This window comes from Hydractinia symbiolongicarpus, chromosome 13 (genome assembly GCF_029227915.1).
Source record: "Hydractinia symbiolongicarpus strain clone_291-10 chromosome 13, HSymV2.1, whole genome shotgun sequence".
Lineage (NCBI taxonomy): Eukaryota > Metazoa > Cnidaria > Hydrozoa > Anthoathecata > Hydractiniidae > Hydractinia > Hydractinia symbiolongicarpus.
In genome coordinates, this window is record NC_079887.1 from 2,672,929 (window position 1) to 2,745,017 (window position 72,089).

The 72,089-nt window shown below is 37.4% G+C and overlaps 1 long non-coding RNA gene across 1 annotated transcript; it reads right to left on the reverse strand.

The window, feature by feature from the left end:
- Positions 1–12,161: 12,161 nt before the first annotated feature.
- Positions 12,162–24,855, reverse strand: LOC130624058 (uncharacterized). Its single transcript, XR_008981175.1, has 3 exons — positions 24,763–24,855; positions 21,561–23,216; positions 12,162–14,291 (listed from the first exon to the last, which is right to left on the reverse strand). It is a non-coding gene; the product is annotated as an uncharacterized LOC130624058 (long non-coding RNA).
- Between the last annotated feature and the right edge of the window lie 47,234 nt (positions 24,856–72,089).

Below are 72,089 nucleotides of genomic sequence, written 5' to 3' on the forward strand. Positions count from 1 at the left end.
AAAACTACAAGTCTCATGGGCTTTAGTGGTGAAATAATAATTTAAATAATCGTTTGGGAAATGAATTTAATCCCTGGGTACTTTCTTTGTATTCTTTTGACTATACGGGCCGAGTCCGGGATTTACGGGAAATCGCAGGTTTTCGTTTGCCGGCGATTAAACTTCTTTTATTCAGCGTCTCATCAAAAATGAAAACATTTTTGGAAACTACAAGTCTCACACGTTTTAGTGGTGAAAAAATAATTTAAAAATCGTTCGGGAAATGAGTTTACACCCTGGGTACTTTCTTTGTATACTATTGACTATACGGGCCGAGCCCGGGATTTACGGGAAATCGCAGGTTTTCGTTTGCCGGTGATTAAACTTCTTTTATTCAGCGTCTCATCAAAAATGAAAACATTTTTGAAAACTACAAGTCTCAAGCGTTTTAGTGGTGAAAAGATAATTCAAAAAATCGTTTTGGAAATGAGTTTACTCACAGGGTACTTTCTTTGTATACATTCGACTATACGGGCCGAGTCCGGGATTTACGGGCAGACGCGGGTTTTCGTTTGCCGGCAATTAAACTTCTTTTATTCAGCGTCTCATCAAAAATGAAAACATTTTTAAAAACTACAAGTCTCATGCGATTTAGTGGTGAAAAAATAATTTAAAAAATCGTTCGGGAAATGAGTTTACTCCCTGGGTACTTTCTTTGTATACTTTTGATTATACGGGCCGAGTCCGGGATTTACGGGAAGTCGCGGGTTTTCGTTTGCCGGCGATTAAACTTCTCTTATTCAGCGTCTCATCAAAAATGAAAATATTTTTAAATACTACAAGTCTCATGGGCTTTAGTGGTGAAATAATAATTTAAAAAATCGTTCAGGAAAGGAGTTTACCACCTGGGTACTTTCCTTGTATACTTTTGACTATACGGGTCGAGTCCGGGATTTACGGGAAATCGCAGGTTTTCGTTTGCCGGCGATTAAACTTCTTTTATTCAGCGTCTCATCAAAAATGAAAACATTTTTGAAAACTACAAGTCTCATGCGTTTTAGTGGTGAAAAAATAATTTAAAAAATCGTTCGGGAAATGAGTTTACTCCCTGGGTACTTTCTTTGTATACTATTGACTATACGGGCCGAGCCCGGGATTTACGGGAAATCGCAGGTTTTCGTTTGCCGGTGATTAAACTTCTTTTATTCAGCGTCTCATCAAAAATGAAAACATTTTTGAAAACTACAAGTCTCATGCGTTTTAGTGGTGAAAAGATAATTCAAAAAATCGTTTTGGAAATGAGTTTACTCACAGGGTACTTTCTTTGTATACATTCGACTATACGGGCCGAGTCCGGGATTTACGGGCAGACGCGGGTTTTCGTTTGCCGGCAATTAAACTTCTTTTATTCAGCGTCTCATCAAAAATGAAAACATTTTTAAAAACTACAAGTCTCATGCGATTTAGTGGTGAAAAAATAATTTAAAAAATCGTTCGGGAAATGAGTTTACTCCCTGGGTACTTTCTTTGTATACTTTTGATTATACGGGCCGAGTCCGGGATTTACGGGAAGTCGCGGGTTTTCGTTTGCCGGCGATTAAAGTTCTTTTATTCAGCGTCTCATCAAAAATGAAAATATTTTTAAATACTACAAGTCTCATGGGCTTTAGTGGTGAAATAATAATTTAAAAAATCGTTCAGGAAATGAGTTTACCCCCTGGGTACTTTCTTTGTATACTTTTGACTATACGGGTCGAGTCCGGGATTTACGGGAAATCGCAGGTTTTCGTTTGCCGGCGATTAAACTTCTTTTATTCAGCGTCTCATCAAAAATGAAAACATTTTTGAAAACTACAAGTCTCATGCGTTTTAGTGGTGAAAAAATAATTTAAAAAATCGTTCGGGAAATGAGTTTACTCCCTGGGTACTTTGTTTGTATACCTTTGACTATGCGGGCCGAGTCCGGGGGTTTACGGGAAATCGCGGGTTTTCGTTTGCCGGCGATTAAACTTCTTTTATTCAGCGTCTCATCAAAAATGAAAATATTTTTAAATACTACAAGTCTCATGGGCTTTAGTGGTGAAATAATAATTTAAAAAATCGTTCGGGAAATGAGTTTACCCCCTGGCTACTTTCCTTGTATACTTTTGACTATACGGGCCGAGTCCGGGATTTACGGGAAATCGCAGGTTTTCGTTTGCCGGCGATTAAACTTCTTTTATTCAGCGTCTCATCAAAAATGAAAACATTTTTAAAAACTACAAGTCTCACACGTTTTAGTGGTGAAAAAATAATTTAAAAATCGTTCGGGAAATGAGTTTACACCCTGGGTACTTTCTTTGTATACTATTGACTATACGGGCCGAGCCCGGGATTTACGGAAAATCGCAGGTTTTCGTTTGCCGGTGATTAAACTTCTTTTATTCAGCGTCTCATCAAAAATGAAAACATTTTTGAAAACTACAAGTCTCAAGCGTTTTAGTGGTGAAAAGATAATTCAAAAAATCGTTTTGGAAATGAGTTTACTCACAGGGTACTTTCTTTGTATACATTCGACTATACGGGCCGAGTCCGGGATTTACGGGCAGACGCGGGTTTTCGTTTGCCGGCAATTAAACTTCTTTTATTCAGCGTCTCATCAAAAATGAAAACATTTTTAAAAACTACAAGTCTCATGCGATTTAGTGGTGAAAAAATAATTTAAAAAATCGTTCGGGAAATGAGTTTACTCCCTGGGTACTTTCTTTGTATACTTTTGATTATACGGGCCGAGTCCGGGATTTACGGGAAGTCGCGGGTTTTCGTTTGCCGGCGATTAAACTTCTCTTATTCAGCGTCTCATCAAAAATGAAAATATTTTTAAATACTACAAGTCTCATGGGCTTTAGTGGTGAAATAATAATTTAAAAAATCGTTCAGGAAATGAGTTTACCACCTGGGTACTTTCCTTGTATACTTTTGACTATACGGGTCGAGTCCGGGATTTACGGGAAATCGCAGGTTTTCGTTTGCCGGCGATTAAACTTCTTTTATTCAGCGTCTCATCAAAAATGAAAACATTTTTGAAAACTACAAGTCTCATGCGTTTTAGTGGTGAAAAAATAATTTAAAAAATCGTTCGGGAAATGAGTTTACTCCCTGGGTACTTTCTTTGTATACTATTGACTATACGGGCCGAGCCCGGGATTTACGGGAAATCGCAGGTTTTCGTTTGCCGGTGATTAAACTTCTTTTATTCAGCGTCTCATCAAAAATGAAAACATTTTTGAAAACTACAAGTCTCAAGCGTTTTAGTGGTGAAAAGATAATTCAAAAAATCGTTTTGGAAATGAGTTTACTCACAGGGTACTTTCTTTGTATACATTCGACTATACGGGCCGAGTCCGGGATTTACGGGCAGACGCGGGTTTTCGTTTGCCGGCAATTAAACTTCTTTTATTCAGCGTCTCATCAAAAATGAAAACATTTTTAAAAACTACAAGTCTCATGCGATTTAGTGGTGAAAAAATAATTTAAAAAATCGTTCGGGAAATGAGTTTACTCCCTGGGTACTTTCTTTGTATACTTTTGATTATACGGGCCGAGTCCGGGATTTACGGGAAGTCGCGGGTTTTCGTTTGCCGGCGATTAAACTTCTTTTATTCAGCGTCTCATCAAAAATGAAAATATTTTTAAATACTACAAGTCTCATGGGCTTTAGTGGTGAAATAATAATTTAAAAAATCGTTCAGGAAATGAGTTTACCCCCTGGGTACTTTCCTTGTATACTTTTGACTATACGGGTCGAATCCGGGATTTACGGGAAATCGCAGGTTTTCGTTTGCCGGCGATTAAACTTCTTTTATTCAGCGTCTCATCAAAAATGAAAACATTTTTGAAAACTACAAGTCTCATGCGTTTTAGTGGTGAAAAAATAATTTAAAAAATCGTTCGGGAAATGAGTTTACTCCCTGGGTACTTTGTTTGTATACCTTTGACTATGCGGGCCGAGTCCGGGGGTTTACGGGAAATCGCGGGTTTTCGTTTGCCGGCGATTAAACTTCTTTTATTCAGCGTCTCATCAAAAATGAAAATATTTTTAAATACTACAAGTCTCATGGGCTTTAGTGGTGAAATAATAATTTAAAAAATCGTTCGGGAAATGAGTTTACCCCCTGGGTACTTTCCTTGTATACTTTTGACTATACGGGTCGAGTCCGGGATTTACGGGAAATCGCAGGTTTTCGTTTGCCGGCGATTAAACTTCTTTTATTCAGCGTCTCATCAAAAATGAAAACATTTTTGAAAACTACAAATCTCATGCGTTTTAGTGGTGAAAAAATAATTTAAAAAATCGTTCGGGAAATGAGTTTACTCCCTGGGTACTTTCTTTGTATACCTTTGACTATGCGGGCCGAGTCCGGGGGTTTACGGGAAATCGCGGGTTTTCGTTTGCCGCCGATTAAACTTCTTTTATTCTGCGTCTCATCAAAAATGAAAACATTTTTAAAAATTACAAGTCTCATGGGCTTTAGTGGTGAAATAATAATTTAAATAATCGTTTGGGAAATGAATTTACTCCCTGGGTACTTTCTTTGTATACTTTTGACTATACGGGCCGAGTCCGGGATTTACGGGAAATTGCAGGTTTTCGTTTGCCGGCGATTAAACTTCTTTTATTCAGCGTCTCATCAAAAATGAAAACATTTTTGAAAACTACAAGTCTCAAGCGTTTTAGTGGTGAAAAGATAATTCAAAAAATCGTTTTGGAAATGAGTTTACTCACAGGGTACTTTCTTTGTATACATTCGACTATACGGGCCGAGTCCGGGATTTACGGGCAGACGCGGGTTTTCGTTTGCCGGCAATTAAACTTCTTTTATTCAGCGTCTCATCAAAAATGAAAACATTTTTAAAAACTAAAAATCTCATGCGATTTAGTGGTGAAAAAATAATTTAAAAAATCGTTCGGGAAATGAGTTTACTCCCTGGGTACTTTCTTTGTATACTTTTGACTATACGGGCCGAGTCCGGGATTTACGGGAAGTCGCGGGTTTTCGTTTGCCGGCGATTAAACTTCTTTTATTCAGCGTCTCATCAAAAATGAAAATATTTTTAAATACTACAAGTCTCATGGGCTTTAGTGGTGAAATAATAATTTAAAAAATCGTTCGGGAAATGAGTTTACCCCCTGGGTACTTTCCTTGTATACTTTTGACTATACGGGTCGAGTCCGGTATTTACGGGAAATCGCAGGTTTTCGTTTGCCGGCGATTAAACTTCTTTTATTCAGCGTCTCATCAAAAATGAAAACATTTTTGAAAACTACAAGTCTCATGCGTTTTAGTGGTGAAAAAATAATTTAAAAAATCGTTCGGGAAATGAGTTTACTCCCTGGGTACTTTCTTTGTATACCTTTGACTATGCGGGCCGAGTCCGGGATTTACGGGAAATTGCAGGTTTTCGTTTGCCGGCGATTAAACTTCTTTTATTCAGCGTCTCATCAAAAATGAAAACATTTTTGGAAACTACAAGTCTCATGCGTTTTAGTGGTGAAAAAATAAATTAAAAATCGTTCGGGAAATCAGTTTACACCCTGGGTACTTTCTTTGTATACTATTGACTATACGGGCCGAGCCCGGGATTTACGGGAAATCGCAGGTTTTCCTTTGCCGGCGATTAAACTTCTTTTATTCAGCGTCTCATCAAAAATGAAAACATTTTTGAAAACTACAAGTCTCAAGCGTTTTAGTGGTGAAAAGATAATTCAAAAAATCGTTTTGGAAATGAGTTTACTCACAGGGTACTTTCTTTGTATACATTCGACTATACGGGCCGAGTCCGGGATTTACGGGCAGACGCGGGTTTTCGTTTGCCGGCAATTAAACTTCTTTTATTCAGCGTCTCATCAAAAATGAAAACATTTTTAAATACTACAAGTCTCATGGGCTTTAGTGGTGAAAAAATAATTAAAAAATCGTTCGGGAAATGAGTTTACTCCCTGGGTACTTTCTTTGTATACCTTTGACTATGCGCCCGAGTCCGGGGGTTTACGGGAAATGGCGGGTTTTCGTTTGCCGGCGATTAAACTTCTTTTATTCAGCGTCTCATCAAAAATGAAAACATTTTTGAAAACTACTAGTCTCAAGCGTTTTAGTGGTGAAAAGATAATTTAAAAAATCGTTTTGGAAATGAGTTTACTCACAGGGTACTGTCTTTGTATACATTCGACTATACGGGCCAAGCCCGGGATTTACCGGAAATCGCGGGTTTTTGTTTGCCGGCGATTAAACCACTTTTATTAAGCGTCTCATCAAAAATGAAAACATTTCTGAAAACTACAAGTCTCATGCGTTTTAGTGGGAAAAAATAATTTAAAAATTCGTTCGGGAAATGAGTTTACTTACTGGGTACTTTCCTTGTATACTTTTGACTATACGGGCCGAGTCCGGGATTTACGGGAAATCGCGGGTTTTCGTTTGCCGGCGATTAAAATTCTTTTATTCTGCGTCTCATCAAAAATGAAAACATTTTTAAAAACTACAAGTCTCATGGGCTTTAGTGGTGAAATAATAATTTAAATAATCGTTTGGGAAATGAGTTTACTCCCTGGGTACTTTCTTTGTATACTTTTGACTATACGGGCCGAGTCCAGGATTTACGGGAAATCGCAGGTTTTCGTTTGCCGGCGATTAAACTTCTTTTATTCAGCGTCTCATCAAAAATGAAAACATTTTTGGAAACTACAAGTCTCATGCGTTTTAGTGGTGAAAAAATAATTTAAAAATCGTTCGGGAAATGAGTTTACACCCTGGGTACTTTCTTTGTTTACTATTGACTATACGGGCCGAGCCCGGGATTTACGGGAAATCGCAGGTTTTCGTTTGCCGGCGATTAAACTTCTTTTATTCAGCGTCTCATCAAAAATGAAAACATTTTTGAAAACTACAAGTCTCAAGCGTTTTAGTGGTGAAAAGATAATTCAAAAAATCGTTTTGGAAATGAGTTTACTCACAGGGGACTTTCTTTGTATACATTCGACTATACGGTCCGAGTCCGGGATTTTCGGGCAGACGCGGGTTTTCGTTTGCCGGCAATTAAACTTCTTTTATTCAGCGTCTCATCAAAAATGAAAACATTTTTAAAAACTACAAGTCTCATGCGATTTAGTGGTGAAAAAATAATTTAAAAAATCGTTCGGGAAATGAGTTTACTCCCTGGGTACTTTCTTTGTATACTTTTGACTATACGGGCCGAGTCCGGGATTTACGGGAAGTCGCGGGTTTTCGTTTGCCGACGATTAAACTTCTTTTATTCAGCGTCTCATCAAAAATGAAAATATTTTTAAATACTAGAATTCTCATGGGCTTTAGTGGTGAAATAATAATTTAAAAAATCGTTCGGGAAATGAGTTTACACCCTGGGTACTTTCCTTGTATACTTTTGACTATACGGGCCGAGTCCGGGATTTACGGGAAATCGCAGGTTTTCGTTTGCCGGCGATTAAACTTCTTTTATTCAGCGTCTCATCAAAAATGAAAACATTTTTGAAAACTACAAGTCTCATGCGTTTTAGTGGTGAAAAAATAATTTAAAAAATCGTTCGGGAAATGAGTTTACTCCCTGGGTACTTTCTTTGTATACCTTTGACTATGTGGGCCGAGTCCGGGGTTTACGGGAAATGGCGGGTTTTCGTTTGCCGGCGATTAAACTTCTTTTATTCAGCGTCTCATCAAAAATGAAAACATTTTTGAAAACTACAAGTCTCAAGCGTTTTAGTGGTGAAAAGATAATTTAAAAAATCGTTTTGGAAATGAGTTTACTCACAGGGTACTTTCTTTGTATACATTCGACTATACGGGCCAAGCCCGGGATTTACCGGAAATCGCGGGTTTTCGTTTGCCGGCGATTAAACCACTTTTATTAAGCGTCTCATCAAAAATGAAAACATTTCTGAAAACTACAAGTCTCATGCGTTTAGTGGGAAAAAATAATTTAAAAATTCGTTCGGGAAATGAGTTTACTTACTGGGTACTTTCCGTGTATACTTTTGACTATACGGGCCGAGTCCAGGATTTACGGGAAATCGCGGGTTTTCGTTTGCCGGCGATTAAACTTCTTTTATTCTGCGTCTCATCAAAAATGAAAATATTTTTAAAAACTACAAGTCTCATGGGCTTTAGTGGTGAAATAATAATTTAAATAATCGATTGGGAAATGAGTTTACACCCTATGTACTTTCCTTGTATACTATTGACTATACGGGCCGAGCCCGGGATTTACGAAAATCGCAGGTTTTCGTTTGCCGGCGATTAAACTTCTTTTATTCAGCGTCTCATCAAAAATGAAAACATTTTTGAAAACTACAAGTCTCATGCGTTTTAGTGGTGAAAAAATAATTTAAAAATTCGTTGGGGAAATGAGTTTACTCACTGGGTACTTTCCTTGTATACTTTTGACTATACGGGCCGAGACCGGGATTTACGGGAAATCGCGGGTTTTCGTTTGCCGGCGATTAAACTTCTTTTATTCAGCGTCTCATCAAAAATGAAAACATTTTTAAAAACTACAAGTCTCATGGGCTTTAGTGGTAAAATATAAATTTAAAAAATCGTTTGGGAAATGAGTTTACTCCCTGGGTACTTTCTTTGTATACTTTTGACTACACGGGCCGAGTCCGGGATTTACGGGAAATCGCAGGCTTTCGTTTGCCGGCGATTAAACTTCTTTTATTCAGCGTCTCATCAAAAATGAAAACATTTTTGAAAACTACAAGTTTCATGCGTTTTAGTGGTGAAAAAATAATTTGAAAAATCGTTCGAGAAATGAGTTTACTCCCTGGGTACTTTTTTTGTATACTTTTGACTATACGGGCCGAGTCCGGGATTTACGGGAAGACGCGGGTTTTCGTTTGCCGGCAATTAAACTTCTTTTATTCAGCGTCTCATCAAAAATGAAAACATTTTTAAAAACTACAAGTCTCATGCGTTTTAGTGGTGAAAAAATAATTTAAAAAATCGTTCGGGAAATGAATTTACTCCCTGGGTACTTTCTTTGTATACTTTGGACTATACGGGCCGAGTCCGGGATTTACGGGAAGTCGCAAGGTTTCGTTTGCCGGCGATTAAACTTCTTTTATTCAGCGTCTCATCAAAAATGAAAATATTTTTAAATACTACAAGTCTCATGGGCTTTAGTGGTGAAATAATAATTTAAAAAATCGTTCGGGAAATGAATTTACACCCTGGGTACTTTCTTTGTATACTTTTGACTATACGGGCCGAGTCCGGGATTTACGGGAAATCGCAGGTTTTCGTTTGCCGGCGATTAAACTTCTTTTATTCAGCGTCTCATCAAAAAGGAAAATATTTTTAACAACTACAAGTCTCATGGGCTTTAGTGGTGAAATAATAATTTAAAAAATCGTTCGGGAAATGAGTTTACACCCTGGGTACTTTCTTTGTATACTTTTGACTATACGGGCCGAGTCCGGGATTTACGGGAAATCGCAGGTTTTCGTTTGCCGGCGATTAAACTTCTTTTATTCACCGTCTCATCAAAAATGAAAACATTTTTGAAAACTACAAGTCTCAAGCGTTTTAGTGGTGAAAAGATAATTTAAAAAATCGTTTTGGAAATGAGTTTACTCACAGGGTACTGTCTTTGTATACATTCGACTATACGGGCCAAGCCCGGGATTTACCGGAAATCGCGGGTTATTGTTTGCCGGCGATTAAACCACTTTTATTAAGCGTCTCATCAAAAATGAAAACATTTCTGAAAACTACAAGTCTCATGCGTTTTAGTGGGAAAAAATAATTTAAAAATTCGTTCGGGAAATGAGTTTACTTACTGGGTACTTTCCTTGTATACTTTTGACTATACGGGCCGAGTCCGGGATTTACGGGAAATCGCGGGTTTTCGTTTGCCGGCGATTAAAATTCTTTTATTCTGCGTCTCATCAAAAATGAAAACATTTTTAAAAACTACAAGTCTCATGGGCTTTAGTGGTGAAATAATAATTTAAATAATCGTTTGGGAAATGAGTTTACTCCCTGGGTACTTTCTTTGTATACTTTTGACTATACGGGCCGAGTCCAGGATTTACGGGAAATCGCAGGTTTTCGTTTGCCGGCGATTAAACTTCTTTTATTCAGCGTGTCATCAAAAATGAAAACATTTTTGGAAACTACAAGTCTCATGCGTTTTAGTGGTGAAAAAATAATTTAAAAATCGTTCGGGAAATGAGTTTACACCCTGGGTACTTTCTTTGTTTACTATTGACTATACGGGCCGAGCCCGGGATTTACGGGAAATCGCAGGTTTTCGTTTGCCGGCGATTAAACTTCTTTTATTCAGCGTCTCATCAAAAATGAAAACATTTTTGAAAACTACAAGTCTCAAGCGTTTTAGTGGTGAAAAGATAATTCAAAAAATCGTTTTGGAAATGAGTTTACTCACAGGGGACTTTCTTTGTATACATTCGACTATACGGTCCGAGTCCGGGATTTTCAGGCAGACGCGGGTTTTCGTTTGCCGGCAATTAAACTTCTTTTATTCAGCGTCTCATCAAAAATGAAAACATTTTTAAAAACTACAAGTCTCATGCGATTTAGTGGTGAAAAAATAATTTAAAAAATCGTTCGGGAAATGAGTTTACTCCCTGGGTACTTTCTTTGTATACTTTTGACTATACGGGCCGAGTCCGGGATTTACGGGAAGTCGCGGGTTTTCGTTTGCCGACGATTAAACTTCTTTTATTCAGCGTCTCATCAAAAATGAAAATATTTTTAAATACTAGAAGTCTCATGGGCTTTAGTGGTGAAATAATAATTTAAAAAATCGTTCGGGAAATGAGTTTACACCCTGGGTACTTTCCTTGTATACTTTTGACTATACGGGCCGAGTCCGGGATTTACGGGAAATCGCAGGTTTTCGTTTGCCGGCGATTAAACTTCTTTTATTCAGCGTCTCATCAAAAATGAAAACATTTTTGAAAACTACAAGTCTCATGCGTTTTAGTGGTGAAAAAATAATTTAAAAAATCGTTCGGGAAATGAGTTTACTCCCTGGGTACTTTCTTTGTATACCTTTGACTATGTGGGCCGAGTCCGGGGTTTACGGGAAATGGCGGGTTTTTGTTTGCCGGCGATTAAACTTCTTTTATTCAGCGTCTCATCAAAAATGAAAACATTTTTGAAAACTACAAGTCTCAAGCGTTTTAGTGGTGAAAAGATAATTTAAAAAATCGTTTTGGAAATGAGTTTACTCACAGGGTACTTTCTTTGTATACATTCGACTATACGGGCCAAGCCCGGGATTTACCGGAAATCGCGGGTTTTCGTTTGCCGGCGATTAAACCACTTTTATTAAGCGTCTCATCAAAAATGAAAACATTTCTGAAAACTACAAGTCTCATGCGTTTAGTGGGAAAAAATAATTTAAAAATTCGTTCGGGAAATGAGTTTACTTACTGGGTACTTTCCGTGTATACTTTTGACTATACGGGCCGAGTCCAGGATTTACGGGAAAACGCGGGTTTTCGTTTGCCGGCGATTAAACTTCTTTTATTCTGCGTCTCATCAAAAATGAAAATATTTTTAAAAACTACAAGTCTCATGGGTTTTAGTGGTGAAATAATAATTTAAATAATCGATTGGGAAATGAGTTTACTCCCTGGGTACTTTCTTTGTATACTTTTGACTATACGGGCCGAGTCCGGGATTTACGGGAAATCGCAGGTTTTCGTTTGCCGGCGATTAAACTCCTTTTATTCAGCGTCTCATCAAAAATGAAAACATTTTTGGAAACTACAAGTCTCATGCGTTTTAGTGGTGAAAAAATAATTTAAAAATCGTTCGGGAAATGAGTTTACACCCTATGTACTTTCCTTGTATACTATTGACTATACGGGCCGAGCCCGGGATTTACGAAAATCGCAGGTTTTCGTTTGCCGGCGATTAAACTTCTTTTATTCAGCGTCTCATCAAAAATGAAAACATTTTTAAAAACTACAAGTCTCATGCGTTTTAGTGGTGAAAAAATAATTTAAAAATTCGTTGGGGAAATGAGTTTACTCACTGGGTACTTTCCTTGTATACTTTTGACTATACGGGCCGAGACCGGGATTTACGGGAAATCGCGGGTATTCGTTTGCCGGCGATTAAACTTCTTTTATTCAGCGTCTCATCAAAAATGAAAACATTTTTAAAAACTACAAGTCTCATGGGCTTTAGTGGTAAAATATAAATTTAAAAAATCGTTTGGGAAATGAGTTTACTCCCTGGGTACTTTCTTTGTATACTTTTGACTACACGGGCCGAGTCCGGGATTTACGGGAAATCGCAGGCTTTCGTTTGCCGGCGATTAAACTTCTTTTATTCAGCGTCTCATCAAAAATGAAAACATTTTTGAAAACTACAAGTTTCATGCGTTTTAGTGGTGAAAAAATAATTTGAAAAATCGTTCGAGAAATGAGTTTACTCCCTGGGTACTTTCTTTGTATACTTTTGACTATACGGGCCGAGTCCGGGATTAACGGGAAGACGCGGGTTTTCGTTTGCCGGCAATTAAACTTCTTTTATTCAGCGTCTCATAAAAAATGAAAACATTTTTAAAAACTACAAGTCTCATGCGTTTTAGTGGTGAAAAAATAATTTAAAAAATCGTTCGGGAAATGAATTTACTCCCTGGGTACTTTCTTTGTATACTTTGGACTATACGGGCCGAGTCCGGGATTTACGGGAAGTCGCAAGGTTTCGTTTGCCGGCGATTAAACTTCTTTTATTCAGCGTCTCATCAAAAATGAAAATATTTTTAAATACTACAAGTCTCATGGGCTTTAGTGGTGAAATAATAATTTAAAAAATCGTTCGGGAAATGAATTTACACCCTGGGTACTTTCTTTGTATACTTTTGACTATACGGGCCGAGTCCGGGATTTACGGGAAATCGCAGGTTTTCGTTTGCCGGCGATTAAACTTCTTTTATTCAGCGTCTCATCAAAAAGGAAAATATTTTTAACAACTACAAGTCTCATGGGCTTTAGTGGTGAAATAATAATTTAAAAAATCGTTCGGGAAATGAGTTTACACCCTGGGTACTTTCTTTGTATACTTTTGACTATACGGGCCGAGTCCGGGATTTACGGGAAATCGCAGGTTTTCGTTTGCCGGCGATTAAACTTCTTTTATTCACCGTCTCATCAAAAATGAAAACATTTTTGAAAACTACAAGTCTCATGCGTTTTAGTAGTGAAAAAATAATTTAAAAAATCGTTCGGGAAATGAGTTTACTCCCTGGGTACTTTCTTTGTATACTTTTGACTCTGCGGGCCGAGTCCGGGATTTACGGGAAATCGCAGGTTTTCGTTTGCCGGCGATTAAACTTCTTTTATTCAGCGTCTCATCAAAAAGGAAAATATTTTTAACAACTACAAGTCTCATGGACTTTAGTGGTGAAATAATAATTTAAAAAATCGTTCGGGAAATGAATTTACACCCTGGGTACTTTCTTTGTATACTTTTGACTATACGGGCCGAGTCCGGGATTTACGGGAAATCGCAGGTTTTCGTTTGCCGGCGATTAAACTTCTTTTATTCAGCGTCTCATCAAAAAGGAAAATATTTTTAACAACTACAAGTCTCATGGGCTTTAGTGGTGAAATAATAATTTAAAAAATCGTTCGGGAAATGAGTTTACACCCTGGGTACTTTCTTTGTATACTTTTGACTATACGGGCCGAGTCCGGGATTTACGGGAAATCGCAGGTTTTCGTTTGCCGGCGATTAAACTTCTTTTATTCACCGTCTCATCAAAAATGAAAACATTTTTGAAAACTACAAGTCTCATGCGTTTTAGTAGTGAAAAAATAATTTAAAAAATCGTTCGGGAAATGAGTTTACTCCCTGGGTACTTTCTTTGTATACTTTTGACTCTGCGGGCCGAGTCCGGGATTTACGGGAAATCGCAGGTTTTCGTTTGCCGGCGATTAAACTTCTTTTATTCAGCGTCTCATCAAAAAGGAAAATATTTTTAACAACTACAAGTCTCATGGACTTTAGTGGTGAAATAATAATTTAAAAAATCGTTCGGGAAATGAGTTTACACCCTGGGTACCTTCTTTGTATACTTTTGACTATACGGGCAGAGTCCGGGATTTACGGGAAATCGCAGGTTTTCGTTTGCCGGCGATTAAACTTCTTTTATTCACCGTCTCATCAAAAATGAAAACATTTTTGAAAACTACAAGTCTCATGCCTTTTAGTGGTGAAAAAATAATTTAAAAAATCGTTCTGGAAATGAGTTTACTCCCTGGGTACTTTCTTTGTATACTTTTGACTCTGCGGGCCGAGTCCGGGGTTTACGGGAAATGGCGGGTTTTCATTTGCCGACGATTAAACTTCTTTTATTCAGCGTCTCATCAAAAATGAAAACATTTCTGAAAACTACAAGTCTCGTGCGTTTTAGTGGTGAAAAAATAATTTAAAAAATCGTTCGGGAAATGAGTTTACACACTGGGTACTTTCTTTGTATTCTTTTGACTATACGGGCAGAGTCCGGGATTTACGGGAAATCGCAGGTTTTCGTTTGCCGGCGATTAAACTTCTTTTATTCACCGTCTCATCAAAAATGAAAACATTTTTGAAAACTACAAGTCTCATGCCTTTTAGTGGTGAAAAAATAATTTAAAAAATCGTTCGGGAAATGAGTTTACTCCCTGGGTACTTTCTTTGTATACTTTTGACTCTGCGGGCCGAGTCCGGGGTTTACGGGAAATGGCGGGTTTTCGTTTGCCGGCGATTAAACTTGTTTTATTCAGCGTCTCATCAAAAATGAAAACATTTCTAAAAACTACAAGTCTCGTGCGTTTTAGTGGTGAAAAAATAATTTAAAAATTCGTTCGGGAAATGAGTTTACTCACTGGGTACTTTCTTTGTATACCTTTGACTATACGGGCCGAGTCCAGAATTTACGGGAAATCGCGGGTTTTCGTTTGCCGGCGATTAAACTACTTTTATTCTGCGTCTCATCAAAAATGAAAACATTTTTAAAAACTACAAGTCTCATGGGCTTTAGTGGTGAAATAATAATTTAAATAATCGTTTGGGAAATGAGTTTACTCCCTGGGTACTTTCTTTGTATACTTTTGACTATACGGGCCGAGTCCGGGATTTACGGGAAATCGCAGGTTTTCGTTTGCCGGCGATTAAACTTCTTTTATTCAGCGTCTCATCAAAAATGAAAACATTTTTGAAAACTACAAGTCTCATGCGTTTTAGTGGTGAAAAAATAATTTAAAAAATCGTTCGGGAAATGAGTTTACACCCTGGGTACTTTCTTTGTATACTATTGACTATACGGGCCGAGTCCGGGTTTAACGGGAAATCGCAGGTTTTCGTTTGCCGGCGATTAAACTTCTTTTATTCAGCGTCTCATCAAAAATGAAAACATTTTTGAAAACTACAAGTCTCATGCGTTTTAGTGGTGAAAAAATGATTTAAAAATTCGTTAGGGAAATTAGTTTACTCACTGGGTACTTTCCTTGTATACATTTAACTATACGGGCCGAGACCGGGATTTACGGGAAATCGCGGGTTTTCGTTTGCCGGCGATTAAACTTCTTTTATTCAGAGTCTCATCAAAAATGAAACCATTTTTAAAAACTACAAGTCTCATGGGCTTTAGTGGTAAAATATAAATTTAAAAAATCGTTTGGGAAATGAGTTTACTCCCTGGTTACTTTCTTTGTATACTTTTGACTATACGGCCCGAGTCCGGGATTTACGGGAAATCGCAGGTTTTCGTTTGCCGGCGATTAAACTTCTTTTATTCAGCGTCTCATCAAAAATGAAAACATTTTTGAAAACTACAAGTCTCATGCGTTTTAGTGGTGAAAAAATAATTTAAAAATTCGTTAGGGAAATGAGTTTACTCACTGGGTACTTTCCTTGTATACTTTTGACTATACGGGCTGAGACCGGGATTTACGGGAAATCGCGGGTTTTCGTTTGCCGGCGATTAAACTTCTTTTATTCAGAGTCTCATCAAAAATGAAACCATTTTTAAAAACTACAAGTCTCATGGGCTTTAGTGGTAAAATATAAATTTAAAAAATCGTTTAGGAAATGAGTTTACTCCCTGGGTACTTTCTTTGTATACTTTTGACTATACGGGCCGAGTCCGGGATTTACGGGAAATCGCGGGTTTTCGTTTGCCGGCGATTAAACTTCTTTTATTCTGCGTCTCATCAAAAAAGTAAACATTTTTAAAAACTACAAGTCTCATGGGCTTTAGTGGTGAAATAATAATTTAAATAATCGTTCGGGAAATGAGTTTACTCCCTGGGAACTTTCTTTGTATACTTTTGACTATACGGGCCGAGTCCGGGATTTACGGGAAATCGCAGGTTTTCGTTTGCCGGCGATTAAACTTCTTTTATTCAGCGTCTCATCAAAAATGAAAACATTTTTGAAAACTACAAGTCTCATGCGTTTTAGCGGTGAAAAAATAATTTAAAAAATCGTTCGAGAAATGAGTTTACTCCCTGGGTACTTTCTTTGTATACTTTTGACTATACGGGCCGAGTCCGGGATTTACGGGAAATTGCAGGTTTTCGTTTGCCGGCGATTAAACTTCTTTTATTCAGCGTCTCATCAAAAATGAAAACATTTTTGAAAACTACAAGTCTTATGCGTTTTAGTGGCGAAAAAATGAATTAAAAAATCGTTCGGGAAATGAGTTTACTCCCTCGGTACTATCTTTGTATACTTTCGACTATACGGGCCAAGCCCGGGGAAATCGCGGGTTTTCGTTTGCCGGCGATTAAACCTCTTTCATTAAGCGTCTCATCAGAAATGAAAACATTTTTGAAAACTACAAGTCTTATGCGTTTTAGTGGTGAAAAAATAATTTAAAAAATCGTTATGGAAATGAGTTTATTCACAGGGTACTTTCTTTGTATACATTCGACTATACGGGCCAAGCCCGGGATTTACGGGAAATCGCGGGATTTCGTTTGCCGGCGATTAAACCTCTTTTATTAAGCGTCTCATCAAAAATGAAAACATTTTTAAAAACAACAAGTCTGATGGGCTTTAGTGGTGAAATAATAATTTAAAAAATCGTTCGGGAAATGAGTTTACACCCCGGGTACTTTCTTTGTATACTTTTGACTATACGGGCCGAGTCCATGATTTACGGGAAATCGCAGGTTTTCGTTTGCCGGCCATTAAACTTCTTTTATTCAGCGTCTCATCAAAAATGAAAACATTTTTGAAAACTACAAGTCTCATGCGTTTTAGTGGTGAAAAAAAAAATTAAAAAATCGTTCGGGAAATGATTTTACTTCCTGGGTACTTTCTTTGTATACATTCGACTATACGGGCCAAGCCCGGGATTTACGGGAAATCGCGGGATTTCGTTTGCCGGCGATTAAACCTCTTTTATTAAGCGTCTCATCAAAAATGAAAACATTTTTAAAAACAACAAGTCTGATGGGTTTTAGTGGTGAAATAATAATTTAAAAAATCGTTCGGGAAATGAGTTTACACCCCGGGTACTTTCTTTGTATACTTTTGACTATACGGGCCGAGTCCGGGATTTACGGGAAATTGCAGGTTTTCGTTTGCCGGCGATTAAACTTCTTTTATTCAGCGTCTCATCAAAAATGAAAACATTTTTGAAAACTACAAGTCTTATGCGTTTTAGTGGCGAAAAAATGAATTAAAAAATCGTTCGGGAAATGAGTTTACTCCCTCGGTACTATCTTTGTATACTTTCGACTATACGGGCCAAGCCCGGGGAAATCGCGGGTTTTCGTTTGCCGGCGATTAAACCTCTTTCATTAAGCGTCTCATCAGAAATGAAAACATTTTTGAAAACTACAAGTCTTATGCGTTTTAGTGGTGAAAAAATAATTTAAAAAATCGTTATGGAAATGAGTTTATTCACAGGGTACTTTCTTTGTATACATTCGACTATACGGGCCAAGCCCGGGGAAATCGCGGGTTTTCGTTTGCCGGCGATTAAACCACTTTCATTAAGCGTCTCATCAAAAATGAAAACATTTTTGAAAACTACAAGTCTCATGCGTTTTAGTGGTGAAAAAAAAAATTAAAAAATCGTTCGGGAAATGATTTTACTTCCTGGGTACTTTCTTTGTATACATTCGACTATACGGGCCAAGCCCGGGATTTACGGGAAATCGCGGGATTTCGTTTGCCGGCGATTAAACCTCTTTTATTAAGCGTCTCATCAAAAATGAAAACATTTTTAAAAACAACAAGTCTGATGGGCTTCAGTGGTGAAATAATAATTTAAAAAATCGTTCGGGAAATGAGTTTACACCCCGGGTACTTTCTTTGTATACTTTTGACTATACGGGCCGAGTCCATGATTTACGGGAAATCGCAGGTTTTCGTTTGCCGGCCATTAAACTTCTTTTATTCAGCGTCTCATCAAAAATGAAAACATTTTTGAAAACTACAAGTCTCATGCGTTTTAGTGGTGAAAAAAAAAATTAAAAAATCGTTCGGGAAATGATTTTACTTCCTGGGTACTTTCTTTGTATACATTCGACTATACGGGTTAAGCCCGGGATTTACGGGAAATCGCGGGATTTCGTTTGCCGGCGATTAAACCTCTTTTATTAAGCGTCTCATCAAAAATGAAAACATTTTTAAAAACAACAAGTCTGATGGGCTTTAGTGGTGAAATAATAATTTAAAAAATCGTTCGGGAAATGAGTTTACACCCCGGGTACTTTCTTTGTATACTTTTGACTATACGGGCCGAGTCCGGGATTTACGGGAAATTGCAGGTTTTCGTTTGCCGGCGATTAAACTTCTTTTATTCAGCGTCTCATCAAAAATGAAAACATTTTTGAAAACTACAAGTCTTATGCGTTTTAGTGGCGAAAAAATGAATTAAAAAATCGTTCGGGAAATGAGTTTACTCCCTCGGTACTATCTTTGTATACTTTCGACTATACGGGCCAAGCCCGGGGAAATCGCGGGTTTTCGTTTGCCGGCGATTAAACCTCTTTCATTAAACGTCTCATCAGAAATGAAAACATTTTTGAAAACTACAAGTCTTATGCGTTTTAGTGGTGAAAAAATAATTTAAAAAATCGTTATGGAAATGAGTTTATTCACAGGGTACTTTCTTTGTATACATTCGACTATACGGGCCAAGCCCGGGGAAATCGCGGGTTTTCGTTTGCCGGCGATTAAACCTCTTTCATTAAGCGTCTCATCAAAAATGAAAACATTTTTGAAAACTACAAGTCTCATGCGTTTTAGTGGTGAAAAAAAAAATTAAAAAATCGTTCGGGAAATGATTTTACTTCCTGGGTACTTTCTTTGTATACATTCGACTATACGGGCCAAGCCCGGGATTTACGGGAAATCGCGGGATTTCGTTTGCCGGCGATTAAACCTCTTTTATTAAGCGTCTCATCAAAAATGAAAACATTTTTAAAAACAACAAGTCTGATGGGCTTTAGTGGTGAAATAATAATTTAAAAAATCGTTCGGGAAATGAGTTTACACCCCGGGTACTTTCTTTGTATACTTTTGACTATACGGGCCGAGTCCATGATTTACGGGAAATCGCAGGTTTTCGTTTGCCGGCCATTAAACTTCTTTTATTCAGCGTCTCATCAAAAATGAAAACATTTTTGAAAACTACAAGTCTCATGCGTTTTAGTGGTGAAAAAAAAATTAAAAAATCGTTCGGGAAATGATTTTACTTCCTGGGTACTTTCTTTGTATACATTCGACTATACGGGCCAAGCCCGGGATTTACGGGAAATCGCGGGATTTCGTTTGCCGGCGATTAAACCTCTTTTATTAAGCGTCTCATCAAAAATGAAAACATTTTTAAAAACAACAAGTCTGATGGGCTTTAGTGGTGAAATAATAATTTAAAAAATCGTTCGGGAAATGAGTTTACACCCCGGGTACTTTCTTTGTATACTTTTGACTATACGGGCCGAGGCCATGATTTACGGGAAATCGCAGGTTTTCGTTTGCCGGCCATTAAACTTCTTTTATTCAGCGTCTCATCAAAAATGAAAACATTTTTGAAAACTACAAGTCTCATGCGTTTTAGTGGTGAAAAAGAAATTTAAAAAATCGTTCGGGAAATGAGTTTACTTCCTGGGTACTTTCCTTGTATACATTCGACTATACAGGCCAAGCCCCGGATTTACGGGAAATCGCGGGATTTCGTTTGCCGGCGATTAAACCTCTTTTAATAAGCGTCTCATCAAAAATGAAAACATTTTTGAAAACTACAAGTCTCATGGGCTTTAGTGGTAAAATATACATTTAAAAAATCGTTTGGGAAATGAGTTTACTCCCTGGTTACTTTCTTTGTATACTTTTGACTATACGGCCCGAGTCCGGGATTTACGGGAAATTGCAGGTTTTCGTTTGCCGGCGATTAAACTTCTTTTATTCAGCGTCTCATCAAAAATGAAAACATTTTTGAAAACTACAAGTCTCATGCGTTTTAGTGGTGAAAAAATAATTTAAAAATTCGTTAGGGAAATGAGTTTACTCACTGGGTACTTTCCTTGTATACTTTTGACTATACGGGCTGAGACCGGGATTTACGGGAAATCGCGGGTTTTCGTTTGCCGGCGATTAAACTTCTTTTATTCAGAGTCTCATCAAAAATGAAACCATTTTTAAAAACTACAAGTCTCATGGGCTTTAGTGGTAAAATATAAATTTAAAAAATCGTTTAGGAAATGAGTTTACTCCCTGGGTACTTTCTTTGTATACTTTTGACTATACGGGCCGAGTCCGGGATTTACGGGAAATCGCAGGTTTTCGTTTGCCGGCGATTAAACTTCTTTTATTCAGCGTCTCATCAAAAATGAAAACATTTTTGAAAACTACAAGTCTCATGCGTTTTAGTGGTGAAAAAATAATTTAAAAAATCGTTCGAGAAATGAGTTTACTCCCTGGGTACTTTCTTTGTATACTTTTGACTATACGGGCCGAGTCCGGGATTTACGGGAAATCGCAGGATTTCGTTTGCCGGCGATTAAACTTCTTTTATTCAGCGTCTCATCAAAAATGAAAACATTTCTGAAAACTACAAGTCTCGTGCGTTTTAGTGGTGAAAAAAATAGTTTAAAAATTCGTTCGGGAAATGAGTTTACTCACTGGGTATTTTCCTTGTATACTTTTGACTATGCGGGCCGAGTCCGGGATTTAAGGGAAATCGCGGGTTTTCGTTTGCCGGCGATTAAACTTCTTTTATTCTGCGTCTCATCAAAAAAGTAAACATTTTTAAAAACTACAAGTCTCATGGGCTTTAGTGGTGAAATAATAATTTAAATAATCGTTTGGGAAATGAGTTTACTCCCTGGGTACTTTCTTTGTATACTTTTGACTATACGGGCCGAGTCCGGGATTTACGGGAAATCGCAGGTTTTCGTTTGCCGGCGATTAAACTTCTTTTATTCAGCGTCTCATCAAAAATGAAAACATTTTTGAAAACTACAAGTCTCATGCGTTTTAGTGGTGAAAAAATAATTTAAAAAATCGTTCGGGAAATGAGTTTACACCCTGGGTACTTTCTTTGTATACTATTGACTATACGGGCCGAGTCCGGGATTTACGGGAAATCGCAGGTTTTCGTTTGCCGGCGATTAAACTTCTTTTATTCAGCGTCTCATCAAAAATGAAAACATTTTTGAAAACTACAAGTCTAATGCGTTTTAGTGGTGAAAAAATAATTTAAAAATTCGTTAGCGAAATGAGTTCACTCACTGGGTACTTTCCTTGTATACTTTTGACTATACGGGCTGAGACCGGGATTTACGGGAAATCGCGGGTTTTCGTTTGCTGGCGATTAAACTTCTTTTATTCAGAGTCTCATCAAAAATGAAACCATTTTAAAAACTACAAGTCTCATGGGCTTTAGTGGTAAAATATAAATTTAAAAAATCGTTTGGGAAATGAGTTTACTCCCTGGGTACTTTCTTTGTATACTTTTGACTATACGGGCCGAGTCCGGGATTTACGGGAAATCGCAGGTTTTCGTTTGCCGGCGATTAAACTTCTTTTATTCAGCGTCTCATCAAAAATGAAAACATTTTTGAAAACTACAAGTCTCATGCGTTTTAGTGGTGAAAAAATAATTTAAAAAATCGTTCGAGAAATGAGTTTACTCCCTGGGTACTTTCTTTGTATACTTTTGACTATACGGGCCGAGTCCGGGATTTACGGGAAATTGCAGGTTTTCGTTTGCCGGCGATTAAACTTCTTTTATTCAGCGTCTCATCAAAAATGAAAACATTTTTGAAAACTACAAGTCTCATGCGTTTTAGTGGCGAAAAAATGAATTAAAAAATCGTTCGGGAAATGAGTTTACTCCCTCGGTACTATCTTTGTATACTTTTGACTATACGGGCCAAGCCCGGGGAAATTGCGGGTTTTCGTTTGCCGGCGATTAAACCTCTTTCATTAAGCGTCTCATCAGAAATGAAAACATTTTTGAAAACTACAAGTCTTATGCGTTTTAGTGGTGAAAAAACTAGAAATTCAAAAAAAGGTTGCGAAGCATTTCGCAAGTTGCAAGCAAAATTAAACTATCCAATACTTTGTCCCTAGCGCTTCTTGTTTCTTTGGCGCTAACATCTTCCGAAATACATCAAAATTGAATATCATATAGAAGAACCCTGGGGACAAGGTAGGAAAATGAACGCTCTGCGGAACAATTCGTTGCTCAAAAACAGTTTTTTTTGCGAACAGACTGCGCGAGTATTTGATGTGCGTGGGATATTCTTTTCAAAATGTGCGAGAAAATTAGATTACGCGAAACTAACAAAAACGAATCACGCGTGTTATAATTTTGTACCGCCTTTTCCCACAGATTGGTAAAAGTAAAGAGCGCAATACAAAATTACACTTTTAGCAGTATTCCGAAAGATATGTGATACATCGAGTTGTACAACCCGCAGAAGTTGGTCCTAACGTAACGATTTCGTAAATGACCTCACAACAAAACAGTATTTTTTTCACGTAAAAATTCCGGCAGTAGAAGCCACAGAATCTGCTGGAACGAATTTCGAAAACTCACGGGAAACAATTAAAACAAAAACAAACAAATCAAAACAGTTTTTTAACTTTATCAAGATTTATTAAATAGCTTCAAATTTGGGCAGAAAAACAATAACGGATTCGCCTTCTTTTCACCACACGCATTAGAAGATTACATCACTCACTCCCATTGTACACAATCTAAAAGAAAAAGAAAACATTTTCATATAGTGAAGCTTCCAGTGCCTTTAAGGGATGGCCAAGTCAATGGAATTGAAAGCACTGTTTTTCATCTTATAAATAATTAATGCTAATTCGGAAAAGTATAAAAGAAAAAAACTAAACAATTTGGCAACTTTACTAATTTTATACGCAAAGTTCCAACCATACCAACAGTTTCCAAATCTGACAAAATCATTTTAGAAGTGTTTATTTTTTCAGAATTTGATTGATGCAAGGCCAAGGGAAATTAAATAAGTATATTGCCCTAGACCCATTTAAAAACATATGCTTCTCATCATTCAGTTTTTTTTCAACCAACATTAATGTAATCACCCAGAGGAAATTATAATGTCTCTTGTGTGTGTTTTAGAAGCTGAGTACACAAATACACAAATATTACAAGTGCTGAACTTTGGCAATCATATTTTGCAATCAGACCCTTTTAAAAACTATGCTGAACCATGTCAATTATTAAATTCAGCACTAATAGAAAAGCACCTTGGATAGGATTCTTTGTTGGGCGAATAAAATGACTGACAAATGGTTTATCCTGAATGAAATAGTAATTTTTACACAAATAATTTAAAAAATAATGAACTTTGTTATGTGGGTTGTTCTTAAACACACGTGGGCGGTGGACAAAAAACTGTGATGTAATTTCTCTTGGTCTATTATTCCTGAGAATATTCTAAAATAAGAGGGTGTCAATAAGCTGCAAACAGCCACATATATAAGGGCGAATTTAGGCAACTTTTCCAATTAAATTAAAGATTGTCTTCCAAAACCGGCCGCACTTTCCCGAACTTGCCTGGAGCATTTTCAAAATTCAATTCCTTGTAACATACCTTGTGGACGATAGTTGGAAAAAGATGCTTTAAGAGAAAGAAGTTAATAAAAATTAAAAGTTATTTATCAAGTAAATTTTATCAAAAACCATCAAAAACAGTTCTTTTAAGAACTTTACTACCACATAGTTTACTTTATGGTCTATGCAGGTTTTTTCGGGTGAATACTTCAATTTTTTGGCAAAACGCTAAACTTGCCCAAAAACGCCTGCACGTTATACGGCGTATGCAGCTTATCAGCACCCTTGTTCTAAAATTACAAGCAGTTTCGAAGATGCCCACGCCGTTTAGAGGACGTGGTGCGGCTTGGGCATCCTTGAAGTTCTGTTTAATGACAGTTTTAATGTTGTTTTAAAACTTGTTCTCAGGGAGGGTGTACGGAAAACTAATTCCCATTGACAATTACATTGCTGTTGGTTTGATAGCAAAAGTGGATATTTTTTTAATTACTGTAACAGGTTACTTATATAATAAATAAAAAATGATAAAAAACGGTTGGTCAGCTCACTGCGCCCAGAGCTATTTGTTTTGTCTGCGCCCTAGCTACAGGTTTTCCTATATCTGGCTATCAGTTAGGTAGTAATACAGCTTCTCCATATGTATTCTACAAATTACTTTCAATTCTTTTATACAAAACTGAGCTCTAGCTACTAGCTACCTTTCGTGTGATTAAGCCTTACCTTGATTTGGATAAAACCAATTAAAATTGATAATATTGTATTCTTACATCTTCTTAGAAACAATAAAATAAAACACAGCTCGGCGCGTTATAACTGTACAAATTACTTCAATTTTTCTTTAGGAAATGGTACCTTACACAGGAGCTTTCCAATCCAACTAAAATCTCTAGAAAAAGCACAGCAACAAAAAAGCTTAAAATACACAAGTAAAGTTGATTAGAAACAGGACTAGCAATAATTTTTTTCAAAAGAAGAAAACCCTTTTAATACCATTATATTTCATTAAAATACAACTATAATAGTATTAGAAGCAAAATTTCAAAGTAATTAAATAATTATTTATACCATAACTAGCTATAATACAAAGAAATAAGGCATATTTTGGGTCTGTAAAATATACGTGTCTAAAATGCCGACTACCGTTTCTTGTTCACGGCATATTCCTCTTTGTGTGTTCAAGTTCGGCGGACGTATAATCCGGACCAAAAAACGGGGGGGGGGTCAAAATCCGGGGGTGGGGGGGGGTACGAGCCGTACTTATTGCATTTTTTACTAAACTTATACTTTAACCCCTCGGTCCAAACTTATTTGTTTTATTAGAAAAAAAAATACCCTAGCTTTATGTGCAAAAATATCAGTCCTATTTCTTTACGCTGATTTTATATGATTTTTTTTCTATCGAAATTTTGAGAATCTCAATAATTCTCTTGGTATACCTCGCGTGTAGCAAACGTGCTCCACAATTTCGCTTCGCTCGCTTCGCTCGCAAAGCTCAATTGCTTCGCAATAATTTAAAAAATCGTTCTGGAAATGAGTTTATTCACAGGGTACTTTCTTTGTATACATTCGACTATACGGGCCAAGCCCGGGGAAATCGCGGGTTTTCGTTTGCCGGCGATTAAACCTCTTTCATTAAGCGTCTCATCAAAAATGAAAACATTTTTGAAAACTACAAGTCTCATGCGTTTTAGTGGTGAAAAAAAAAATTAAAAAATCGTTCGGGAAATGAGTTTACTTCCTGGGTACTTTCTTTGTATACATTCGACTATACGGGCCAAGCGCGGGATTTACGGGAAATCGCGGGATTTCGTTTGCCGGCGATTTAACCTCTTTTAATAATCGTCTCATCAAAAATGAAAACATTTTTAAAAACTACAAGTCTCATGGGCTTTAGTGGTAAAATAATAATTTAAAAAATCGTTCGGGAAATGAGTTTACACCCCGGGTACTTTCTTTTTATACTTTTGACTATACGGGCCGAGCCCGGGATTTAAGGGAAATGGCGGGTTTTCGTTTGCCGGCGATTAAACGTCTTTTTATTCAGCGTCTCATCAGGAATGAAAACATTTTTGAAAACTACAAGTCTTATGCGTTTTAGTGGTGAAAAAATAATTTAAAAAATCGTTCTGGAAATAAGTTTATTCACAGGGTACTTTCTTTGTATACATTCGACTATACGGGCCAAGCCCGGGGAAATCGCGGGTTTTCGTTTGCCGGCGATTAAACCTCTTTCATTAAGCGTCTCATCAAAAATGAAAACATTTTTGAAAACTACAAGTCTCATGCGTTTTAGTGGTGAAAAAAAAATTTAAAAAATCGTTCGGGAAATGAGTTTACTTCCTGGGTACTTTCTTTGTACACATTGGACTATACGGGCCAAGCCCGGGATTTACGGGAAATCGCGGGTTTTCGTTTGCCGGCGATTAAACTTATTTTTATTCAGCGTCCCATCAGAAATGAAAACATTTTTGAAAACTACAAGTCTCATGCGTTTTAGTGGTGAAAAAGAAATTTAAAAAATCGTTCGGGAAATGAGTTAACTTCCTGGGTACTTTCTTTGTATACATTCGACTATACGGGCCAAGCCCGGGATTTACGGGAAATCGCGGTATTTCGTTTGCCGGCGATTAAACCTCTTTTAATAAGCGTCTCATCAAAAATGAAAACATTTTTAAAAACTACAAGTCTCATGGGCTTTAGTGGTGAAATAATAATTTAAAAAATCGTTCGGGAAATGAGTTTACACCCCGGGTACTTTCTTTGTATACTTTTGACTATACGGGCCGAGCCCGGGATTTACGGGAAATGGCGGGTTTTCGTTTGCCGGCGATTAAACTTCTTTTTATTCAGCGTCTCATCAGAAATGAAAACATTTTTGAAAACTACAAGTCTCATGCGTTTTAGTGGTGAAAAAAAATTTAAAAAATCGTTCGGGAAATGAGTTTACTTCCTGGGTACTTTCTTTGTATACATTCGACTATACAGGCTAAGCCCGGGATTTACGGGAAATCGCGGGATTTCGTTTGCCGGCGATTAAACCTCTTTTATTAAGCGTCTCATCAAAAATGAAAACATTTTTAAAAACAACAAGTCTCATGGGCTTTAGTGGTGAAATAATAATTTAAAAAATCGTTTGGGAAATGAGTTTACACCCCGGGTACTTTCTTTGTATACTTTTGACTATACGGGCCGAGTCCGGGATTTACGGGAAATCGCAGGTTTTCGTTTGCCGGCGATTAAACTTCTTTTATTCAGCGTCTCATCAAAAATGAAAACATTTTTAAAAACTACAAGTCTCATGGGTTTAGTGGTGAAATAATAATTTAAAAAATCGTTCGGGAAATGAGTTTACACCCCGGGTACTTTCTTTGTATACTTTTGACTATACGGGGCGAGTCCGGGATTTACGGGAAATCGCAGGTTTTCGTTTGCCGGCGATTAAACTTCTTTTATTCAGCGTCTCATCAAAAATGAAAATATTTTCAAATACTACAAGTCTCATGGGCTTTAGTGGTGAAATAATAATTTAAAAAATCGTTCGGAAAATGAGTTTACACCCTGGGTACTTTCTTTGTATACTTTTGACTATGCGGGCCGAGTCCGGGGTTTATGGGAAATGGCGGGTTTTCGTTTGCCGGCGATTAAACTTCTTTTATTTAGCGTCTCATTAAAAATGAAAACATTTTTAAAAACTACAAGTCTCATGGGCTTTAGTGGTGAAATAATAATTTAAAAAATCGTTCGGGAAATAAGTTTACACCCCGGGTACTTTCTTTGTATACTTTTGACTATACGGGCCGAGTCCGGGATTTACGGGAAGTCGCGGGTTTTCGTTTGCCAGCGATTAAACATCTTTTATTCAGCGTCTCATCAAAAATAAAAATATTTTTAAATACTACAAGTCTCATGCGTTTTAGTGGTGAAAAAAAAATTTAAAAAATCGTTCGGGAAATGAGTTTACTTCCTGGGTACTTTCTTTGTATACATTCGACTATACGGGCCAAGCCCGTGATTTACGGAAATCGCGGGATTTCGTTTGCCGGCGATTAAACCTCTTTTATTAAGCGTCTCATCAAAAATGAGAACATTTTTAAAAACTACAAGTCTCATGGGCTTTAGTGGTGAAATAATAATTTAAAAAATCGTTCGGGAAATGAGTTTACACCCCGGGTACTTTCTTTGTATACTTTTGACTATACGGGCCGAGTCCGGGATTTACGGGAAATCGCAGGTTTTCGTTTGCCGGCGATTAAACTTCCTTTATTCAGCGTCTCATCAAAAATGAAAACATTTTTGAAAACTACAAGTCTCATGCGTTTTAGTGGTGAAAAAGAAATTTAAAAAATCGTTCGGGAAATGAGTTTACTTCCTGGGTACTTTCTTTGTATACATTCGACTATACGGGCCGAGTCCGGGATTTACGGGAAATCGCAGGTTTTCGTTTGCCGGCGATTAAACTTCTTTTATCCAGCGTCTCATCAAAAATGAAAACATTTTTGAAAACTACAAGTCTCATGCGTTTTAGTGGTGAAAAAATAATTTAAAAAATCGTTCGGGAAATGACTTTACTCCCTGGGTACTTTCTTTGTATACTTTTGACTATACGGGCCGAGTCCGGGATTTACGGGAAGTCGCGGGTTTTCGTTTGCCAGCGATTAAACTTCTTTTATTCAGCGTCTCATCAAAAATGAAAATATTTTTAAATACTACAAGTCTCATGGGCTTTAGTGGTGAAATAATAATTTAAAAAATCGTTCGGAAAATGAGTTTACACCCTGGGTACTTTCTTTGTATACTTTTGACTATGTGGGCCGAGTCCGGGGTTTACGGGAAATGGCGGGTTTTCGTTTGCCGGCGATTAAACTTCTTTTATTTAGCGTCTCATCAAAAATGAAAACGTTTTTGAAAACTACAAGTCTCAAGCGTTTTAGTGGTGAAAAGATAATTTAAAAAATCGTTTTGGAAATGAGTTTACTCACAGGGTACTTTCTTTGTAGACATTCGACTATACGGGCCAAGCCCGGGATTTACGGGAAATCGCAGGTTTTCGTTTGCCAGCGATTAAACCACTTTCATTAAGCGTCTCATCAAAAATGAAAACATTTCTGAAAACTACAAGTCTCATGCGTTTTTGTGGTGAAAAAATAATTTAAATAATCGTTCGGGAAATGAGTTTACTCACTGGGTACTTTCCTTGTATACTTTTGACTATACGGGCCGAGTCCGGGATTTACGGGAAATCGCGGGTTTTCGTTTGCCGGCGATTAAACTTCTTTTATTCAGCGTCTCATCAAAAATGAAAACATTTTTAAAAACTACAAGTCTCATGGGCTTTAGTGGTGAAATAATAATTTAAAAAATCGTTTGGGAAATGAGTTTACTCCCTGGGTACTTTCTTTGTATACTTTTGACTATACGGGCCGAGTCCGGGATTTACGGGAAATCGCAGGTTTTCGTTTGCAGGCGATTAAACTTCTTTTATTCAGAGTCTCATCAAAAATGAAACCATTTTTAAAAACTACAAGTCTCATGGGCTTTAGTGGTAAGATATAAATTTAAAAAATCGTTTGGGAAATGAGTTTACTCCCTGGGTACTTTCTTTGTATACTTTTGACTATACGGGCCGAGTCCGGGATTTACGGGAAATAGCAGGTTTTCGTTTGCCGGCGATTAAACTTCTTTTATTCAGCGTCTCATCAAAAATGAAAACATTTTTGAAAACTACAAGTCTCATGCGTTTTAGTGGCGAATAAATGAATTAAAAAATCGTTCGGGAAATGAGTTTACTCCCTCGGTACTATCTTTGTATACTTTTGACTATACGGTCCAAGCCCGGGGAAATCGCGGGTTTTCGTTTGCCGGCGATTAAGCCTCTTTCATTAAGCGTCTCATCAGAAATGAAAACATTTTTGAAAACTACAAGTCTTATGCGTTTTAGTGGTGAAAAAATAATTTAAAAAATCGTTCGGGAAATGAGTTTACTTCCTGGGTACTTTCTTTGTATACTTTTGACTATGTGGGCCGAGTCCGGGGTTTACGGGAAATGGCGGGTTTTCGTTTGCCGGCGATTAAACTTCTTTTATTTAGCGTCTCATCAAAAATGAAAACGTTTTTGAAAACTACAAGTCTCAAGCGTTTTAGTGGTGAAAAGATAATTTAAAAAATCGTTTTGGAAATGAGTTTACTCACAGGGTACTTTCTTTGTAGACATTCGACTATACGGGCCAAGCCCGGGATTTACGGGAAATCGCAGGTTTTCGTTTGCCGGCGATTATACCACTTTCATTAAGCGTCTCATCAAAAATGAAAACATTTCTGAAAACTACAAGTCTCATGCGTTTTTGTGGTGAAAAAATAATTTAAATAATCGTTCGGGAAATGAGTTTACTCACTGGGTACTTTCCTTGTATACTTTTGACTATACGGGCCGAGTCCGGGATTTACGGGAAATCGCGGGTTTTCGTTTGCCGGCGATTAAACTTCTTTTATTCAGCGTCTCATCAAAAATGAAAACATTTTTAAAAACTACAAGTCTCATGGGCTTTAGTGGTGAAATAATAATTTAAAAAATCGTTTGGGAAATGAGTTTACTCCCTGGGTACTTTCTTTGTATACTTTTGACTATACGGGCCGAGTCCGGGATTTACGGGAAATCGCAGGTTTTCGTTTGCAGGCGATTAAACTTCTTTTATTCAGAGTCTCATCAAAAATGAAACCATTTTTAAAAACTACAAGTCTCATGGGCTTTAGTGGTAAGATATAAATTTAAAAAATCGTTTGGGAAATGAGTTTACTCCCTGGGTACTTTCTTTGTATACTTTTGACTATACGAGCCGAGTCCGGGATTTACGGGAAATCGCAGGTTTTCGTTTGCCGGCGATTAAACTTCTTTTATTCAGCGTCTCATCAAAAATGAAAACATTTTTGAAAACTACAAGTCTCATGCGTTTTAGTGGTGAAAAAATAATTTAAAAAATCGTTCGAGAAATGAGTTTACTCCCTGGGTACTTTTTTGTATACTTTTGACTATACGGGCCGAGTCCGGGATTTACGGGAAATCGCAGGTTTTCGTTTGCCGGCGATTAAACTTCTTTTATTCAGCGTCTCATCAAAAATGAAAACATTTTTGAAAACTACAAGTCTCATGCGTTTTAGTGGCGAATAAATGAATTAAAAAATCGTTCGGGAAATGAGTTTACTCCCTCGGTACTATCTTTGTATACTTTTGACTATACGGTCCAAGCCCGGGGAAATCGCGGGTTTTCGTTTGCCGGCGATTAAGCCTCTTTCATTAAGCGTCTCATCAGAAATGAAAACATTTTTGAAAACTACAAGTCTTATGCGTTTTAGTGGTGAAAAAATAATTTAAAAAATCGTTCTGGAAATGAGTTTATTCACAGGGTACTTTCTTTGTATACATTCGACTATACGGGCCAAGCCCGGGGAAATCGCGGGTTTTCGTTTGCCGGCGATTAAACCTCTTTCATTAAGCGTCTCATCAAAAATGAAGACATTTTTGAAAACTACAAGTCTCATGCGTTTTAGTGGTGAAAAAAAAAATTAAAAAATCGTTCGGGAAATGAGTTTATTTCCTGGGTACTTTCTTTGTATACATTCGACTATACGGGCCAAGCCCGGGATTTACGGGAAATCGCGGGATTTCGTTTGCCGGCGATTAAACCTCTTTTATTAAGTGTCTCATCAAAAATGAAAACATTTTTAAAAACAACAAGTCTCATGGGCTTTAGTGGTGAAATAATAATTTAAAAAATCGTTCGGGAAATGAGTTTACACCCCGGGTACTTTCTTTGTATACTTTTGACTATACGGGCCGAGTCCGGGATTTACGGGAAATCGCAGGTTTTTGTTTGCCGGCGATTAAACTTCTTTTATTCAGCGTCTCATCAAAAATGAAAACATTTTTTAAAAACTGCAAGTCTCATGCGTTTTAGTGGTGAAAAAGAAATTTAAAAAATCGTTCGGGAAATGAGTTTACTTCCTGGGTACTTTCTTTGTATACATTCGACTATACGGGCCAAGCCCGGGATTTACGGGAAATCGCGGGATTTCGTTTGCCGGCGATTTAACCTCTTTTAATAATCGTCTCATCAAAAATGAAAACATTTTTAAAAACTACAAGTCTCATGGGCTTTAGTGGTAAAATAATAATTTAAAAAATCGTTCGGGAAATGAGTTTACACCCCGGGTACTTTCTTTGTATACTTTTGACTATACGGCCGAGCCCGGGATTTACGGGAAATGGCGGGTTTTCGTTTGCCGGCGATTAAACTTCTTTTTATTCAGCGTCTCATCAGGAATGAAAACATTTTTGAAAACTACAAGTCTTATGCGTTTTAGTGGTGAAAAAATAATTTAAAAAATCGTTCTGGAAATGAGTTTATTCACAGGGTACTTTCTTTGTATACATTCGACTATACGGGCCAAGCCCGGGGAAATCGCGGGTTTTCGTTTGCCGGCGATTAAACCTCTTTCATTAAGCGTCTCATCAAAAATGAAAACATTTTTGAAAACTACAAGTCTCATGCGTTTTAGTGGTGAAAAAAAAATTTAAAAAATCGTTCGGGAAATGAGTTTACTTCCTGGGTACTTTCTTTGTACACATTCGACTATACGGGCCAAGCCCGGGATTTACGGGAAATCGCGGGATTTCGTTTGCCGGCGATTAAACCTCTTTTATTAAACGTCTCATCAAAAATGAAAACATTTTTAAAAACAACAAGTCTCATGGGCTTTAGTGGTGAAATAATAATTTAAAAAATCGTTCGGGAAATGAGTTTACACCCCGGGTACTTTCTTTGTATACTTTTGACTATACGGGCCGAGTCCGGGATTTACGGGAAATGGCGGGTTTTCGTTTGCCGGCGATTAAACTTATTTTTATTCAGCGTCCCATCAGAAATGAAAATATTTTTGAAAACTACAAGTCTTATGCGTTTTAGTGGTGAAAAAATAATTTAAAAAATCGTTCTGGAAATGAGTTTATTCACAGGGTACTTTCTTTGTATACATTCGACTATACGGGCCAAGCCCGGGGAAATTGCAGGTTTTCGTTTGCCGGCGATTAAACTTCTTTTATTCAGCGTCTCATCAAAAATGAAAACATTTTTGAAAACTACAAGTCTCATGCGTTTTAGTGGCGAAAAAATGAATTAAAAAATCGTTCGGGAAATGAGTTTACTCCCTCGGTACTATCTTTGTATACTTTTGACTATACGGGCCAAGCCCGGGGAAATCGCGGGTTTTCGTTTGCCGGCGATTAAACCTCTTTCATTAAACGTCTCATCAGAAATGAAAACATTTTTGAAAACTACAAGTCTTATGCGTTTTAGTGGTGAAAAAATAATTTAAAAAATCGTTCTGGAAATGAGTTTATTCACAGGGTACTTTCTTTGTATACATTCGACTATACGGGCCAAGCCCGGGGAAGTTGCGGGTTTTCGTTTGCCGGCGATTAAACCTCTTTCATTAAGCGTCTCATCAAAAATGAAAACATTTTTGAAAACTACAAGTCTCATGCGTTTTAGTGGTGAAAAAAAAAATTAAAAAATCGTTCGGGAAATGAGTTTACTTCCTGGGTACTTTCTTCGTATACATTCGACTATACGGGCCAAGCCCGGGATTTACGGGAAATCGCGGGCTTTCGTTTGCCGGAGATTAAACCTCTTTTATTAAGCGTCTCATCAAAAATGAAAACATTTTTAAAAACAACAAGTCTCATGGGCTTTAGTGGTGAAATAATAATTTAAAAAATCGTTCGGGAAATGAGTTTACACCCCGGGTACTTTCTTTGTATACTTTTGACTATACGGGCCGAGTCCGGGATTTACGGGAAATCGCAGGTTTTCGTTTGCCGGCGATTAAACTTCTTTTATTCAGCGTCTCATCAAAAATGAAAACATTTTTGAAAACTACAAGTCTCATGCGTTTTAGTGGTGAAAAAGAAATTTAAAAAATCGTTCGGGAAATGAGTTAACTTCCAGGGTACTTTCTTTGTATACATTCGACTATACGGGCCAAGCCCGGGATTTACGGGAAATCGCGGGATTTCGTTTGCCGGCGATTAAACCTCTTTTAATAAGCGTCTCATCAAAAATGAAAACATTTTTAAAAACTACAAGTCTCATGGGCTTTAGTGGTGAAATAATAATTTAAAAAATCGTTCGGGAAATGAGTTTACACCCCGGGTACTTTCTTTGTATACTTTTGACTATACGGGCCGAGCCCGGGATTTACGAGAAATGGCGGGTTTTCGTTTGCCGGCGATTAAACTTCTTTTTATTCAGCGTCTCATCAGAAATGAAAACATTTTTGAAAACTACAAGTCTTATGCGTTTTAGTGGTGAAAAAATAATTTAAAAAATCGTTCTGGAAATGAGTTTGTTCACAGGGTACTTTCTTTGTATACATTCGACTATACGGGCCAAGCCCGGGGAAATCGCGGGTTTTCGTTTGCCGGCGATTAAACCTCTTTCATTAAGCGTCTCATCAAAAATGAAATCATTTTTGAAAACTACAAGTCTCATGCATTTTAGTGGTGAAAAAAAAATTTAAAAAATCGTTCGGGAAATGAGTTTACTTCCTGGGTACTTTCTTTGTATACATTCGACTATACAGGCTAAGCCCGGGATTTACGGGAAATCGCGGGATTTCGTTTGCCGGCGATTAAACCTCTTTTATTAAGCGTCTCATCAAAAATGAAAACATTTTTAAAAACAACAAGTCTCATGGGCTTTAGTGGTGAAATAATAATTTAAAAAATCGTTTGGGAAATGAGTTTACACCCCGGGTACTTTCTTTGTATACTTTTGACTATACGGGCCGAGTCCGGGATTTACGGGAAATCGCAGGTTTTCGTTTGCCGGCGATTAAACTTCTTTTATTCAGCGTCTCATCAAAAATGAAAACATTTTTGAAAACTACAAGTCTCATGCGTTTTAGTGGTGAAAAAGAAATTTAAAATATCGTTCGGGAAATGAGTTTACTTCCTGGGTACTTTCTTTGTATAAATTCGACTATACGGGCCAAGGTCGGGATTTACGGGAAATCGCGGGATTTCGTTTGCCGGCGATTAAACCTCTTTTATTAAGCGTCTCATCAAAAATGAAAACATTTTTAAAAACTACAAGTCTCATGGGTTTAGTGGTGAAATAATAATTTTAAAAATCGTTCGGGAAATGAGTTTACACCCCGGGTACTTTCTTTGTATACTTTTGACTATACGGGGCGAGTCCGGGATTTACGGGAAATCGCAGGTTTTCGTTTGCCGGCGATTAAACTTCTTTCATTCAGCGTCTCATCAAAAATGAAAACATTTTTGAAACTACAAGTCTCATGCGTTTTAGTGGTGAAAAAATAATTTAAAAAATCGTTCGGGAAATGAGTTTACTCCCTGGGTACTTTCTTTGTATACTTTTGACTATACGGGCCGAGTCCGGGATTTACGGGAAATCGCAGGTTTTCGTTTGCCGGCGATTAAACTTCTTTTATTCAGCGTCTCATCAAAAATGAAAACATTTTTGAAAACTACAAGTCTCATGCGTTTTAGTGGTGAAAAAGAAATTTAAAATATCGTTCGGGAAATGAGTTTACTGCCTGGGTACTTTCTTTGTATAAATTCGACTATACGGGCCAAGGTCGGGATTTACGGGAAATCGCGGGATTTCGTTTGCCGGCGATTAAACCTCTTTTATTAAGCGTCTCATCAAAAATGAAAACATTTTTAAAAACTACAAGTCTCATGGGTTTAGTGGTGAAATAATAATTTAAAAAATCGTTCGGGAAATGAGTTTACACCCCGGGTACTTTCTTTGTATACTTTTGACTATACGGGGCGAGTCCGGGATTTACGGGAAATCGCAGGTTTTCGTTTGCCGGCGATTAAACTTCTTTCATTCAGCGTCTCATCAAAAATGAAAACATTTTTGAAACTACAAGTCTCATGCGTTTTAGTGGTGAAAAAATAATTTAAAAAATCGTTCGGGAAATGAGTTTACTCCCTGGGTACTTTCTTTGTATACTTTTGACTATACGGGCGGAGTACGGGATTTACGGGAAGTCGCGGGTTTTCGTTTGCCAGCGATTAAACTTCTTTTATTCAGCGTCTCATCAAAAATGAAAATATTTTTAAATACTACAAGTCTCATGGGCTTTAGTGGTGAAATAATAATTTAAAAAATCGTTCGGAAAATGAGTTTACACCCTGGGTACTTTCTTTGTATACTTTTGACTATGCGGGCCGAGTCCGGGGTTTATGGGAAATGGCGGGTTTTCGTTTGCCGGCGATTAAACTTCTTTTATTTAGCGTCTCATCAAAAATGAAAACATTTTTAAAAACTACAAGTCTCATGGGCTTTAGTGGTGAAATAATAATTTAAAAAATCGTTCGGGAAATGAGTTTACACCCCGGGTACTTTCTTTGTATACTTTTGACTATACGGGCCGAGTCCGGGATTTACGGGAAGTCGCGGGTTTTCGTTTGCCAGCGATTAAACATCTTTTATTCAGCGTCTCATCAAAAATAAAAATAATTTTAAATACTACAAGTCTCATGCGTTTTAGTGGTGAAAAAAAAATTTAAAAAATCGTTCGGGAAATGAGTTTACTTCCTGGGTACTTTCTTTGTATACATTCGACTATACGGGCCAAGCCCGTGATTTACGGAAATCGCGGGATTTCGTTTGCCGGCGATTAAACCTCTTTTATTAAGCGTCTCATCAAAAATGAGAACATTTTTAAAAACTACAAGTCTCATGGGCTTTAGTGGTGAAATAATAATTTAAAAAATCGTTCGGGAAATGAGTTTACACCCCGGGTACTTTCTTTGTATACTTTTGACTATACGGGCCGAGTCCGGGATTTACGGGAAATCGCAGGTTTTCGTTTGCCGGCGATTAAACTTCCTTTATTCAGCGTCTCATCAAAAATGAAAACATTTTTGAAAACTACAAGTCTCATGCGTTTTAGTGGTGAAAAAGAAATTTAAAAAATCGTTCGGGAAATGAGTTTACTCCCTGGGTACTTTCTTTGTATACTTTTGACTATACGGGCGGAGTACGGGATTTACGGGAAGTCGCGGGTTTTCGTTTGCCAGCGATTAAACTTCTTTTATTCAGCGTCTCATCAAAAATGAAAATATTTTTAAATACTACAAGTCTCATGGGCTTTAGTGGTGAAATAATAATTTAAAAAATCGTTCGGAAAATGAGTTTACACCCTGGGTACTTTCTTTGTATACTTTTGACTATGCGGGCCGAGTCCGGGGTTTATGGGAAATGGCGGGTTTTCGTTTGCCGGCGATTAAACTTCTTTTATTTAGCGTCTCATCAAAAATGAAAACATTTTTAAAAACTACAAGTCTCATGGGCTTTAGTGGTGAAATAATAATTTAAAAAATCGTTCGGGAAATGAGTTTACACCCCGGGTACTTTCTTTGTATACTTTTGACTATACGGGCCGAGTCCGGGATTTACGGGAAGTCGCGGGTTTTCGTTTGCCAGCGATTAAACATCTTTTATTCAGCGTCTCATCAAAAATAAAAATAATTTTAAATACTACAAGTCTCATGCGTTTTAGTGGTGAAAAAAAAATTTAAAAAATCGTTCGGGAAATGAGTTTACTTCCTGGGTACTTTCTTTGTATACATTCGACTATACGGGCCAAGCCCGTGATTTACGGAAATCGCGGGATTTCGTTTGCCGGCGATTAAACCTCTTTTATTAAGCGTCTCATCAAAAATGAGAACATTTTTAAAAACTACAAGTCTCATGGGCTTTAGTGGTGAAATAATAATTTAAAAAATCGTTCGGGAAATGAGTTTACACCCCGGGTACTTTCTTTGTATACTTTTGACTATACGGGCCGAGTCCGGGATTTACGGGAAATCGCAGGTTTTCGTTTGCCGGCGATTAAACTTCCTTTATTCAGCGTCTCATCAAAAATGAAAACATTTTTGAAAACTACAAGTCTCATGCGTTTTAGTGGTGAAAAAGAAATTTAAAAAATCGTTCGGGAAATGAGTTTACTTCCTGGGTACTTTCTTTGTATACATTCGACTATACGGGCCAAGCTCGGGATTTACGGGAAATCGCGGGATTTCGTTTGCCCGCGATTAAACCTCTTTTATTAAGCGTCTCATCAAAAATGAAAACAATTTTAAAAACTACAAGTCTCATGGGTTTAGTGGTGAAATAATAATTTAAAAAATCCTTCGGGAAATGAGTTTACACCCCGGGTACTTTCTCTGTATACTTTTGACTATACGGGCCGAGTCCGGGATTTACGGGAAATCGCAGGTTTTCGTTTGCCGGCGATTAAACTTCTTTTATCCAGCGTCTCATCAAAAATGGAAACATTTTTGAAAACTACAAGTCTCATGCGTTTTAGTGGTGAAAAAATAATTTAAAAAGTCGTTCGGGAGATGACTTTACTCCCTGGGTACTTTCTTTGTATACTTTTGACTATACGGGCCGAGTCCGGGATTTACGGGAAGTCGCGGGTTTTCGTTTGCCAGCGATTAAACTTCTTTTATTCAGCGTCTCATCAAAAATGAAAATATTTTTAAATACTACAAGTCTCATGGGCTTTAGTGGTGAAATAATAATTTAAAAAATCGTTCGGAAAATGAGTTTACACCCTGGGTACTTTCTTTGTATACTTTTGACTATGTGGGCCGAGTCCGGGGTTTACGGGAAATGGCGGGTTTTCGTTTGCCGGCGATTAAACTTCTTTTATTTAGCGTCTCATCAAAAATGAAAACGTTTTTGAAAACTACAAGTCTCAAGCGTTTTAGTGGTGAAAAGATAATTTAAAAAATCGTTTTGGAAATGAGTTTACTCACAGGGTACTTTCTTTGTAGACATTCGACTATACGGGCCAAGCCCGGGATTTACGGGAAATCGCAGGTTTTCGTTTGCCGGCGATTAAACCACTTTCATTAAGCGTCTCATCAAAAATGAAAACATTTCTGAAAACTACAAGTCTCATGCGTTTTTGTGGTGAAAAAATAATTTAAATAATCGTTCGGGAAATGATTTTACTCACTGGGTACTTTCCTTGTATACTTTTGACTATACGGGCCGAGTCCGGGATTTACGGGAAATCGCGGGTTTTCGTTTGCCGGCGATTAAACTTCTTTTATTCAGCGTCTCATCAAAAATGAAAACATTTTTGAAAACTACAAGTCTCATGGGCTTTAGTGGTGAAATAATAATTTAAAAAATCGTTTGGGAAATGAGTTTACTCCCTGGGTACTTTCTTTGTATACTTTTGACTATACGGGCCGAGTCCGGGATTTACGGGAAATCGCAGGTTTTCGTTTGCAGGCGATTAAACTTCTTTTATTCAGAGTCTCATCAAAAATGAAACCATTTTTAAAAACTACAAGTCTCATGGGCTTTAGTGGTAAGATATAAATTTAAAAAATCGTTTGGGAAATGAGTTTACTCCCTGGGTACTTTCTTTGTATACTTTTGACTATACGAGCCGAGTCCGGGATTTACGGGAAATCGCAGGTTTTCGTTTCCCGGCGATTAAACTTCTTTTATTCAGCGTCTCATCAAAAATGAAAACATTTTTGAAAACTACAAGTCTCATGCGTTTTAGTGGTGAAAAAATAATTTAAAAAATCGTTCGAGAAATGAGTTTACTCCCTGGGTACTTTCTTTGTATACTTTTGACTATACGGGCCGAGTCCGGGATTTACGGGAAATCGCAGGTTTTCGTTTGCCGGCGATTAAACTTCTTTTATTCAGCGTCTCATCAAAAATGAAAACATTTTTGAAAACTAAAAGTCTCATGCGTTTTAGTGGCGAAAAAATGAATTAAAAAATCGTTCGGGAAATGAGTTTACTCCCTCGGTACTATCTTTGTATACTTTTGACTATACGGGCCAAGCCCGGGGAAATCGCGGGTTTTCGTTTGCCGGCGATTAAACCTCTTTCATTAAGCGTCTCATCAGAAATGAAAACATTTTTGAAAACTACAAGTCTTATGCGTTTTAGTGGTGAAAAAATAATTTAAAAAATCGTTCTGGAAATGAGTTTATTCACAGGGTACTTTCTTTGTATACATTCGACTATACGGGCCAAGCCCGGGGAAATCGCGGGTTTTCGTTTGCCGGCGATTAAACCTCTTTCATTAAGCGTCTCATCAAAAATGAAAACATTTTTGAAAACTACAAGTCTCATGCGTTTTAGTGGTGAAAAAAAAAATTAAAAAATCGTTCGGGAAATGAGTTTATTTCCTGGGTACTTTCTTTGTATACATTCGATTATACGGGCCAAGCACGGGATTTACGGGAAATCGCGGGATTTCGTTTGCCGGCGATTAAACCTCTTTTATTAAGTGTCTCATCAAAAATGAAAACATTTTTAAAAACAACAAGTCTCATGGGCTTTAGTGGTGAAATAATAATTTAAAAAATCGTTCGGGAAATGAGTTTACACCCCGGGTACTTTCTTTGTATACTTTTGACTATACGGGCCGAGTCCATGATTTACGGGAAATCGCAGGTTTTCGTTTACCGGCGATTAAACTTCTTTTATTCAGCGTCTCATCAAAAATGAAAACATTTTTGAAAACTACAAGTCTCATGCGTTTTAGTGGTGAAAAAGAAATTTAAAAAATCGTTCGGGAAATGAGTTTACTTCCTGGGTACTTTCTTTGTATACATTCGACTATACGGGCCAAGCCCGGGATTTACGGGAAATCGCGGGATTTCGTTTGCCGGCGATTACACCTCTTTTATTAAGCGTCTCATCAAAAATGAAAACATTTTTAAAAACAACAAGTCTCATGGGCTTTAGTGGTGAAATAATAATTTAAAAAATCGTTCGGGAAATGAGTTTACACCCCGGGTACTTTCTTTGTATACTTTTGACTATACGGGCCGAGTCCGGGATTTACGGGAAATCGCAGGTTTTCGTTTGCCGGCGATTAAACTTCTTTTATTCAGCGTCTCATCAAAAATGAAAACATTTTTGAAAACTACAAGTCTCATGCGTTTTAGTGGTGAAAAAGAAATTTAAAAAATCGTTCGGGAAATGAGTTTACTTCCTGGGTACTTTCTTTGTATACATTCGACTATACGGGCCAAGCCCGGGATTTGCGGGAAATCGCGGGATTTCGTTTGCCGGCGATTAAACCTCTTTTAATAAGCGTCTCATCAAAAATGAAAACATTTTTAAAAACTACAAGTCTCATGGGCTTTAGTGGTGAAATAATAATTTAAAAAATCGTTCGGGAAATGAGTTTATTCACAGGGTACTTTCTTTGTATACATTCGACTATACGGGCCAAGCCCGGGGAAATCGCGGGTTTTCGTTTGCCGGCGATTAAACCTCTTTCATCAAGCGTCTCATCAAAAATGAAAACATTTTTGAAAACTACAAGTCTCATGCGTTTTAGTGGTGAAAAAAAAAATTAAAAAATCGTTCGGGAAATGAGTTTATTTCCTGGGTACTTTCTTTGTATACATTCGATTATACGGGCCAAGCACGGGATTTACGGGAAATCGCGGGATTTCGTTTGCCGGCGATTAAACCTCTTTTATTAAGTGTCTCATCAAAAATGAAAACATTTTTAAAAACAACAAGTCTCATGGGCTTTAGTGGTGAAATAATAATTTAAAAAATCGTTCGGGAAATGAGTTTACACCCCGGGTACTTTCTTTGTATACTTTTGACTATACGGGCCGAGTCCATGATTTACGGGAAATCGCAGGTTTTCGTTTACCGGCGATTAAACTTCTTTTATTCAGCGTCTCATCAAAAATGAAAACATTTTTGAAAACTACAAGTCTCATGCGTTTTAGTGGTGAAAAAGAAATTTAAAAAATCGTTCGGGAAATGAGTTTACTTCCTGGGTACTTTCTTTGTATACATTCGACTATACGGGCCAAGCCCGGGATTTACGGGAAATCGCGGGATTTCGTTTGCCGGCGATCAAACCTCTTTTATTAAGCGTCTCATCAAAAATGAAAACATTTTTAAAAACAACAAGTCTCATGGGCTTTAGTGGTGAAATAATAATTTAAAAAATCGTTCGGGAAATGAGTTTACACCCCGGGTACTTTCTTTGTATACTTTTGACTATACGGGCCGAGTCCGGGATTTACGGGAAATCGCAGGTTTTCGTTTGCCGGCGATTAAACTTCTTTTATTCAGCGTCTCATCAAAAATGAAAACATTTTTGAAAACTACAAGTCTCATGCGTTTTAGTGGTGAAAAAGAAATTTAAAAAATCGTTCGGGAAATGAGTTTACTTCCTGGGTACTTTCTTTGTATACATTCGACTATACGGGCCAAGCCCGGGATTTGCGGGAAATCGCGGGATTTCGTTTGCCGGCGATTAAACCTCTTTTAATAAGCGTCTCATCAAAAATGAAAACATTTTTAAAAACTACAAGTCTCATGGGCTTTAGTGGTGAAATAATAATTTAAAAAATCGTTCGGGAAATGAGTTTACTTCCTGGGTACTTTCTTTGTATACATTCGACTATACGGGCCAAGCCCGGGATTTACGGGAAATCGCAGGTTTTCGTTTGCCGGCGATTAAACTTCTTTTATTCAGCGTCTCATCAAAAATGAAAACATTTTTGAAAACTACAAGTCTCATGCGTTTTAGTGGTGAAAAAGAAATTTAAAAAATCGTTCGGGAAATGAGTTTACTTCCTGGGTACTTTCTTTGTATACATTCGACTATACGGGCCAAGGTCGGGATTTACGGAAAATCGCGGGATTTCGTTTGCCGGCGATGAAACCTCTTTTATTAAGCGTCTCATCAAAAATGAAAACATTTTTAAAAACTACAAGTCTCATGGGTTTAGTGGTGAAATAATAATTTAAAAAATCGTTCGAAAAATGAGTTTACACCCCGGGTACTTTCTTTGTAAACTTTTGACTATACGGGCCGAGTCCGGGATTTACGGGAAATCGCAGGTTTTCGTTTGCCGGCGATTAAACTTCTTTTATTCAGCGTCTCATCAAAAATGAAAACATTTTTGAAAACTACAAGTCTCATGCGTTTTAGTGGTGAAAAAATAATTTAAAAAATCGCTCGGGAAATGAGTTTACACCCCGGGTACTTTCTTTGTATACTTTTGACTATACGGGCCGATTCCGGGATTTACGGGAAATCGCAGGTTTTCGTTTGCCGGCGATTAAACTTCTTTTATTCAGCGTCTCATCAAAAATGAAAACATTTTTAAAAACTACAAGCCTCATGCGTTTTAGTGGTGAAAAAATAATTTAAAAAATCGTTCGGGAAATGAGTTTACTCCCTGGGTACTTTCTTTGTATACTTTTGACTATACGGGCAGAGTACGGGATTTACGGGAAGTCGCGGGTTTTCTTTTGCCAGCGATTAAACTTCTTTTATTCAGCGTCTCATCAAAAATGAAAATATTTTTAAATACTACAAGTCTCATGAGCTTTAGTGGTGAAATAATAATTTAAAAAATCGTTCGGAAAATGAGTTTACACCCTGGGTACTTTCTTTGTATACTTTTGACTATGCGGGCCGAGTCCGGGGTTTACGGGAAATAGCGGGTTTTCGTTTGCCGGCGATTAAACTTCTTTTATTTAGCGTCTTATCAAAAATGAAAACATTTTTAAAAACTACAAGTCTCATGGGCTTTAGTGGTGAAATAATAATTTAAAAAGTCGTTCGGGAAATGAGTTTACACCCCGGATACTTTCTTTGTATACTTTTGACTATACGGGCCGAGTCCGGGATTTACGGGAAATCGCAGGTTTTCGTTTGCCGGCGATTAAACTTCTTTTATTCAGCGTCTCATCAAAAATGAAAACATTTTTGAAAACTACAAGTCTCATGCGTTTTAGTGGCGAAAAAATGAATTAAAAAATCGTTCGGGAAATGAGTTTACTCCCTCGGTACTATCTTTGTATACTTTTGACTATACGGGCCAAGCCCGGGGAAATCGCGGGTTTTCGTTTGCCGGCGATTAAACCTCTTTCATTAAGCGTCTCATCAGAAATGAAAACATTTTTGAAAACTACAAGTCTTATGCGTTTTAGTGGTGAAAAAATAATTTAAAAAATCGTTCTGGAAATGAGTTTATTCACAGGGTACTTTCTTTGTATACATTCGACTATACGGGCCAAGCCCGGGGAAATCGCGGGTTTTCGTTTGCCGGCGATTAAACCTCTTTCATTAAGCGTCTCATCAAAAATGAAAACATTTTTGAAAACTACAAGTCTCATGCGTTTTAGTGGTGAAAAAAAAAATTAAAAAATCGTTCGGGAAATGAGTTTATTTCCTGGGTACTTTCTTTGTATACATTCGACTATACGGGCCAAGCCCGGGATTTACGGGAAATCGCGGGATTTCGTTTGCCGGCGATTAAACCTCTTTTATTAAGTGTCTCATCAAAAATGAAAACATTTTTAAAAACAACAAGTCTCATGGGCTTTAGTGGAGAAATAATAATTTAAAAAATCGTTCGGGAAATGAGTTTACACCCCGGGTACTTTCTTTGTATACTTTTGACTATACAGGCCGAGTCCATGATTTACGGGAAATCGCAGGTTTTCGTTTACCGGCGATTAAACTTCTTTTATTCAGCGTCTCATCAAAAATATAAAGATTTTTGAAAACTACAAGTCTCATGCGTTTTAGTGGTGAAAAAGAAATTTAAAAAATCGTTCGGGAAATGAGTTTACTTCCTGGGTACTTTCTTTGTATACATTCGACTATACGGGCCAAGCCCGGGATTTACGGGAAATCGCGGGATTTCGTTTGCCGGCGATTAAACCTCTTTTATTAAGCGTCTCATCAAAAATGAAAACATTTTTAAAAACAACAAGTCTCATGGGCTTTAGTGGTGAAATAATAATTTAAAAAATCGTTCGGGAAATGAGTTTACACCCCGGGTACTTTCTTTGTATACTTTTGACTATACGGGCCGAGTCCGGGATTTACGGGAAATCGCAGGATTTCGTTTGCCGGCGATTAAACTTCTTTTATTCAGCGTCTCATCAAAAATGAAAACATTTTTGAAAACTACAAGTCTCATGCGTTTTAGTGGTGAAAAAGAAATTTAAAAAATCGTTCGGGAAATGAGTTTACTTCTTGGGTACTTTCTTTGTATACATTCGACTATACGGGCCAAGCCCGGGATTTACGGGAAATCGCGGGATTTCGTTTGCCGGCGATTAAACCTCTTTTAATAAGCGTCCCATCAAAAATGAAAACATTTTTAAAAACTACAAGTCTCATGGGCTTTAGTGGTGAAATAATAATTTAAAAAATCGTTCGGGAAATGAGTTTACTTCCTGGGTACTTTCTTTGTATACATTCGACTATACGGGCCAAGCCCGGGATTTACGGGAAATCGCAGGTTTTCGTTTGCCGGCGATTAAACTTCTTTTATTCAGCGTCTCATCAAAAATGAAAACATTTTTGAAAACTACAAGTCTCATGCGTTTTAGTGGTGAAAAAGAAATTTAAAAAATCGTTCGGGAAATGAGTTTACTTCCTGGGTACTTTCTTTGTATACATTCGACTATACGGGCCAAGGTCGGGATTTACGGAAAATCGCGGGATTTCGTTTGCCGGCGATGAAACCTCTTTTATTAAGCGTCTCATCAAAAATGAAAACATTTTTAAAAACTACAAGTCTCATGGGTTTAGTGGTGAAATAATAATTTAAAAAATCGTTCGGGAAATGAGTTTACACCCCGGGTACTTTCTTTGTATACTTTTGACTATACGGGCCGAGTCCATGATTTACCGGAAATCGCAGGTTTTCGTTTACCGGCGATTAAACTTCTTTTATTCAGCGTCTCATCAAAAATGAAAACATTTTTGAAAACTACAAGTCTCATGCGTTTTAGTGGTGAAAAAGAAATTTAAAAAATCGTTAGGGAAATGAGTTTACTTCCTGGGTACTTTCTTTGTATACATTCGACTATACGGGCCAAGCCCGGGATTTACCGGAAATCGCGGAATTTCGTTTGCCGGCGATTAAACCTCTTTTATTAAGCGTCTCATCAAAAATGAAAACATTTTTAAAAACAACAAGTCTCATGGGCTTTAGTGGTGAAATAATAATTTAAAAAATCGTTCGGGAAATGAGTTTACACCCCGGGTACTTTCTTTGTATACTTTTGACTATACGGGCCGTGTCCGGGATTTACGGGAAATCGCAGGTTTTCGTTTGCCGGCGATTAAACTTCTTTTATTCAGCGTCTCATCAAAAATGAAAACATTTTTGAAAACTACAAGTCTCATGCGTTTTAGTGGTGAAAAAGAAATTTAAAAAATCGTTCGGGAAATGAGTTTACTTCCTGGGTACTTTCTTTGTATACATTCGACTATACCGGCCAAGCCCGGGATTTACGGGAAATCGCGGGATTTCGTTTGCCGGCGATTAAACCTCTTTTAATAAGCGTCTCATCAAAAATGAAAACATTTTTAAAAACTACAAGTCTCATGGGCTTTAGTGGTGAAATAATAATTTAAAAAATCGTTCGGGAAATGAGTTTACTTCCTGGGTACTTTCTTTGTATACATTCGACTATACGGGCCAAGCCCGGGATTTACGGGAAATCGCAGGTTTTCGTTTGCCGGCGATTAAGCTTCTTTTATTCAGCGTCTCATCAAAAATGAAAACATTTTTGAAAACTACAAGTCTCATGGGTTTAGTGGTGAAATAATAATTTAAAAAATCGTTCGAAAAATGAGTTTACACCCCGGGTACTTTCTTTGTAAACTTTTGACTATACGAGCCGAGTCCGGGATTTACGGGAAATCGCAGGTTTTCGTTTGCCGGCGATTAAACTTCTTTTATTCAGCGTCTCATCAAAAATGAAAACATTTTTGAAAACTACAAGTCTCATGCGTTTTAGTGGTGAAAAAATAATTTAAAAAATCGTTCGGGAAATGAGTTTACACCCCGGGTACTTTCTTTGTATACTTTTGACTATACGGGCCGATTCCGGGATTTACGGGAAATCGCAGGTTTTCGTTTGCCGGCGATTAAACTTCTTTTATTCAGCGTCTTATCAAAAATGAAAACATTTTTGAAAACTACAAGTCTCATGCGTTTTAGTGGTGAAAAAATAATTTAAAAAATCGTTCGGGAAATGAGTTTACTCCCTGGGTACTTTCTTTGTATACTTTTGACTATACGGGCAGAGTACGGGATTTACCGGAAATCGCGGGATTTCGTTTGCCGGCGATTAAACCTCTTTTATTAAGCGTCTCATCAAAAATAAAAACATTTTTAAAAACTACAAGTCTCATGGGCTTTAGTGGTGAAATAATAATTTAAAAAATCGTTCGGGAAATGAGTTTACTTCCTGGGTACTTTCTTTGTATACATTCGACTATACGGGCCAAGCCCGGGATTTACGGGAAATCGCAGGTTTTCGTTTGCCGGCGATTAAGCTTCTTTTATTCAGCGTCTCATCAAAAATGAAAACATTTTTGAAAACTACAAGTCTCATGGGTTTAGTGGTGAAATAATAATTTAAAAAATCGTTCGAAAAATGAGTTTACACCCCGGGTACTTTCTTTGTAAACTTTTGACTATACGAGCCGAGTCCGGGATTTACGGGAAATCGCAGGTTTTCGTTTGCCGGCGATTAAACTTCTTTTATTCAGCGTCTCATCAAAAATGAAAACATTTTTGAAAACTACAAGTCTCATGCGTTTTAGTGGTGAAAAAATAATTTAAAAAATCGTTCGGGAAATGAGTTTACACCCCGGGTACTTTCTTTGTATACTTTTGACTATACGGGCCGATTCCGGGATTTACGGGAAATCGCAGGTTTTCGTTTGCCGGCGATTAAACTTCTTTTATTCAGCGTCTCATCAAAAATGAAAACATTTTTGAAAACTACAAGTCTCATGCGTTTTAGTGGTGAAAAAATAATTTAAAAAATCGTTCGGGAAATGAGTTTACTCCCTGGGTACTTTCTTTGTATACTTTTGACTATACGGGCAGAGTACGGGATTTACGGGAAGTCGCGGGTTTTCGTTTGCCAGCGATTAAACTTCTTTTATTCAGCGTCTCATCAAAAATGAAAATATTTTTAAATACTACAAGTCTCATGAGCTTTAGTGGTGAAATAATAATTTAAAAAATCGTTCGGAAAATGAGTTTACACCCCGGGTACTTTCTTTGTATACTTTTGACTATGCGGGCCGAGTCCGGGGTTTACGGGAAGTCGCGGGTTTTCGTTTGCCAGCGATTATACATCTTTTATTCAGCGTCTCATCAAAAATGAAAATATTTTTAAATACTACAAGTCTCATGCGTTTTAGTGGTGAAAAAAAAAATTTAAAAATCGTTCGGGAAATGAGTTTACACCCCGGGTACTTTCTTTGTATACTTTTGACTATACGGGCCGAGTCCGGGATTTACGGGAAATCGCAGGTTTTTGTTTGCCGGCGATTAAACTTCCTTTATTCAGCGTCTCATCAAAAATGAAAACATTTTTGAAAACTACAAGTCTCATGCGTTTTAGTGGTGAAAAAGAAATATAAAAAATCGTTCGGGAAATGAGTTTACTTCCTGGGTACTTTCTTTGTGTACATTCGACTATACGGGCCAAGCTCGGGATTTACGGGAAATCGCGGGATTTCGTTTGCCGGCGATTAAACCTCTTTTATTAAGCGTCTCATCAAAAATGAAAACATTTTTAAAAACTACAAGTCTCATGGGTTTAGTGGTGAAATAATAATTTAAAAAATCGTTCGGGAAATGAGTTTACACCCCGGGTACTTTCTTTGTATACTTTTGACTATACGGGCCGAGTCCGGGATTTACGGGAAATCGCAGGTTTTCGTTTGCCGGCGATTAAACTTCTTTTATTCAGCGTCTCATCAAAAATGAAAACATTTTTGAAAACCACAAGTCTCATGCGTTTTAGTGGTGAAAAAAAAATTTAAAAAATTGTTCGGGAAATGAGTTTACACCCCGGGTACTTTCTTTGTATACTTTTGACTATACGGGCCGAGTCCGGGATTTACGGGAAATCGCAGGTTTTCGTTTGCCGGCGATTAAACTTCCTTTATTCAGCGTCTCATCAAAAATGAAAACATTTTTGAAAACTACAAGTCTCATGCGTTTTAGTGGTGAAAAAGAAATTTAAAAAATCGTTCGGGAAATGAGTTTACTTCCTGGGTACTTTCTTTGTATACATTCGACTATACGGGCCAAGGTCGGGATTTACGAAAAATCGCGGGATTTCGTTTGCCGGCGATTAAACCTCTTTTATTAAGCGTCTCATCAAAAATGAAAACATTTTTAAAAACTACAAGTCTCATGGGTTTAGTGGTGAAATAATAATTTAAAAAATCGTTCGGAAAATGAGTTTACACCCCGGGTACTTTCTTTGTAAACTTTTGACTATACGGCCCGAGTCCGGGATTTACGGGAAATCGCAGGTTTTTGTTTGCCGGCGATTAAACTTCTTTTATTCAGCGTCTCATCAAAAATGAAAACATTTTTGAAAACTACAAGTCTCATGCGTTTTAGTGGTGAAAAAATAATTTAAAAAATCGTTCGGGAAATGAGTTTACACCCCGGGTACTTTCTTTGTATACTTTTGACTATACGGGCTGATTCCGGGATTTACGGGAAATCGCAGGTTTTCGTTTGCAGGCGATTAAACTTCTTTTATTCAGCGTCTCATCAAAAATGAAAACATTTTTAAAAACTACAAGTCTCATGGGCTTTAGTGGTGAAAAAATAATTTAAAAAATCGTTCGGGAAATGAGTTTACACCCCGGGTACTTTCTTTGTATACTTTTGACTATACGGGCCGAGTCCGGGATTTACGGGAAGTCGCGGGTTTTCGTTTGCCAGCGATTAAACATCTTTTATTCAGCGTCTCATCAAAAATGAAAACATTTTTGAAAACTACAAGTCTCATGCGTTTTAGTGGTGAAAAAGAAATTTAAAAAATCGTTCGGGAAATGAGTTTACTTCCTGGGTACTTTCTTTGTATACATTCGACTATACGGGCCAAGCCCGGGATTTACCGGAAATCGCGGAATTTCGTTTGCCGGCGATTAAACCTCTTTTATTAAGCGTCTCATCAAAAATGAAAACATTTTTAAAAACAACAAGTCTCATGGGCTTTAGTGGTGAAATAATAATTTAAAAAATCGTTCGGGAAATGAGTTTACACCCCGGGTACTTTCTTTGTATACTTTTGACTATACGGGCCGTGTCCGGGATTTACGGGAAATCGCAGGTTTTCGTTTGCCGGCGATTAAACTTCTTTTATTCAGCGTCTCATCAAAAATGAAAACATTTTTGAAAACTACAAGTCTCATGCGTTTTAGTGGTGAAAAAGAAATTTAAAAAATCGTTCGGGAAATGAGTTTACTTCCTGGGTACTTTCTTTGTATACATTCGACTATACCGGCCAAGCCCGGGATTTACGGGAAATCGCGGGATTTCGTTTGCCGGCGATTAAACCTCTTTTAATAAGCGTCTCATCAAAAATGAAAACATTTTTAAAAACTACAAGTCTCATGGGCTTTAGTGGTGAAATAATAATTTAAAAAATCGTTCGGGAAATGAGTTTACTTCCTGGGTACTTTCTTTGTATACATTCGACTATACGGGCCAAGCCCGGGATTTACGGGAAATCGCAGGTTTTCGTTTGCCGGCGATTAAGCTTCTTTTATTCAGCGTCTCATCAAAAATGAAAACATTTTTGAAAACTACAAGTCTCATGGGTTTAGTGGTGAAATAATAATTTAAAAAATCGTTCGAAAAATGAGTTTACACCCCGGGTACTTTCTTTGTAAACTTTTGACTATACGAGCCGAGTCCGGGATTTACGGGAAATCGCAGGTTTTCGTTTGCCGGCGATTAAACTTCTTTTATTCAGCGTCTCATCAAAAATGAAAACATTTTTGAAAACTACAAGTCTCATGCGTTTTAGTGGTGAAAAAATAATTTAAAAAATCGTTCGGGAAATGAGTTTACTTCCTGGGTACTTTCTTTGTATACATTCGACTATACGGGCCAAGCCCGGGATTTACCGGAAATCGCGGAATTTCGTTTGCCGGCGATTAAACCTCTTTTATTAAGCGTCTCATCAAAAATGAAAACATTTTTAAAAACAACAAGTCTCATGGGCTTTAGTGGTGAAATAATAATTTAAAAAATCGTTCGGGAAATGAGTTTACACCCCGGGTACTTTCTTTGTATACTTTTGACTATACGGGCCGTGTCCGGGATTTACGGGAAATCGCAGGTTTTCGTTTGCCGGCGATTAAACTTCTTTTATTCAGCGTCTCATCAAAAATGAAAACATTTTTGAAAACTACAAGTCTCATGCGTTTTAGTGGTGAAAAAGAAATTTAAAAAATCGTTCGGGAAATGAGTTTACTTCCTGGGTACTTTCTTTGTATACATTCGACTATACCGGCCAAGCCCGGGATTTACGGGAAATCGCGGGATTTCGTTTGCCGGCGATTAAACCTCTTTTAATAAGCGTCTCATCAAAAATGAAAACATTTTTAAAAACTACAAGTCTCATGGGCTTTAGTGGTGAAATAATAATTTAAAAAATCGTTCGGGAAATGAGTTTACTTCCTGGGTACTTTCTTTGTATACATTCGACTATACGGGCCAAGCCCGGGATTTACGGGAAATCGCAGGTTTTCGTTTGCCGGCGATTAAGCTTCTTTTATTCAGCGTCTCATCAAAAATGAAAACATTTTTGAAAACTACAAGTCTCATGGGTTTAGTGGTGAAATAATAATTTAAAAAATCGTTCGAAAAATGAGTTTACACCCCGGGTACTTTCTTTGTAAACTTTTGACTATACGAGCCGAGTCCGGGATTTACGGGAAATCGCAGGTTTTCGTTTGCCGGCGATTAAACTTCTTTTATTCAGCGTCTCATCAAAAATGAAAACATTTTTGAAAACTACAAGTCTCATGCGTTTTAGTGGTGAAAAAATAATTTAAAAAATCGTTCGGGAAATGAGTTTACACCCCGGGTACTTTCTTTGTATACTTTTGACTATACGGGCCGATTCCGGGATTTACGGGAAATCGCAGGTTTTCGTTTGCCGGCGATTAAACTTCTTTTATTCAGCGTCTTATCAAAAATGAAAACATTTTTGAAAACTACAAGTCTCATGCGTTTTAGTGGTGAAAAAATAATTTAAAAAATCGTTCGGGAAATGAGTTTACTCCCTGGGTACTTTCTTTGTATACTTTTGACTATACGGGCAGAGTACGGGATTTACCGGAAATCGCGGGATTTCGTTTGCCGGCGATTAAACCTCTTTTATTAAGCGTCTCATCAAAAATAAAAACATTTTTAAAAACTACAAGTCTCATGGGCTTTAGTGGTGAAATAATAATTTAAAAAATCGTTCGGGAAATGAGTTTACTTCCTGGGTACTTTCTTTGTATACATTCGACTATACGGGCCAAGCCCGGGATTTACGGGAAATCGCAGGTTTTCGTTTGCCGGCGATTAAGCTTCTTTTATTCAGCGTCTCATCAAAAATGAAAACATTTTTGAAAACTACAAGTCTCATGGGTTTAGTGGTGAAATAATAATTTAAAAAATCGTTCGAAAAATGAGTTTACACCCCGGGTACTTTCTTTGTAAACTTTTGACTATACGAGCCGAGTCCGGGATTTACGGGAAATCGCAGGTTTTCGTTTGCCGGCGATTAAACTTCTTTTATTCAGCGTCTCATCAAAAATGAAAACATTTTTGAAAACTACAAGTCTCATGCGTTTTAGTGGTGAAAAAATAATTTAAAAAATCGTTCGGGAAATGAGTTTACACCCCGGGTACTTTCTTTGTATACTTTTGACTATACGGGCCGATTCCGGGATTTACGGGAAATCGCAGGTTTTCGTTTGCCGGCGATTAAACTTCTTTTATTCAGCGTCTCATCAAAAATGAAAACATTTTTGAAAACTACAAGTCTCATGCGTTTTAGTGGTGAAAAAATAATTTAAAAAATCGTTCGGGAAATGAGTTTACTCCCTGGGTACTTTCTTTGTATACTTTTGACTATACGGGCAGAGTACGGGATTTACGGGAAGTCGCGGGTTTTCGTTTGCCAGCGATTAAACTTCTTTTATTCAGCGTCTCATCAAAAATGAAAATATTTTTAAATACTACAAGTCTCATGAGCTTTAGTGGTGAAATAATAATTTAAAAAATCGTTCGGAAAATGAGTTTACACCCCGGGTACTTTCTTTGTATACTTTTGACTATGCGGGCCGAGTCCGGGGTTTACGGGAAGTCGCGGGTTTTCGTTTGCCAGCGATTATACATCTTTTATTCAGCGTCTCATCAAAAATGAAAATATTTTTAAATACTACAAGTCTCATGCGTTTTAGTGGTGAAAAAAAAAATTTAAAAATCGTTCGGGAAATGAGTTTACACCCCGGGTACTTTCTTTGTATACTTTTGACTATACGGGCCGAGTCCGGGATTTACGGGAAATCGCAGGTTTTTGTTTGCCGGCGATTAAACTTCCTTTATTCAGCGTCTCATCAAAAATGAAAACATTTTTGAAAACTACAAGTCTCATGCGTTTTAGTGGTGAAAAAGAAATTTAAAAAATCGTTCGGGAAATGAGTTTACTTCCTGGGTACTTTCTTTGTGTACATTCGACTATACGGGCCAAGCTCGGGATTTACGGGAAATCGCGGGATTTCGTTTGCCGGCGATTAAACCTCTTTTATTAAGCGTCTCATCAAAAATGAAAACATTTTTAAAAACTACAAGTCTCATGGGTTTAGTGGTGAAATAATAATTTAAAAAATCGTTCGGGAAATGAGTTTACACCCCGGGTACTTTCTTTGTATACTTTTGACTATACGGGCCGAGTCCGGGATTTACGGGAAATCGCAGGTTTTCGTTTGCCGGCGATTAAACTTCTTTTATTCAGCGTCTCATCAAAAATGAAAACATTTTTGAAAACCACAAGTCTCATGCGTTTTAGTGGTGAAAAAAAAACTTAAAAAATTGTTCGGGAAATGAGTTTACACCCCGGGTACTTTCTTTGTATACTTTTGACTATACGGGCCGAGTCCGGGATTTACGGGAAATCGCAGGTTTTCGTTTGCCGGCGATTAAACTTCCTTTATTCAGCGTCTCATCAAAAATGAAAACATTTTTGAAAACTACAAGTCTCATGCGTTTTAGTGGTGAAAAAGAAATTTAAAAAATCGTTCGGGAAATGAGTTTACTTCCTGGGTACTTTCTTTGTATACATTCGACTATACGGGCCAAGGTCGGGATTTACGAAAAATCGCGGGATTTCGTTTGCCGGCGATTAAACCTCTTTTATTAAGCGTCTCATCAAAAATGAAAACATTTTTAAAAACTACAAGTCTCATGGGTTTAGTGGTGAAATAATAATTTAAAAAATCGTTCGGAAAATGAGTTTACACCCCGGGTACTTTCTTTGTAAACTTTTGACTATACGGCCCGAGTCCGGGATTTACGGGAAATCGCAGGTTTTTGTTTGCCGGCGATTAAACTTCTTTTATTCAGCGTCTCATCAAAAATGAAAACATTTTTGAAAACTACAAGTCTCATGCGTTTTAGTGGTGAAAAAATAATTTAAAAAATCGTTCGGGAAATGAGTTTACACCCCGGGTACTTTCTTTGTATACTTTTGACTATACGGGCTGATTCCGGGATTTACGGGAAATCGCAGGTTTTCGTTTGCAGGCGATTAAACTTCTTTTATTCAGCGTCTCATCAAAAATGAAAACATTTTTGAAAACTACAAGTCTCATGCGTTTTAGTGGTGAAAAAATAATTTAAAAAATCGTTCGGGAAATGAGTTTACTCCCTGGGTACTTTCTTTGTATACTTTTGACTATACGGGCAGAGTACGGGATTTACGGGAAGTCGCGGGTTTTCGTTTGCCAGCGATTAAACTTCTTTTACTTAGCGTCTCATCAAAAATGAAAACATTTTTGAAAACTACAAGTCTCATGCGTTTTAGTGGTGAAAAAGAAATTTAAAAAATCGTTCGGGAAATGAGTTTACTTCCTGGGTACTTTCTTTGTGTACATTCGACTATACGGGCCAAGCTCGGGATTTACGGGAAATCGCGGGATTTCGTTTGCCGGCGATTAAACCTCTTTTATTAAGCGTCTCATCAAAAATGAAAATATTGTTAAATACTACAAGTCTCATGAGCTTTAGTGGTGAAATAATAATTTAAAAAATCGTTCGGAAAATGAGTTTACACCCTGGGTACTTTCTTTGTATACTTTTGACTATGCGGGCCGAGTCCGGGGTTTACGGGAAATGGCGGGTTTTCGTTTGCCGGCAATTAAACTTCTTTTACTTAGCGTCTCATCAAAAATGAAAACATTTTTAAAAACTACAAGTCTCATGGGCTTTAGTGGTGAAATAATAATTTAAAAAATCGTTCGGGAAATGAGTTTACACCCCGGGTACTTTCTTTGTATACTTTTGACTATACGGGCCGAGTCCGGGATTTACGGGAAGTCGCGGGTTTTCGTTTGCCAGCGATTAAACATCTTTTATTCAGCGTCTCATCAAAACTGAAAATATTTTTAAATACTACAAGTCTCATGCGTTTTAGTGGTGAAAAAAAAATTCTAAAAATCGTTCGGGAAATGAGTTTACACCCCGGGTACTTTCTTTGTATACTTTTGACTATACGGGCCGAGTCCGGGATTTACGGGAAATCGCAGGTTTTCGTTTGCCGGCGATTAAACTTCCTTTATTCAGCGTCTCATCAAAAATGAAAACATTTTTGAAAACTACAAGTCTCATGCGTTTTAGTGGTGAAAAAGAAATTTAAAAAATCGTTCGGGAAATGAGTTTACTTCCTGGGTACTTTCTTTGTGTACATTCGACTATACGGGCCAAGCTCGGGATTTACGGGAAATCGCGGGATTTCGTTTGCCGGCGATTAAACCTCTTTTATTAAGCGTCTCATCAAAAATGAAAACATTTTTAAAAACTACAAGTCTCATGGGTTTAGTGGTGAAATAATAATATAAAAAATCGTTCGGGAAATGAGTTTACACCCGGGTACTTTCTTTGTATACTTTTGACTATACGGGCCGAGTCCGGGATTTACGGGAAATCGCAGGTTTTCCTTTGCCGGCGATTAAACTTCTTTTATTCAGCGTCTCATCAAAAATGAAAATATTTTGAAAACTACAAGTCTCATGCGTTTTAGTGGTGAAAAAAAAATTTAAAAAATCGTTCGGGAAATGAGTTTACACCCCGGGTACTTTCTTTGTATACTTTTGACTATACGGGCCGAGTCCGGGATTTACGGGAAATCGCTGGTTTTCGTTTGCCGTCGATTAAACTTTCTCTATTCAGCGTCTCATCAAAAATGAAAACATTTTTGAAAACTACAAGTCTCATGCGTTTTAGTGGTGAAAAAGAAATTTAAAAAATCGTTCGGGAAATGAGTTTACTCCCTGGGTACTTTCTTTGTATACTTTTGACTATACGGGCAGAGTACGGGATTTACGGGAAGTCGCGGGTTTTCGTTTGCCAGCGATTAAACTTCTTTTATTCAGCGTCTCATCAAAAATGAAAATATTTTTAAATACTACAAGTCTCATGAGCTTTAGTGGTGAAATAATAATTTAAAAAATCGTTCGGAAAATGAGTTTACACCCCGGGTACTTTCTTTGTATACTTTTGACTATACGGGCCGAGTCCGGGATTTACGGGAAATCGCAGGTTTTCCTTTGCCGGCGACTAAACTTCTTTTATTCAGCGTCTCATCAAAAATGAAAACATTTTGAAAACTACAAGTCTCATGCGTTTTAGTGGTGAAAAAGAAATTTAAAAAATCGTTCGGGAAATGAGTTTACTTCCTGGGTACTTTCTTTGTGTACATTCGACTATACGGGCCAAGCTCGGGATTTACGGGAAATCGCGGGATTTCGTTTGCCGGCGATTAAACCTCTTTTATTAAGCATCTCATCAAAAATGAAAACATTTTTGAAAACTACAAGTCTCATGCGTTTTAGTGGTGAAAAAATAATTTAAAAAATCGTTCGGGAAATGAGTTTACTCCCTGGGTACTTTCTTTGTATACTTTTGACTATACGGGCAGAGTACGGGATTTACGGGAAGTCGCGGGTTTTCGTTTGCCAGCGATTAAACTTCTTTTACTTAGCGTCTCATCAAAAATGAAAACATTTTTAAAAACTACAAGTCTCATGGGCTTTAGTGGTGAAATAATAATTTAAAAAATCGTTCGGGAAATGAGTTTACACCCCGGGTACTTTCTTTGTATACTTTTGACTATACGGGCCGAGTCCGGGATTTACGGGAAGTCGCGGGTTTTCGTTTGCCAGCGATTAAACATCTTTTATTCAGCGTCTCATCAAAAATGAAAACATTTTTGAAAACTACAAGTCTCATGCGTTTTAGTGGTGAAAAAGAAATTTAAAAAATCGTTCGGGAAATGAGTTTACTTCCTGGGTACTTTCTTTGTGTACATTCGACTATACGGGCCAAGCTCGGGATTTACGGGAAATCGCGGGATTTCGTTTGCCGGCGATTAAACCTCTTTTATTAAGCGTCTCATCAAAAATGAAAATATTGTTAAATACTACAAGTCTCATGAGCTTTAGTGGTGAAATAATAATTTAAAAAATCGTTCGGAAAATGAGTTTACACCCTGGGTACTTTCTTTGTATACTTTTGACTATGCGGGCCGAGTCCGGGGTTTACGGGAAATGGCGGGTTTTCGTTTGCCGGCAATTAAACTTCTTTTACTTAGCGTCTCATCAAAAATGAAAACATTTTTAAAAACTACAAGTCTCATGGGCTTTAGTGGTGAAATAATAATTTAAAAAATCGTTCGGGAAATGAGTTTACACCCCGGGTACTTTCTTTGTATACTTTTGACTATACGGGCCGAGTCCGGGATTTACGGGAAGTCGCGGGTTTTCGTTTGCCAGCGATTAAACATCTTTTATTCAGCGTCTCATCAAAACTGAAAATATTTTTAAATACTACAAGTCTCATGCGTTTTAGTGGTGAAAAAAAAATTCTAAAAATCATTCGGGAAATGAGTTTACACCCCGGGTAATTTCTTTGTATACTTTTGACTATACGGGCCGAGTCCGGGATTTACGGGAAATCGCAGGTTTTCGTTTGCCGGCGATTAAACTTCCTTTATTCAGCGTCTCATCAAAAATGAAAACATTTTTGAAAACTACAAGTCTCATGCGTTTTAGTGGTGAAAAAGAAATTTAAAAAATCGTTCGGGAAATGAGTTTACTTCCTGGGTACTTTCTTTGTGTACATTCGACTATACGGGCCAAGCTCGGGATTTACGGGAAATCGCGGGATTTCGTTTGCCGGCGATTAAACCTCTTTTATTAAGCGTCTCATCAAAAATGAAAACATTTTTAAAAACTACAAGTCTCATGGGTTTAGTGGTGAAATAATAATTTAAAAAATCGTTCGGGAAATGAGTTTACACCCGGGTACTTTCTTTGTATACTTTTGACTATACGGGCCGAGTCCGGGATTTACGGGAAATCGCAGGTTTTCCTTTGCCGGCGATTAAACTTCTTTTATTCAGCGTCTCATCAAAAATGAAAATATTTTGAAAACTACAAGTCTCATGCGTTTTAGTGGTGAAAAAAAAATTTAAAAAATCGTTCGGGAAATGAGTTTACACCCCGGGTACTTTCTTTGTATACTTTTGACTATACGGGCCGAGTCCGGGATTTACGGGAAATCGCTGGTTTTCGTTTGCCGTCGATTAAACTTTCTCTATTCAGCGTCTCATCAAAAATGAAAACATTTTTGAAAACTACAAGTCTCATGCGTTTTAGTGGTGAAAAAGAAATTTAAAAAATCGTTCGGGAAATGAGTTTACTCCCTGGGTACTTTCTTTGTATACTTTTGACTATACGGGCAGAGTACGGGATTTACGGGAAGTCGCGGGTTTTCGTTTGCCAGCGATTAAACTTCTTTTATTCAGCGTCTCATCAAAAATGAAAATATTTTTAAATACTACAAGTCTCATGAGCTTTAGTGGTGAAATAATAATTTAAAAAATCGTTCGGAAAATGAGTTTACACCCCGGGTACTTTCTTTGTATACTTTTGACTATACGGGCCGAGTCCGGGATTTACGGGAAATCGCAGGTTTTCCTTTGCCGGCGATTGAACTTCTTTTATTCAGCGTCTCATCAAAAATGAAAACATTTTGAAAACTACAAGTCTCATGCGTTTTAGTGGTGAAAAAAAAATTTAAAAAATCGTTCGGGAAATGAGTTTACACCCCGGGTACTTTCTTTGTATACTTTTGACTATACGGGCCGAGTCCGGGATTTACGGGAAATCGCTGGTTTTCGTTTGCCGTCGATTAAACTTTCTTTATTCAGCGTCTCATCAAAAATGAAAACATTTTTGAAAACTACAAGTCTCATGCGTTTTAGTGGTGAAAAAGAAATTTAAAAAATCGTTCGGGAAATGAGTTTACTCCCTGGGTACTTTCTTTGTATACTTTTGACTATACGGGCAGAGTACGGGATTTACGGGAAGTCGCGGGTTTTCGTTTGCCAGCGATTAAACTTCTTTTATTCAGCGTCTCATCAAAAATGAAAATATTTTTAAATACTACAAGTCTCATGAGCTTTAGTGGTGAAATAATAATTTAAAAAATCGTTCGGAAAATGAGTTTACACCCTGGGTACTTTCTTTGTATACTTTTGACTATGCGGGCCGAGTCCGGGGTTTACGGGAAATGGCGGGTTTTCGTTTGCCGGCGATTAAACTTCTTTTACTTAGCGTCTCATCAAAAATGAAAACATTTTTAAAAACTACAAGTCTCATGGGCTTTAGTGGTGAAATAATAATTTAAAAAATCGTTCGGGAAATGAGTTTACACCCCGGGTACTTTCTTTGTATACTTTTGACTATACGGGTTGAGTCCGGGATTTACGGGAAGTCGCGGGTTTTCGTTTGCCAGCGATTAAACATCTTTTATTCAGCGTCTCATCAAAAATGAAAATATTTTTAAATACTACAAGTCTCATGCATTTTAGTGGTGAAAAAAAAATTCTAAAAATCGTTCGGGAAATGAGTTTACACCCCGGGTACTTTCTTTGTATACTTTTGACTATACGGGCCGAGTCCGGGATTTACGGGAAATCGCAGGTTTTCGTTTGCCGGCGATTAAACTTCCTTTATTCAGCGTCTCATCAAAAATGAAAACATTTTTGAAAACTACAAGTCTCATGCGTTTTAGTGGTGAAAAAGAAATTTAAAAAATCGTTCGGGAAATGAGTTTACTTCCTGGGTACTTTCTTTGCGTACATTCGACTATACGGGCCAAGCTCGGGATTTACGGGAAATCGAGGGATTTCGTTTGCCGGCGATTAAACCTCTTTTATTAAGCGTCTCATCAAAAATGAAAATATTGTTAAATACTACAAGTCTCATGAGCTTTAGTGGTGAAATAATAATTTAAAAAATCGTTCGGAAAATGAGTTTACACCCTGGGTACTTTCTTTGTATACTTTTGACTATGCGGGCCGAGTCCGGGGTTTACGGGAAATGGCGGGTTTTCGTTTGCCGGCGATTAAACTTCTTTTACTTAGCGTCTCATCAAAAATGAAAACATTTTTAAAAACTACAAGTCTCATGGGCTTTAGTGGTGAAATAATAATTTAAAAAATCGTTCGGGAAATGAGTTTACACCCCGGGTACTTTCTTTGTATACTTTTGACTATACGGGCCGAGTCCGGGATTTACGGGAAGTCGCGGGTTTTCGTTTGCCAGCGATTAAACATCTTTTATTCAGCGTCTCATCAAAAATGAAAATATTTTTAAATACTACAAGTCTCATGCGTTTTAGTGGTGAAAAAAAAATTCTAAAAATCGTTCGGGAAATGAGTTTACACCCCGGGTACTTTCTTTGTATACTTTTGACTATACGGGCCGAGTCCGGGATTTACGGGAAATCGCAGGTTTTCGTTTGCCGGCGATTAAACTTCCTTTATTCAGCGTCTCATCAAAAATGAAAACATTTTTGAAAACTACAAGTCTCATGCGTTTTAGTGGTGAAAAAGAAATTTAAAAAATCGTTCGGGAAATGAGTTTACTTCCTGGGTACTTTCTTTGTGTACATTCGACTATACGGGCCAAGCTCGGGATTTACGGGAAATCGCGGGATTTCCTTTGCCGGCGATTAAACCTCTTTTATTAAGCGTCTCATCAAAAATAAAAACATTTTTAAAAACTACAAGTCTCATGGGTTTAGTGGTGAAATAATAATTTAAAAAATCGTTCGGGAAATGAGTTTACACCCCGGGTACTTTCTTTGTATACTTTTGACTATACGGGCCGAGTCCGGGATTTACGGGAAATCGCAGGTTTTCGTTTGCCGGCGATTAAACTTCTTTTATTCAGCGTCTCATCAAAAATGAAAACATTTTTGAAAACTACAAGTCTCATGCGTCTTAGTGGTGAAAAAATAATTTAAAAAATCGTTCGGGAAATGAGTTTACTCCCTGGGTACTTTCTTTGTATACTTTTGACTATACGGGCCGAGTCCGGGATTTACGGGAAGTCGCGGGTTTTCGTTTGCCGGCGATTAAACTTCTTTTATTCAGCGTCTCATCAAAAATGAAAATATTTTTAAATACTACAAGTCTCATGGGCTTTAGTGGTGAAGTAATAATTTAAAAAATCGTTCGGAAAATGAATTTACACCCTGGGTACTTTCTTTGTATACTTTTGACTATGCGGGCCGAGTCCGGGGTTTACGGGAAGTGGCGGGTTTTCGTTTGCCAGCGATTAAACTTCTTTTATTTAGCGTCTCATCAAAAATGAAAACATTTTTGAAAACTACAAGTCTCAAGCGTTTTAGTGGTGAAAAGATAATTTAAAAAATCGTTTTGGAAATGAGTTTACTCATAGGGTACTTTCTTTGTAGACATTCGACTATACGGGCCAAGCCCGGGATTTACGGGAAATCGCAGGTTTTCGTTTGCCGGCGATTAAACCACTTTCATTAAGCGTCTCATCAAAAATGAAAACATTTTTGAAAACTACAAGTCTCATGCGTTTTAGTGGTGAAAAAATAATTTAAAAAATCGTTCGGGAAATGAGTTTACTCCCTGGGTACTTTCTTTGCATACTTTTGACTATACGGGCCGAGTCCGGGATTTACGGGAAGTCGCGGGTTTTCGTTTGCCAGCGATTAAACTTCTTTTATTCAGCGTCTCATCAAAAATGAAAATATTTTTAAATACTACAAGTCTCATGGGCTTTAGTGGTGAAGTAATAATTTAAAAAATCGTTCGGAAAATGAGTTTACACCCTGGGTACTTTCTTTGTATACTTTTGACTATGCGGGCCGAGTCCGGGGTTTACGAGACATGGCGGGTTTTCGTTTGCCGGCGATTAAACTTCTTTTATTTAGCGTCTCATCAAAAATGAAAACATTTTTGAAAACTACAAGTCTCAAGCGTTTTAGTGGTGAAAAGATAATTTAAAAAATCGTTTTGGAAATTAGTTTACTCACAGGGTACTTTCTTTGTAGACATTCGACTATACGGGCCAAGCCCGGGATTTACGGGAAATCGCAGGTTTTCGTTTGCCGGCGATTAAACCACTTTCATTAAGCGTCTCATCAAAAATGAAAACATTTCTGAAAACTACAAGTCTCATGCGTTTTAGTGGTGAAAAAATAATTTAAAAAATCGTTCGGGAAATGAGTTTACTCACTGGGTACTTTCCTTGTATACTTTTGACTATACGGGCCGAGTCCGGGATTTACGGGAAATCGCGGGTTTTCGTTTGCCGGCGATTAAACTTCTTTTATTCAGCGTCTCATCAAAAATGAAAACATTTTGAAAACTACAAGTCTCATGCGATTTAGTGGTGAAAAAAAAATTTAAAAAATTGTTCGGGAAATGAGTTTACACCCCGGGTACTTTCTTTGTATACTTTTGACTATACGGGCCGAGTCCGGGATTTACGGGAAATCGCTGGTTTTCGTTTGCCGGCGATTAAAATTTCTTTATTCAGCGTCTCATCAAAAATGAAAACATTTTTGAAAACTACAAGTCTCATGCGTTTTAGTGGTGAAAAAGAAATTTAAAAAATCGTTCGGGAAATGAGTTTATTTCCTGGGTACTTTCTTTGTGTACATTCGACTATACGGGCCAAGCTCGGGATTTACGGGAAATCGCGGGATTTCGTTTGCCGGCGATTAAACCTCTTTTATTAAGCGTCTCATCAAAAATGAAAACATTTTTAAAAACTACAAGTCTCATGGGTTTAGTGGTGAAATAATAATTTAAAAAATCGTTCGGGAAATGAGTTTACACCCCGGGTACTTTCTTTGTATACTTTTGACTATACGGGCCGAGTCCGGGATTTACGGGAAATCGCAGGTTTTCGTTTGCCGGCGATTAAACTTCTTTTATTCAGCGTCTCAAAAATGAAAACATTTTTGAAAACTACAAGTCTCATGCGTTTTAGTGGTGAAAAAATAATTTAAAAAATCGTTCGGGGAATGAGTTTACTCCCTGGGTACTTTCTTTGTATACTTTTGACTATACGGGCCGAGTCCGGGATTTACGGGAAGTCGCGGGTTTTCGTTTGCCAGCGATTAAACTTCTTTTATTCAGCGTCTCATCAAAAATGAAAATATTTTTAAATACTACAAGTCTCATGGGCTTTAGTGGTGAAGTAATAATTTAAAAAATCGTTCGGAAAATGAATTTACACCCTGGGTACTTTCTTTGTATACTTTTGACTATGCGGGCCGAGTCCGGGGTTTACGGGAAGTGGCGGGTTTTCGTTTGCCGGCGATTAAACTTCTTTTATTTAGCGTCTCATCAAAAAAGAAAACATTTTTGAAAACTACAAGTCTCAAGCGTTTTAGTGGTGAAAAGATAATTTAAAAAATCGTTTTGGAAATGAGTTTACTCACAGGGTACTTTCTCTGTAGACATTCGACTATACGGGCCAAGCCCGGGATTTACGGGAAATCGCAGGTTTTCGTTTGCCGGCGATTAAACCACTTTCATTAAGCGTCTCATCAAAAATGAAAACATTTTTGAAAACTACAAGTCTCATGCGTTTTAGTGGTGAAAAAATAATTTAAAAAATCGTTCGGGAAATGAGTTTACTCCCTGGGTACTTTCTTTGCATACTTTTGACTATACGGGCCGAGTCCGGGATTTACGGGAAGTCGCGGGTTTTCGTTTGCCAGCGATTAAACTTCTTTTATTCAGCGTCTCATCAAAAATGAAAATATTTTTAAATACTACAAGTCTCATGGGCTTTAGTGGTGAAGTAATAATTTAAAAAATCGTTCGGAAAATGAGTTTACACCCTGGGTACTTTCTTTGTATACTTTTGACTATGCGGGCCGAGTCCGGGGTTTACGAGAAATGGCGGGTTTTCGTTTGCCGGCGATTAAACTTCTTTTATTTAGCGTCTCATCAAAAATGAAAACATTCTTGAAAACTACAAGTCTCAAGCGCTTTAGTGGTGAAAAGATAATTTAAAAAATCGTTTTGGAACTGAGTTTACTCACAGGGTACTTTCTTTGTAGACATTCGACTATACGGGCCAAGCCCGGGATTTACGGGAAATCGCAGGTTTTCGTTTGCCGGCGATTAAACCACTTTCATTAAGCGTCTCATCAAAAATGAAAACATTTCTGAAAACTACAAGTCTAATGCGTTTTAGTGGTGAAAAAATAATTTAAAAAATCGTTCGGGAAATGAGTTTACTCACTGGGTACTTTCCTTGTATACTTTTGACTATACGGGCCGAGTCCGGGATTTACGGGAAATCGCGGGTTTTCGTTTGCCGGCGATTAAACTTCTTTTATTCAGCGTCTCATCAAAAATGAAAACATTTTTAAAAACTACAAGTCTCATGGGCTTTAGTGGTGAAATAATAATTTAAAAAATCGTTTCGGAAATGAGTTTACTCCCTGGGTACTTTCTTTGTATACTTTTGACTATACAGGCCGAGTCCGTGATTTACGGGAAATCGCAGGTTTTCGTTTGCAGGCGATTAAACTTCTTTTATTCAGCGTCTCATCAAAAATAAAAACATTTTTGAAAACTACAAGTCTCATGCGTTTTAGTGGTGAAAAAATAATTTAAAAAATCGTTCGGGAAATGAGTTTACACCTTGGGTACTCTCTTTGTATACTTTTGACTATACGGGCCGAGTCCGGGATTTACGGGAAATCGCAGGTTTTCGTTTGCCGGCGATTAAACTTCTTTTATTCAGCGTCTCATCAAAAATGAAAACATTTTTGAAAACTACAAGTCTCATGCGTTTTAGTGGTGAAAAAATAATTTAAAAATTCGTTAGGGAAAAGAGTTTACTCACTGGGTACTTTCCTTGTATACTTTTGACTATACGGGCCGAGACCGGGATTTACGGGAAATTGCGGGTTTTCGTTTGCCGGCGATTAAACTTCTTTTATTCAGCGTCTCATCAAAAATGAAAACATTTTTAAAAACTACAAGTCTCATGGGCTTTAGTGGTGAAATAATAATTTAAAAAATCGTTTGGGAAATGAGTTTACTCCCTGGGTACTTTCTTTGTATACTTTTGACTATACGGGCCGAGTCCGGGATTTACGGGAAATTGCAGGTTTTCGTTTGCCGGCGATTAAACTTCTTTTATTCAGCGTCTCATCAAAAATGAAAACATTTTTGAAAACTACAAGTCTCATGCGTTTTAGTGGTGAAAAAATAATTTAAAAAATCGTTCGGGAAATGAGTTTACACCTTGGGTACTCTCTTTGTATACTTTTGACTATACGGGCCGAGTCCGGGATTTACGGGAAATCGCAGGTTTTCGTTTGCCGGCGATTAAACTTCTTTTATTCATCGTCTCATCAAAAATGAAAACATTTTTGAAAACTACAAGTCTCAAGCGTTTTAGTGGTGAAAAGATAATTTAAAAAATCGTTTTGGAACTGAGTTTACTCACAGGGTACTTTCTTTGTAGACATTCGACTATACGGGCCAAGCCCGGGATTTACGGGAAATCGCAGGTTGTCGTTTGCCGGCGATTAAACCACTTTCATTAAGCGTCTCATCAAAAATGAAAACATTTCTGAAAACTACAAGTCTAATGCGTTTTAGTGGTGAAAAAATAATTTAAAAAATCGTTCGGGAAATGAGTTTACTCACTGGGTACTTTCCTTGTATACTTTTGACTATACGGGCCGAGTCCGGGATTTACGGGAAATCGCGGGTTTTCGTTTGCCGGCGATTAAACTTCTTTTATTCAGCGTCTCATCAAAAATGAAAACATTTTTCAAAACTACAAGTCTCATGGGCTTTAGTGGTGAAATAATAATTTAAAAAATCGTTTCGGAAATGAGTTTACTCCCTGGGTACTTTCTTTGTATACTTTTGACTATACAGGCCGAGTCCGTGATTTACGGGAAATCGCAGGTTTTCGTTTGCAGGCGATTAAACTTCTTTTATTCAGCGTCTCATCAAAAATGAAAACATTTTTGAAAACTACAAGTCTCATGCGTTTTAGTGGTGAAAAAAAAATTTAAAAAATCGTTCGGGAAATGAGTTTACACCTTGGGTACTCTCTTTGTATACTTTTGACTATACGGGCCGAGTCCGGGATTTACGGGAAATCGCAGGTTTTCGTTTGCCGGCGATTAAACTTCTTTTATTCAGCGTCTCATCAAAAATGAAAACATTTTTGAAAACTACAAGTCTCATGCGTTTTAGTGGTGAAAAAATAATTTAAAAATTCGTTAGGGAAATGAGTTTACTCACTGGGTACTTTCCTTGTATACTTTTGACTATACGGGCCGAGACCGGGATTTACGGGAAATTGCGGGTTTTCGTTTGCCGGCGATTAAACTTCTTTTATTCAGCGTCTCATCAAAAATGAAAACATTTTTAAAAACTACAAGTCTCATGGGCTTTAGTGGTGAAATAATAATTTAAAAAATCGTTTGGGAAATGAGTTTACTCCCTGGGTACTTTCTTTGTATACTTTTGACTATACGGGCCGAGTCCGGGATTTACGGGAAATCGCAGGTTTTCGTTTGCCGGCGATTAAACTTCTTTTCTTCAGCGTCTCATCAAAAATGAAAACATTTTTGAAAACTACAAGTCTCATGCGTTTTAGTGGTGAAAAAATAATTTAAAAAATCGTTCGGGAAATGAGTTTACACCTTGGGTACTCTCTTTGTATACTTTTGACTATACGGGCCGAGTCCGGGATTTACGGGAAATCGCAGGTTTTCGTTTGCCGGCGATTAAACTTCTTTTATTCAGCGTCTCATCAAAAATGAAAACATTTTTGAAAACTACAAGTCTCATGCGTTTTAGTGGTGAAAAAATAATTTAAAAATTCGTTAGGGAAATGAGTTTACTCACTGGGTACTTTCCTTGTATACTTTTGACTATACGGGCCGAGACCGGGATTTACGGGAAATTGCGGGTTTTCGTTTGCCGGCGATTAAACTTCTTTTATTCAGCGTCTCATCAAAAATGAAAACATTTTTAAAAACTACAAGTCTCATGGGCTTTAGTGGTGAAATAATAATTTAAAAAATCGTTTGGGAAATGAGTTTACTCCCTGGGTACTTTCTTTGTATACTTTTGACTATACGGGCCGAGTCCGGGATTTACGGGAAATCGCAGGTTTTCGTTTGCCGGCGATTAAACTTCTTTTATTCAGCGTCTCATCAAAAATGAAAACATTTTTGAAAACTACAAGTCTCATGCGTTTTAGTGGTGAAAAAATAATTTAAAAATTCGTTAGGGAAATGAGTTTACTCACTGGGTACTTTCCTTGTATACTTTTGACTATACGGGCCGAGACCGGGATTTACGGGAAATTGCGGGTTTTCGTTTGCCGGCGATTAAACTTCTTTAATTCAGCGTCTCATCAAAAATGAAAACATTTATAAAAACTACATGTCTCATGGGCTTTAGTGGTGAAATAATAATTTAAAAAATCGTTTCGGAAATGAGTTTACTCCCTGGGTACTTTCTTTGTATACTTTTGACTATACAGGCCGAGTCCGTGATTTACGGGAAATCGCAGGTTTTCGTTTGCAGGCGATTAAACTTCTTTTATTCAGCGTCTCATCAAAAATGAAAACATTTTTGAAAACTACAAGTCTCATGCGTTTTAGTGGTGAAAAAATAATTTAAAAAATCGTTCGGGAAATGAGTTTACACCTTGGGTACTCTCTTTGTATACTTTTGACTATACGGGCCGAGTCCGGGATTTACGGGAAATCGCAGGTTTTCGTTTGCCGGCGATTAAACTTCTTTTATTCAGCGTCTCATCAAAAATGAAAATATTTTTAAATACTACAAGTCTCATGCGTTTTAGTGGTGAAAAAATAATTTAAAAATTCGTTAGGGAAATGAGTTTACTCACTGGGTATTTTCCTTGTATACTTTTGACTATACGGGCCGAGACCGGGATTTACGGGAAATTGCGGGTTTTCGTTTGCCGGCGATTAAACTTCTTTTATTCAGCGTCTCATCAAAAATGAAAACATTTATAAAAACTACAAGTCTCATGGGCTTTAGTGGTGAAATAATAATTTAAAAAATCGTTTGGGAAATGAGTTTACTCCCTGGGTACTTTCTTTGTATATTTTTGACTATACGGGCCGAGTACGGGATTTACGGGAAATCGCAGGTTTTCGTTTGCCGGCGATTAAACTTCTTTTATTTAGCGTCTCATCAAAAATGAAAACATTTTTAAAAACTACAAGTCTCATGGGCTTTAGTGGTGAAATAATAATTTAAAAAATCGTTTGGGAAATGAGTTTACTCCCTGGGTACTTTCTTTGTATACTTTTGACTATACGGGCCGAGTACGGGATTTACGGGAAATCGCAGGTTTTCGTTTGCCGGCGATTAAACTTCTTTTATTCAGCGTCTCATCAAAAATGAAAACATTTCTGAAAACTACAAGTCTCATGCGTTTTAGTGGTGAAAAAATAAATTAAAAATTCGTTAGGGAAATGAGTTTACTCACTGGGTACTTTCCTTGTATACTTTTGACTATACGGGCCGAGTCCGGGATTTACGGGAAATCGCAGGTTTTCGTTTGCCGGCGATTAAACTTCTTTTATTCAGCGTCTCATCAAAAATGAAAACATTTTTAAAAACTACAAGTCTCATGGGCTTTAGTGGTGAAATAATAATTTAAAAAATCGTTTGGGAAATGAGTTTACTCCCTGGGTACTTTCTTTGTATACTTTTGACTATACGGGCCGAGTCCGGGATTTACGGGAAATCGCAGGTTTTCGTTTGCCGGCGATTAAACTTCTTTTATTCAGCGTCTCATCAAAAATGAAAACATTTTTGAAAACTACAAGTCTCATGCGTTTTAGTGGTGAAAAAATAATTTAAAAATTCGTTAGGGAAATGAGTTTACTCACTGGGTACTTTCCTTGTATACTTTTGACTATACGGGCCGAGACCGGGATTTACGGGAAATTGCGGGTTTTCGTTTGCCGGCGATTAAACTTCTTTTATTCAGCGTCTCATCAAAAATGAAAACATTTTTAAAAACTACAAGTCTCATGGGCTTTAGTGGTGAAATAATAATTTAAAAAATCGTTTGGGAAATGAGTTTACTCCCTGGGTACTTTCTTTGTATACTTTTGACTATACGGGCCGAGTCCGGGATTTACGGGAAATCGCAGGTTTTCGTTTGCCGGCGATTAAACTTCTTTTATTCAGCGTCTCATCAAAAATGAAAACATTTTTGAAAACTACAAGTCTCATGCGTTTTAGTGGTGAAAAAATAATTTAAAAATTCGTTAGGGAAATGAGTTTACTCACTGGGTACTTTCCTTGTATACTTTTGACTATACGGGCCGAGACCGGGATTTACGGGAAATTGCGGGTTTTCGTTTGCCGGCGATTAAACTTCTTTAATTCAGCGTCTCATCAAAAATGAAAACATTTATAAAAACTACAAGTCTCATGGGCTTTAGTGGTGAAATAATAATTTAAAAAATCGTTTCGGAAATGAGTTTACTCCCTGGGTACTTTCTTTGTATACTTTTGACTATACAGGCCGAGTCCGTGATTTACGGGAAATCGCAGGTTTTCGTTTGCAGGCGATTAAACTTCTTTTATTCAGCGTCTCATCAAAAATGAAAACATTTTTGAAAACTACAAGTCTCATGCGTTTTAGTGGTGAAAAAATAATTTAAAAAATCGTTCGGGAAATGAGTTTACACCTTGGGTACTCTCTTTGTATACTTTTGACTATACGGGCCGAGTCCGGGATTTACGGGAAATCGCAGGTTTTCGTTTGCCGGCGATTAAACTTCTTTTATTCAGCGTCTCATCAAAAATGAAAATATTTTTAAATACTACAAGTCTCATGCGTTTTAGTGGTGAAAAAATAATTTAAAAATTCGTTAGGGAAATGAGTTTACTCACTGGGTATTTTCCTTGTATACTTTTGACTATACGGGCCGAGACCGGGATTTACGGGAAATTGCGGGTTTTCGTTTGCCGGCGATTAAACTTCTTTTATTCAGCGTCTCATCAAAAATGAAAACATTTATAAAAACTACAAGTCTCATGGGCTTTAGTGGTGAAATAATAATTTAAAAAATCGTTTGGGAAATGAGTTTACTCCCTGGGTACTTTCTTTGTATACTTTTGACTATACGGGCCGAGTACGGGATTTACGGGAAATCGCAGGTTTTCGTTTGCCGGCGATTAAACTTCTTTTATTTAGCGTCTCATCAAAAATGAAAACATTTTTAAAAACTACAAGTCTCATGGGCTTTAGTGGTGAAATAATAATTTAAAAAATCGTTTGGGAAATGAGTTTACTCCCTGGGTACTTTCTTTGTATACTTTTGACTATACGGGCCGAGTCCGGGATTTACGGGAAATCGCAGGTTTTCGTTTGCCGGCGATTAAACTTCTTTTATTCAGCGTCTCATCAAAAATGAAAACATTTCTGAAAACTACAAGTCTCATGCGTTTTAGTGGTGAAAAAATAAATTAAAAATTCGTTAGGGAAATGAGTTTACTCACTGGGTACTTTCCTTGTATACTTTTGACTATACGGGCCGAGTCCGGGATTTACGGGAAATCGCAGGTTTTCGTTTGCCGGCGATTAAACTTCTTTTATTCAGCGTCTCATCAAAAATGAAAACATTTTTAAAAACTACAAGTCTCATGGGCTTTAGTGGTGAAATAATAATTTAAAAAATCGTTTGGGAAATGAGTTTACTCCCTGGGTACTTTCTTTGTATACTTTTGACTATACGGGCCCAGTCCGGGATTTACGGGAAATCGCAAGTTTTCGTTTGCCGGCGATTAAACTTCTTTTATTCAGCGTCTCATCAAAAATGAAAACATTTCTGAAAACTACAAGTCTCATGCGTTTTAGTGGTGAAAAAATAATTTAAAAAATCGTTTGGGAAATGAGTTTACTCCCTGGGTACTTTCTTTGTATACTTTTGACTATACGGGCCGAGTACGGGATTTACGGGAAATCGCAGTTTTTCGTTTGCCGGCGATTAAACTTCTTTTATTTAGCGTCTCATCAAAAATGAAAACATTTTTGAAAACTACAAGTCTCATGCGTTTTGGTGGTGAAAAAATAATTTAAAAATAGTTCGGGAAATGATTTTACACCCTGGGTACTTTCTTTGTATACTTTTGACTATACGGGCCGAGTCCGGGATTTACGGGAAATAGCAGGTTTTCGTTTGCCGGCGATTAAACTTCTTTTATTCAGCGTCTCATCAAAAATGAAAACATTTTTAAAAACTACAAGTCTCATGGGCTTTAGTGGTGAAATAATAATTTAAAAAATCGTTTGGGAAATGAGTTTACTCCCTGGGTACTTTCTTTGTATACTTTTGACTATACGGGCTGAGTCTGGGATTTACGGGAAGTCGCGGGTTTTCGTTTGCCAGCGATTAAACATCTTTTATTCAGCGTCTCATCAAAAATGAAATTATTTTTAAATACTACAAGTCTCATGCGTTTTAGTGGTGAAAAAAA